The 72,089-nt window shown below is 35.7% G+C and overlaps 5 protein-coding genes across 6 annotated transcripts; 1 reads left to right on the forward strand and 4 right to left on the reverse strand.

Moving 5' to 3' along the window:
- Window positions 1-3,503: 3,503 nt before the first annotated feature.
- LOC129245457 (uncharacterized) lies at window positions 3,504-4,913 on the forward strand. The gene is made up of 3 exons (XM_054883635.1): window positions 3,504-3,648; window positions 3,905-4,240; window positions 4,379-4,913. Exons 1-3 carry the CDS (start codon window positions 3,601-3,603, stop codon window positions 4,781-4,783), a joined length of 789 nt encoding a protein of 262 aa, XP_054739610.1. The 5' UTR covers window positions 3,504-3,600; the 3' UTR covers window positions 4,784-4,913.
- Window positions 4,914-9,277: 4,364 nt separating this feature from the next.
- On the reverse strand, window positions 9,278-13,475 carry LOC129246180 (uncharacterized). 2 transcript variants are annotated; one of them, XM_054884764.1, is made up of 2 exons: window positions 12,756-13,475; window positions 9,278-9,463 (listed from the first exon to the last, which is right to left on the reverse strand). In XM_054884764.1, the coding sequence occupies exons 1-2, from the start codon at window positions 13,203-13,205 to the stop codon at window positions 9,278-9,280; spliced, it is 636 nt and encodes a 211-aa protein (XP_054740739.1). In that variant the 5' UTR covers window positions 13,206-13,475. The 2 variants fall into 2 exon arrangements, with proteins under 2 accessions (XP_054740739.1, XP_054740740.1); XM_054884765.1 differs by having other exon boundaries at window positions 9,349-9,414.
- A 13,900-nt stretch (window positions 13,476-27,375) lies between these two features.
- LOC129244132 (uncharacterized) lies at window positions 27,376-29,945 on the reverse strand. The gene is made up of 2 exons (XM_054881748.1): window positions 29,541-29,945; window positions 27,376-27,708 (listed from the first exon to the last, which is right to left on the reverse strand). Exons 1-2 carry the CDS (start codon window positions 29,943-29,945, stop codon window positions 27,376-27,378), a joined length of 738 nt encoding a protein of 245 aa, XP_054737723.1.
- A 24,073-nt stretch (window positions 29,946-54,018) lies between these two features.
- On the reverse strand, window positions 54,019-55,273 carry LOC129245437 (uncharacterized). Its single transcript, XM_054883599.1, has 2 exons — window positions 54,752-55,273; window positions 54,019-54,638 (listed from the first exon to the last, which is right to left on the reverse strand). Exons 1-2 carry the CDS (start codon window positions 55,130-55,132, stop codon window positions 54,099-54,101), a joined length of 921 nt encoding a protein of 306 aa, XP_054739574.1. The 5' UTR covers window positions 55,133-55,273; the 3' UTR covers window positions 54,019-54,098.
- A 3,994-nt stretch (window positions 55,274-59,267) lies between these two features.
- Window positions 59,268-70,269, reverse strand: LOC129244133 (serine-rich adhesin for platelets-like). Its single transcript, XM_054881749.1, has one exon. The coding sequence runs from the start codon at window positions 70,206-70,208 to the stop codon at window positions 59,268-59,270; it is 10,941 nt and encodes a 3,646-aa protein (XP_054737724.1). The 5' UTR covers window positions 70,209-70,269.
- Between the last annotated feature and the right edge of the window lie 1,820 nt (window positions 70,270-72,089).

Raw genomic sequence — 72,089 nt, forward strand, 5'->3', positions numbered from 1 at the left:
AAACACCGCTGGCGTGTATGTGTACACGAAGGGTGTGTTTTGAAATTTTAATATAGGCTACTTTCAATAGAAGAGAAGGAATACTAATTGATGTGGGGTTTATAAAAGTGTATACAGGGTGCGAACGGTATTTGAGCACAACTTGAGAGTAAAACTAATCAGCTCTTTCATATAAAAAATGTAATGGAATTTCACGATATTTTACGCAGCATTTTATTATATAATATATCAATGCCAACTTATTACATATCTATAGGTTTGGTTTGGGATAAATCCCGAATTAAATGCTTCTCATTCATATCGACCACAAAGGCATTAATTGTAGCCTTCAGAGAAGAAATGGGGTTATGAGGATGTTTATGGGCCTGACGCTCAATTATGCTCCATACGTAGTAATTTAGGGGATTAAGGCTTGGAAAGTTAGGAGGCCATTAGTTCGGTCACTCTTGCTTTGTGTGAAGAAGTAGAGTTTTGTTCAAAAAGGTATGGGCTGTCAGCTCACGCACTATTAATCTAGAGCTTGACTTCTATCTGTACTTATTGAACTTTGATATTAAACACCCTTGCAACAGAATTCACTCGAAATCCTTCAGTAAAGAAGTGTGGTGACATGGCATGTCCTTTGTTGCTCAAAACAGCTAAAAAAATAGCCTCGTGCGCATGGCAATAGGAACCTGTCATTTCTGTGGTTAGTAATTTGGTGGTGATCAAAAGTTATTACGTGAGGACGTTTAATATTGTTTCGAAGGTATTTTGATCAGATAACTAACTCATCTCGTGTTTGCTCTGACATAAACTGTTTTCTGTGCTTCAAGTGAATCTGTACATTTCATCTCCACCATCGTGATATCGACGTCCTCCTCCGAGATCTCTCCAACAACAATGTCAGCGAGGAGATCCTTTTCGTTGAAAAGCGTTCCAACACCGGTCAGCCTCTTTGAGTCGGCTTGACTGCTGGCCAACCTTTCTTCAGTATCGCTGCGCAAGCCGGCTTTGTCACTCTCCTCACCTGAGTCCAAAGCTGGCTCGGCGCTGCGATAGATTCGAATGGTTGCGTCAACAAACCCGAATCTCACCACGTTGTTTTTCTGCGCCACTGGGGCGAGCGATTCAACATTGAGAATGAGCATCAGCTGGCTTCTACCTTCTACTGGCTCTTCTATTCTTCCTACCTTCAAGTTATGGGTTGGCAGGTCTCTATTGCAGGATTTGAAAATCTCCTCAATTTTATTCGACTCTACCGACTTAGCCGGAATCCAAACTCGAGCTCGAAGTCTGTGCGAAATTTCATCCTTACTGATCGCTTTGAGTTTGGCTCCCGCTCAAACCTCTCCTACCTTACTTGGGCCAACCTGTAGAGCGTGGCTGACCTAGTGTCTTCGCAGGCAATGAGTTTAGATCTACCCTGTTACCAGCCTGCGACATGACAAAGGGGAGGAGGTCCGGGGTGTTTCTCTAAAACCTGGAAGTACACTTCGCTAATAGCCTTCTCAGTCCACCTTCAATTTTCCTTAGGAATGGCTCCTTCTCTGCTCCCTTATCAATGATGGCCAGTATCTTACTGCCGCCCTTTACAACCTCCCTAAAGGTTGAATGTTTATGGCCACCTACTTTTTGTTTTTTGGCGACCTCTTCTATTGCTTGTTTTGCAGACCGTTATCTTTTAGGGGTAGCACGCGCCGGTTTTCCCAAGTCGGATATTACTCCCTTTGCCCATTCTAGCGATTTAGCCTAGTCTTCGGTTGGCTGGCCCCTTCCAGTCTAAATAAGACCCTATTGGCCGCCGTTTTCTCCTAGTAATTTTGCTTGGCGGGACGGACATGTTTAGTTGGTCCCCTCTGTCCTACGCTTGTAATCTGCCTAGAGGTACTGGGCTCTTCCATGGCAGCTTACCGGTTATACCTAGAAGAAAGTGCCGACCCCCAGCCCCTAAATGAGGTTGAGGAGAGATGGGTATTGCCCTAAGCAGAGTTGACCGATGGGAAGCCGGTTTACGCAAGCCTCCTCGTCCCCCGTTCTGGGAGCATTTTCTCATTTCTCGTTATTTTTTTAGTAATCGGTTTTTCAGTTACGACCACATTTTTATTGTTCTTCCTTCACATTAGAAGTATACGAAAAACATCGAAAAGAGAGGATGATAGAAAATCAAGAGAAAGTTATATTAAGCATTACAGATGAAATGTGTTCGTGCAGAGTTCAACTTACATTTATGTTACCTAAGAATTGATATTACTGTATTGTTAATAATAATTTTTTTATACTTTCTTATTTTTCTTCAAATGTGAGACATGGAAATTAGGTCTCTTAAAAGCAGACAACATTACCAAAAAAATGGTAGAAAGTGCAGAAAATTGGCAACTTATGGACAGACATGCTTAATCGACGTGTTTACCTTGACCTACCTATCTAATTAGAAGATGAGCTGATAGCATGATGCTGGCACGAAAACTGGCGACCCTGAATGCAAGGAGAGTGGAAGAAGTAGTCTTTATCAGAACGCCTGCTTGGATCTTCTCTGTCCTCGATGAAATGCTACCGCAATTCCGGGGCAGAGAAAACATCCAGGAGAGAACGAGAACGGATTTTTTTTTTTTTTCTTTTTTGAGTAACAGTTCAATTTTTAAGCTGATAATCTCATTTGTTTTTACATAATAAATATACAGTAAGGCAAAATGATTTTTTTTTTCTGTTTTTATAAAATGAAACGATTGCCCTGAAGGCGACTTTCGAGTTTAGTCTCTACTCAACTCTATCAGCTTTATTAGAAGCTCTCGCGACTACTGATGAATTACTTGTGGATAAAATAACCTATTCACATGAAAGTAATCACTAAACTCAGAAAAGTTAAGAACACTCCAGACTAATTTCAACAGACACCATTAAATAGCCTATGATCTAAAAAGCACAAATTGCTTATATCTCAAAGCGAAAGAAAACGTGATTATTATGATGCAAAATGCACAAAACTTGGCATAACTGAGTACCAGTTTATTTTTCCACAGGGTTTATACGCTCATGTATTTTTAAATTAATATGAAATTGCTTTGCTCATATGTTGCAAAAATTTCTCCTCTATTTATATTAGAGAGTCGTATTAGATAAAACTTCTCACTGAAGCACCTGTTTTTTTGTTTAAATCACTGCAGAAGGTGGTAAACGTGAATATGTGCATACGTATTCCATGTGTGTTTGTATGTATATATTTTTCTCTGGCTCTGGTTATTATCGTAATCGCAATTTTTTACAGTTACAGGTATCATTGCGATAATAGAGAACATAGATTGATGATTTTGGCTACTCGAAATACGCAATTCAAATAAAGAAACACTCATAAATGCGAACATCTAAAATGCAAATGGATGTATGTGTGAATATCAAACGACCCAGCTCTCGATTTGATGATAAGAAACTCTTAAGAGACGACATAAGCACTGCCGGCAAATAATATAAAATCGTTGCGACTCTTTGTAAAATCAGTTAAACGCACATCAGCAGACGATATAGCGAGAAACCTACTAAACGGTAACTGCAGAATTTGAAGGATAAAATAGCGAAGGTCTTTAATTGCTATCTAAATATTAAAATATAAAGTAAAGGAATATGTTCAAACTTTTGGTCTGTATTCTAAGCGCAATCCTGGCTGCAGCGGTAAGTAGACTGGATTTAAAAAACGTTTTTTTTTTGCTTGAGACATTTTTCAAAAAAAAATTTTTTTATTTTTATGTGTATATATACTTATGTATATCCTTTTTATCTAAGTTAAAAAAAAAATTTTTTTTTTGACATTCTATTTTTTTTCTTTTTTTTTTCATATACATATTTTTACTGTTTTTTTATTATTTTTTTCTCTCAACTCTCAAAACCATCACAATTCACCCTTCTCATATATTTATAAATATTCTAGCACGCTGGTCGCCTGCCGTCTAGCAATCTCATTGAAAGTCGCGCTGATCGCTCTTTGGCAAACTTTTTACTCACACGACAGCCACGCGCCGTAACGCAAACATCCCTGACATGTTTCCCCATTTACTTGCCAGTACTAGATGAAATAGCAAATCAGTGGTCCAGGGAATACGAAAGTTGTTTGACGACCGCTGAAAGTAATCGTACTGATATTCTAGAGAAAGCAAGTGCCCAACAGAAGGATATCTCAACCTCGGCAGCAGGCGTTTGTAATCATGTGCAAATCTGTGATTCAGTCAACGACACACTGGGCGGTCTCGACTGTTTCGGCTACTTGGTGAGAAGCAAAACATGCGCGAATAGTTTGAAAACACCGATGAATTTAATTTGAATTTGAATGAATTTAAAATAATAGGAAATTTCCTATAAAAAGTTATTCTCATATTTATCCGCTTTACTTTATGCTCACTTTCAGTCCACCAACACATTATCCACCATTTATACTGTATCCAACAATGCATCAGAAACTGCAGCTATCGTACGTGAGCAAATCAATATTATCGATATAAATTCAGAGAGATGCTGCAATGCCAGCGATCGTAATTATGTCGAAAGTTCGGCAGAAGTTTACGACGCACTCGAATTTTGCTTGAAATATGGACCACCAGAAGTAGTCGTCCCACCTAGCAGCACTGCCAGTCCACAAGCACTAAATGAATCCAGGAATGTTCAACTTATTGCTGCACCACGACGAACACCTACTTCGAGCGTATTGACTAAAGAGTCACAGGGAGACGGCTCAAATCCTGCTCCAAGAAGCCGTTTTGCATCGTTAGTCAACAATTGGTTACATCAAAGTGAAGATCAGGCTAATGTGTGAAAAGATAAATGAAATAAATTAAGTGCACTATACTTTGGAGTGAACAAAGCGCACAAGCAAAAAAAAAAGAAACTTGTAAATAATTCAATAAGTATACATATCTATAATATATTATATAAATACACGCAAAGACATATTGTTTTTATTGTAGTTGTAAAAATCCGCATTCCTTTTGTTTTCATTGAAATCTCATAAGCAGTAATAACAACTAAATGAAGAGATTTGTGGTCAAGCGACTTGCTGTAATGTATTCATTGTACCTCGGCAAAGTGCCTCCCTTTCTGCTGGCAAGTAAGCTATATATACATATATGGTATAATTGGCGCTTTTTTGGGTGTTTGGCCGAGCTCCTCTTTTTATTTGTGGTGTGCGTCTTGACGTTGTTCCACAAATGCAGGAACCTACAGTTTTAAGCCGACTCCGAACAACAGATATATTTTATGAGGATCTTCTTCATGGCAGAAATTCACTCGGAGGTTTGCCATTGCCTACCGAGGGGCGACCGCTATTAGAAAATTCTTTTTTTTTCATTTTGGTGTTTCACTAACCCATTAGGGTACGGTGGCCGCCGTATTATTATTAATTCTATTAATAATATTATTATAATCAATTTCTCTAAGTTACCAGAACATCCAAAGCTCAGTCGAACAGAGTGTCGTTTTGGTAAGGCGAATAAGGTCCCACGATTTAATTCCCACGAGATCGGTATCCATGAGAGTCGCAAATGCACCTTATTCGTCTGAAGAATAGATATACTCGTACATATTGGGGATTCCAGTTACCAGTTTCAGTCCAAGGAATAGTCTTGTAGTGATCAGTCCATTCTAAATATAAAAAATAACCCAAAAGTAATTAATAACAAAAATAAAGAATAACTTTTTCATTAACAAAAAAAAAAATGATGTCGGGCGATGGAAATCTTTATTTTAATTTTTACGCGCTCCATTGCTTGTCTATTTTTAATCTGCTATCCAATTTAAAAGATTTTTACGCTTTAAATCCAAGCACAGCGCTCCGTTTGGGTATAAAATAATATTCATATACATAAATATTATCGTATATTTGCTTTGAAACAAAATTGTACTCTGTTCACGATGTGAAAAAGCTCGCAACATTTGGGCAACATGAAGCTAGCAACATTTTTGTACAGCTGCTGGATATGCGTTTTGTATCCCAAATCGCATAGAAATCAACAGGTACATGGCTTCTTCTAAATAGATATGCACTACAAGTTTTTGCAAACAAATTTTCACATTGACGTTCTGCTGCCTGAGAAAGTAGCATAGTTTAATATATTTCATTCATACACCTGCTAGCCTTGTTTCTATGCTAATTCTAGTATTGAATTGATCGAAATTTGCAATGGAAATCAAAATCAGAGCTCATAATTCCACCATGGCGCGTCTGACATCGTCAATAAGAAGAGAACTGAAAAATGTTGTGATTTTTTCAATGATCTTTGAATTTAAATAAATTAAATGTAAATTTTTTTGAATACTAAATACAATTAATAAAAAAAAAATTAAATATTAAAAACGAAATTGTTACAATAAATAATTAAAAAAAAGAGAATTAGGAAAAGAAAGTAGTTTCGTTAATATTTGGAATTTTATTTTTACAGAAAACTCACAAGTTTTGGCAACATTTTTTTTTTCTAAAAAATTTATTTATTTTTTGTTGGTTTTGGAAAACAACCCCTCAGTTTTTTTTGTTTTTTTTTTTATTATTGTTTTTTTCATAATTCTTGCAAGTTTCACAATCGGATTCCCACATTCTTTTTTAAGTTATGTTCAAATATTTTTGTATATAAAAACAAAATATTTTATAAAATATAATTTTTTTTAATTTGTTTTATTTTAAACAATTCAAATAAAGAAATTAACAAAATGTAAAAATGAACCGAAAATATTTGACTTTAAAAAATTTCATACCAAAATTGTCCGCAATGTACAAGTCACAATATTATATTTTTAAAATTGTTTACATATTATCATATAATATATCTATATATATGTTACAAAAAAATTAACAATTTTTCCGTTGTTTTCTAAAAATTTAAACAAATCATATAAAATTAAAAATAAATTTAAATTATTAAAAATAACTTATTTCACTTTAAAGAACTCTACAGGATTTGAAGTTAATCACATTTGAAGTAATTTCAGTGCGAGAAATAAAAAAATTCAAAATATGTATTCGATGAAATAAATGTGGAACTCTAAGCATAATAAGGAAATTATTCAATATTTTTTTAGTTTTCCGAAGGTGCTAATAAATAAATTTCGACAACTAGTCACAGAACGCGGATGGAACGCTAGAATATTTGATAGTAATTAATAAAGTTTGTCAACAGGTTTAGAAGTGAATGCGAAAGGGTTGGTTTTTTTATATACAGGGTGGGCCATAAAGCGTTTGCTTTTTGAACCACCTATTTTTTAACAACACACAAATGACATGTCAAATGTGTTCATAATTTACTTAAAGGTTTGACATTTACGAAATGGGATGCTATACGCTTGAAAAAAATTGGGAAATATTGAAAACCTATTTCCAAAGTGGTGAGTCTTCTTCTTCTTTTCTGATTTTCACATCGGTGGCTACGTCAATAAGCAAAATTCTCAGATTTGGGGCTCAGAAAATCCAAACGTTACTATAGCGAAGCAAATGCATCCACAACGAGTCACTGTTTGGTGCGGTTTTCGGTCTGGCGGCATCATCGAGCTATTTTTTTTTTCGAAAATGAGCGAGGAGCCGCGGTTATAGTAAATGGCGAGCGTTACCGTGACTTGCTCAACGAGTTGTTTCCAAAAATTGAAGACTTATCACACTGCCAAAGTTACACTCGAACTTTTGCCTACCGTTTTTGAAAACCGAATAATCAGCCGAAATTCCGATATCTATTGGCCGCCTCGGAGCTGTGATTTAAGCCCGTTGGACTATTTTTTGTGGGGAGTCGTTAAGGACAAATGCTATGCGAACCATCAAGAGACGATTGATGCTTTAAAACACAAAACACAAAATCGAAGTTGGCATTTATGAAATTGGAGCCCAAACAATCGAAAATGTGCTTAAACATTTGGTTGGTCGAATGGCCTCCTGTAAAGCCAGTCGTGGCAGTCATTTGAACAATATTATTTTTTATTCATAAATGATAATGTTCAGTCTTCGAAATAAAAGAAAAATTTTGAAAATATATTGATCACTTTTTTTCTATAGCCGATTCAAAAAGCAAATTTTACATGGCCTCCCCTATATTATATATTATGCGTTACTTTGTTTCGCAACTGATTCGGTTCTAGCCGGGCTTTCTTTGAAAGCCGACTCAGTTGTATCAAATCGGCCGACATGATCTATCAAACAGAGTAACCAGATCTTTACTTGCTACACTATGTCTAGGTGACCGTAAAGCTCATACAGCTCATTATTCCATCGTCTGCGATACTCGCCGTTACTACTGCAAGGGACGCCTCAACGAATATTGTAATCATCGAGGCTTCTATGCCATACAAAAGGACGGGCATGATGAAAGACTTATAAAGTGTTAGATTTGTTCCTCGAAAGAAGACTCAATTGCTCACTTAGTCCAAAGTAGCACTTGTTAGCAGGCGAAATTCTACGTTGAATTTCAAGGCTGGCATTGTTATCGCCAGACATTATTAATGCTGATTCCTAAATACCCCATGGGTACCCATATGCGAATGCGCCAACTGTTTGATGACAGGTAGTATTTAAATTTTTCCTGATCACTAATTGCTTTGGATAATTAATCTTAAGGCACTAATACTTTTGAAAAGAAATGTTCTGTTACCAATACAAGAAATATTTCTATTATTAGAGAGGAACACAAAATTAAAATATTATGCTTTCTACACCTCGTTTGAGGCATACAATAACAACAATACATTAACAACAATCTAACTTCAATCACTGATATCTCAAAAGCATCTGCATGGCCTCTGAAAGATGTAGTAGCCATATTAAGGATTAGATTAGGATCGCAAGGTATACTAATTATGTAACAAAACTGCATACTAGATACTGCAACATTGTAACTATCGTATAAGTAAGGCCGATTACAACATCTGATGCACTTTTTTTTACTTTATATAATAATATAATTAATGAGTTAATAACAGTAGAGATTACTCGATTCAAGGCTTTCAAATACATTAGCATTACAGTTTTTATACGAGTAAATATTGTATAGGTTTTTTTTTAATTTATAAGTAATTTATAGAATTTGCTTTACTTATATATATAAAACATAAATAAATATTTTATATTGCTAAAAGTAATTATAAAAGGCTCGGATAACGGTCACTCATAATTGTTAATAAGAAGAAACTAATAGTCAGCATCAAGTCAATAGTAAGGCACTAGTGACAGTTGGCTGAATATCGCATTTTAAACATTAAATTAGTTATATGAAAACTACATTAAACTTAACTCCAAAAGTAGCTTTGGAAAATGTCATAATTTTGAAAATTAGATCCTTCATGCTCTCAAACATTGCAAAAGCTGCAGATACGCATTGGTAGTTGATGTTAAGTATTGCTCCTCAGCGGCGATGATGCACAGCATTACTTCTTTATCAGCTTCATGGTACTTCTCCTCCAATTCCACAATGGCGGCTGATGAATTGGAATATACAAAAATTAGCGTGTTCACGTTTTTGTAGGACTATTGAGGAAATTGTGGAAAATTGTAAATTGGTTAGAAACGCTTAGAAAAAATTATTATCATTTGTTGTATGTAAATAAAAACAAAAATATTATTTGATGTATGGCTTCCACCTTGCATAGAAAGAAACCCTTTCGTCATGGAAAAAATTAATACAATTTTTTGTTTTGTTTTAATTTGACAACAAAAACATATACATACAGTTGCTGGCACGCAATTAGCAATGCGACATTTTGACCAGTTTTTATTATTTTCCGTTTTGTTTTCAATTTTTTTCTTGTTTTTTTCATCAATTTTCATCATCATGCAGCATGATGATGGCTTAGTATTTTAGCTCAGTGTGAGCCCTAGCTTACTTCACAATTTTTCTCCATGCATCTCGGTACATAGCCATACTATGGTATTTGGTCGCTTCTATGCTCGTCCTCAACATTGTCTAACCATCTTTTCTGTGGTTGTTGTTGTACCAGCATAATATACAGGGAATGCGTGGTCGCCTTCTTCGTTTTTCACCATGCATGCGTGCATTCAAAACTTTGTTAAGTATTATTTCATCTAGCTTTATAAAGGGTTTTCGAATAAGAGGTGATATTCAAAGAAAAATGCAGCTTTTTAATTTAAATGATCGGATGTTTATTTCATTATAAAGAGGAAGGTATGCCGTTAATAGTAGAAAATACAGGTCAATATCATTTTCATGAAATTTTCCATAACCGAATTGCAAAGTGGCTGCCCTATGTCCTCGATAGCCTCACGAATTCCATCTTTGAGGTCTTGAATTGACCCTGGGCTGTTGGCGTAGACCTTCTCTTTCACGTGGCCCCAAAGAAAAAAGCCACAAGGTGTTAAATCATAAGATCTCGTTGGCCCATTATGATCACCTCTTCGAGAGATAACACGGTCCGGAAACTTTTCCCGTAAAAGATCAATGGTTTCGTTGCTTGTGTGGCACGTAGCGCCGTCTTGTTGAAAATAAACGTTGTCCAGATCAATACCATCCAATTACGGCCTAAAAAAATCGTTAATCATCTCTCGATAGCGCAATCCAATCACCTGTAACACCTCTTATTGGAAACTTCTTTACATACGTGTCTTAGTCATCGCAAGCGCTGCGATACAGACCTTTTTCTTTCTGTACTGGACCCAAAATTCTTCTCAGTATTCTTATTCCGAATATGCTCAATTGTATAATTTTATATGCTTTCAGTGTCCACGTTTTAATCTTCGTTCTTCTACTCAAGAACTTGCTTTTGAACAGTTTAACGCGGGTAAAATATGCTCCGTTTGCAGTCCGCACGCGGTCTTGGATAGCAATCTTTGTATTATCCGTTCAACTGAGACGCAGTCCTAGATATTTAATTTGGTCAACGGTTTGAGATTTGTGATCACCAGTTGCAAGGTCTGGCGCTTTTCTCAACGTATTAAGCCCTCCGAGGTATTTCGTTTTGCTTTCGTTGATCCAAAGAATTTGCTTTTATTTGAAGTGCTTGGAGTACTTCTTTTAGAGCATTCATATTTCTAGCGAAAATGACCGGGCATCAGTTTGGAAGTTTTGGTGAATAAAATGTGCAACGTCGTCAAGGAAAAAATTATCAAAATTCGAAGAGCGTTTTGAAATACTTCAAATTAGCACTTTGTTATATTAAAATTTAATGGGATATATAAAATTTTTTCAGTTTTTTTTTTAATAAAGTTTTTTTTTTATTAAAAAATTTTAAATTTTGATTATTTTGATGGCATTTTTTTAGTTTTTATATATTTTGTACAAAGTTCAAAACTTTATTTTACATGAAATTTGTGGTGAAATGTTCTATATTTTTATAAAGAATAATATCTATTAAAAAGCAAAGGAACAGTAGTGGAAACCAGTCAAAATATTGCATTGATTATTAGGCGTATGCACCAGTATATAACTACTTGTATATGTAGTTTATAGCAAAATGAAACAACAAACACTTTTCTGAAAAATTTTCATTGATTTGCTTGTAAACTAAAACTAGGCAACAAATCATGATTTTAAATAACCACTGCAAGCAGATGTACGTAACCGGATAGCTAGCTATATGAACGAGTACATGCGAGAAGAAAATTTCGTGTAGAGGTCTTGCCTTACAGATTTATACTTATTACTGAGCACATTTTGCTGTGTTTGACCACTTACTTAAAGACTACAGCCACGGTGGAATTCTGACTGGCATTTCGGAGCTTCCCGGACTGGTGGACTATGCATTCCCACCTACACTTGGCATTAGAACGGTCACGACACTGTGGGAACGTGACGCTGTAAGGCAGGGCGAGTCCATACATGTATACCCAGATGGCTCAAAGCTCGAAGGCAGGGTGGGTGGAGGTGTATATTCCGAACATATGGGAATCTCCTTCAGGCTAAACTGATGGCAATAGTGAAAGCCGTGACACTGATACAGTGTAATGAGGTACCTGGAGAGAATATCTACATTTTCCCTCCCGATAAAATTCCTCACAAAGCAGTCGCCAACCTCCACTTTTGGTAAGCAGAACTGGCGCTGTGGGATGAGCCAAACATAATGTTAAAGTGCCTAAATTAACCGAGATGAGGAAGAGGAAGAGACGATCTCGCAACTTCTGTCCTTCTCTATCCTTTTGAGTGAATTCGAAGATCTCAGTTCTGCGGATATCAGAGATTTTCAAAATTTTTAAAAAGTACACACTGGTTTTAGGAGACACAAGTTACTCACGTGACATGGCAATGGCTATGGGCCTGAGTGTGTCTCACCGGCTAACCTCTTCCATCTAACCTAACTTAACATTTTGCAGTGTCTTTTCTTCGGTTTTTCGATTTTTGCAAATCCTATATTGATGCTACCGATGCCTAGTGTTTAAAATTTTTATAGTAAAATATAGCCCATAACATACGCCTGAAACTGTTTCGCTTGTGAGTAAAGTATTGTCAAAAACAGTTCAGCCGTTTTGGAGATAAAACAAAGATTCCAATTTTCAATTTAAAACGCTTTTTATACTAATATATTGGTTGCATGCGAATAACAATATGAGCTTAAAAAATGCTTTACTTCACGATCACGGGCAGACACTTTTATTTTGTTCACTTTTTTTGTTATTTTAATTGAATTATATATATGTTTGAATTACCGAATTTTTCATATTTAATTAATTGAATTTATTGTAAGTTCACTATTCTACTTCTTTCACATATTTCTAAATGAAAAAGTTATCAAATTCGTTCAGTTAATGTTCGCCTACTTAAAAAGGGTTGGTTAACTTTTGCCCACTTCTGTATACATAAATCACTTACATTCTTTTTATTGCATTGGAAGAATGCCAAATCACTTTCAGATTGCGAACATTCGTGAAACTCCTTACACATCTGTGCCATTTCCGCAGTCATGACTTCACGCTGCGATTGTTGCTGCACTGTAAATTGCGTCCGCCATTCCTTGCCTAAATTGAGACATTCTCTATATGCCGACGCATAGGTGTTGCTGGCGTTGCGACTACCCTGCAAAAATATCTCAAAACAATCATTTACAACAGCTCTTATGCCAGCAACATCACCGCCATTATCGCCACCAACAACATAACCATTATTTTCAATGCCACCGCCGCCACCCATTTTCGCGTATATTTCAACCAACGCGGCTCCCTCCAATGCCACAGCCTGTGACTCAGTGTAGCAACATGCTGCAAACCACAATGATAGCGGCAGTAATTGTAACAGCCTTAGCGGCGACAGTTGTTGAGCCATTGTTGATTGGTAAGGCCATGTACCCACTGACGCATACAGGACACGGCAAGAGCACGCGCACAACAAGTAAACGGCTAAACCAATATGTAATTGACGGCAAATTGCTTGTGTCGCTGTTCAAATGCACACCGTACTGACGAGTAACTGTTTGTCAGTTATGTAGTCACATTGGTGTGTTTCGCACTAAAACAATAGCAAAACAGGTGGACGACCAATTCGTTGACAAACTTAGAAATTCATATGCAGACTAAACGCTAGGTAACCGGGCGAAAATTCTGATCTACGTTACAAGTCTCCCTAAGAAGCGTAAGTGTGACACTTAACCAATAATAGTAAATTATTTTTGTCTCGCACACAAGTGGCAAAAACCTTAGTCTTATCGTGAATTGAGGAGAAATGCACGTGTGTTCATATGTTTGTGTGCAATGAGGAAATAATATATCAAAAATATCAATTATCAGAAAGGAAAAGAGGCTCAAATTTATTTCGTAATTGGTGTGATAACCGTGGGTGCTTTATGGCTTCTTTTCGAATTTATGTGAAAGTTTTGTAAAAAACAAATCGATTTCGAATTTACGTTTACTTCGAATTTTGATTTCGAATTTTAATTTTGCATTTCGAATTTCGATTTCGCATTTCGATTTCGAATTTCGATTTCGCGTTTCGATTCCGAATTTGAACTTCGAAATTTTTATTGTTATGCTGATATAAATGTCCCCAACATATAATTAGGTACTTAATCATATTATATATTTAGCAATTTGCGTTGTTATTGGCAGGTATCAAGGTTAAAAGAAATTCGATATGCTTACAATTATGGTAGATGACATGCCCATAGAAATAACCAGAACAGCTATGACCGAAAAAAGCACGCCAAGTTCGGTAATAAGTCACCCTTCGGTTATTACTCACTCCTTAATTCTAGTGACGTGGTGAGTCGGGAATTCTTGGCAAAACTATGTATGTTAAATGGGGAAGTTATTTGCTTAAAGGGTCCGGGTTTTTTGTTTTGTTTTTTTGTTTTTGTTTTTTTTTTTTTTAATAAACAAATGCAGGGAATTCCTTCATTGCTGATAATTCCACCAAAATTAAACTTAAAAAAGCATATATGGAAAAAACATTGGCGAGTACTTAATATAAAATATTATATTAAGGCTTAATAAAATAAAAACAATATACTATATGTATTCATATTCTAATACATATTAGACAGTATACATAATTTAATTATTTCATAAGTCGCCTTTGACTGCTATTGCATTAGGCGGTCACCCTGACTAAATACACTGTATTCCATCTAACCTAAGGAACTTTATCAAATTCGTCAACAATGTGGATCGGTTAAAACCCTTAGCTGTCCTGAAGATGTTACATACATAAAATCATCACAAGATATCAGTGAGCACAAAAGCCCATGAAATGCTTTTGATACTAAAATATCATAAAACATTTTGACTTTATTGAGGTATTCTCAAGCTGTGCCTTTCAGTTTAGCAATTTTTAATGAAATAAAATAAAATAATTTTATTTTTTCTTATCTCCGGATATTTCATAGACTCAAACGCATAGAAAATTAATTAAGAAATAAAATGCTGTTTATTTTTCTCGTAAAAAATTTACTTATTCAACGATATCTATTTTAACAGTCCTTTTTCAAATTATCGCGGCATTTTTGGTACATGCTTTTTGATGTCATCCAACGCGGCAATCCTCACCCTCTCAATCGAGATAAGTCTTCATTCATTCACCGCTTTTTCTCTTTTGGAAACAAGAAATCGAGGTTAGGACCGAGGTGTTTCCTTTTTTGTGTTTTTAACTACTTTCCTTTGTTTTTATTTTATTTTGTTGCTATAAAAAAAATAATATGTATACGATTGTCCCTTACAGCTTTTATTTCGTGTTTGGCCGAGCTCCTCTCTTTCTATTTTTGGTGTGAGTCTTGATGTTTTTCCACAAATGGAAGGACCTACAGTTTTACGCCGCCTCCGAATGGCAGATGGTTTTTTTTTATTTGAGCTTTTTTCATGGTAGAAATGCACTAGGAGGTGCGCGTTTGTGCGACAGCTATTAGAAAAAACTTTATTCGTAATTTAGTGTCCCATGCATGGAGATTCGAGCCTGTGTACTTCCGAAGAGTATCACGCATCAATCGATTCGGTTACGGCGGTTTTTTCAATAATCATCATTAATTTATAAAAATACGGTTCATTTTAGAGCAAAACCATCTACATACATAAATCAAAGTTTCAAACTGTTTACAAAATTTATAAAAATTCGATAAATTATCATCAAAATTAATGAAAAAATGTGCACCGTCAGACAAAAAAATTATGAAAAATCAATGAAAATTATGGGCCACTTCAAACTTGCAATTTGTTGTCCTCAAGTAAATAGACTATAAAACTGCACACTCGAGAGTTTCCTAAAAATTCTGAGTAAATAGAATTTCGGTGAACGTTTGTTGAATTTGTATAATATTGGTTTAAAGTTTGAAATTTTGATTTATGTCGCTTTGTTAGACAATGAACTATACTTTTATAAAAAAAAATCATAAGCATTCAACTCCATGTCTTCAGTTGGTTAATAAAACAACCAACGTTTAACATATGGTTTTGTTGTAAAATACACTACGAATACTCAATTCTTAATCACTTCCTTTTGCTTATCACCTAAGCTGCCAACAACTACCTACATACACTTAAATGTATAAGTTCCTAGAAAACCACCAACACTTAACATAAAATTCTTTCTTTTCTTTTAGGCACTAACAAAAATTTTTATCTTCAAGTGCCTCGACAATTCTATTTGCGATTATTTTATTGGCACTAATGTTGAAAAAAGAGTGATAATAATTTATTTCTAACTATTAAATAAAGTGCCATCAATGAAGCCCATAAGTCCATTGCAATTACTAGACCGACAATATTAACAACTGGAGTAGATAAATATTTTGGTGTAATTTATGGCTTATTTATTTATTGTATATATGTTTATTTTTGCAAAGTGCAAGTAGTTAAAAAATAACAGGTTGACGCTAAAATATTGTGACAATACGACAGCACAGCCGCGGTTCCAACGCTGCCAATCTGGTGGCACAATCACCGAAACAGTTGATAAAATAATTGAAACAGACGTTTTGGATCTGCGTAGTCCCGAAATTGAAAATTTGTCAGAGAACTGTTGTGGACCATTTGTATGCGGCTAATTATGAAAATGTCATTTAATTATGGAAATATATCGAAATAAATTTGTGAGCTGACGGATTATTTCTCAATGTTACATTTAATAGTTGTTTTTCAATTTCAATTTTCGCTCAACATTTTTTTTTTTTTTTTGTGTTTGTTTTTTGAACGCTCAATTTGAACAAAAAATTCTGTACAGTGTGTCAAATAACTTTTGCATCGAGAATTATTGACAAACTATACAAAAGCTATAATAAACTATGTCAATACAAAAATTAATAACAATTCAAGTCTCAAATTTGTACAAATTAAAAAAAATTCAACAAATTTTCATCAAAATTTCTAGTTTTTAATAAAATTTTTTTTAGGAAAACTTCGAGTATGCAGGAAAAATTCGTTTTAAAACCCATATCGGGTGTTGTTTAGCTACATTGGAACTATCGATATCGATAACTATAACTTGACAGCTGCAAATGGCAAACTGTGTTGACATTTCTGTTTAGTAAGGATTGCACAGACATTATGAAACGTTTAATGCGTGAACAACACTTCCAAACTGTGGAACTTTACTTTGACAAAAATAAATCTGCTCTCGAAGTTCATAGATCACTGGTGGCATCTTCGGTCCTTATGTCTTTCCAAATGAGGAAGGAGTTGGTGTTACGGTGAATGGCGAGCGCTCTCGAGCCATGCTGACTGAGTTTTTGTTTCCAAACATTAATCAGCTAAACGTAAATGTCGACGAAATTTGGTTCCAACAAGGTGGCGTAATTTATCATACAGCGCGCCTAGCAATCCATTTGGTGCAATATTCAAGCCACCATTGTCGTTATAAAGCCTGATTTATTGAAAAAAGTTGTCAAAAATTAAATTTGTGGAATGGACCATGCAACTCGCAGTTGCGGCAGACATATGACGGATACAAGATAATAATAAAAAAAATTCATTCCAACAATATTTATGTTTTACATTATCATTTTAGTTCTGAAGCGCTTAAAAAAATACCCGATATAACAACAAACAACTGGTCACTTTGGCTGCTATTGAAAAATGTAATTTCACTTTTACTTTTGCAAAAATCCTTTGACCGAATACCATAATGTATTGGATTTTAATTAGTTTTGAAAACCAACAAAGGCTAAAGGCTATTATATATTTTTTCTTTTCCAAACGTTACACTATATCCCACCTCTCGGCCATAGTAGCTATTCACATCCACCCTTTTGAAACTGTTGATTTTTAATACTTCAAAATGAGTATCTTTTTTGTTTAATTGGTGCTTTAAACTTTATCCAATTTTTTTTTTACTGCTATTACTTTCGTATACTCTTACGACACTTCATTTAAAATTTCAGAAAAATCGGTTGGAATGGAGACGACCAAACGTAAAATAATTAATGCAATATCAGTAAAAGTTCCGCCAGCGACGCAGCAGGAAATTTGTTACTCAATACTTTACGGCTTTCGACGTCAACTCGAACTTATGGAAATTTCAATGAGTTGAAAACTGCATATAAAACGGACACACCATTTCTTAAGACTATTTGTAAATGTTATCAAAGATTCCTCACTGGATATTTTTCTGTGGAGTACGAGTCTCGAGAAGGACGGCCAAAATCTTCGACCAACGAGATAAGTTTAGCCAAGGTGAAGCGAAAAATTGGAAGATGTCCACGAATGACACTGGAAATGATATGTACTAAATTGCGCTGTAATGCTATGACAATACCGCGAATATTGCGTATCGACTTGTAATACACAAAGAAATCGGCTCGACGGGAATACTGAGCAATATGAAGCCCGAAAGAAATAAATCCACCTGTGAAAGCCATGGAGCAACAATCGGTTTACTTCACTGTTTGCTTTTATTCCATTAGATACTTCTACGACAGTAACTGCCAAATAGTATACTGAAAGTTGGTTACCAAAAGTGTTCAGAAATTTACTTGAAAATGGGAAGAGCCAGGAACTGCTCGGCTACTTGTTACACCTCGATAACGCGCCAACTCACACTGGTGAAATGATAAGTAGCTTCATTCCGCTTTCTGGCATTAAAGAAATTCATCCATATTTTACGGAACTGGCGCCATGTTATTTCGAAAATTTTTGTAAATATTTGAACGCGAATTTTTCACTGTTTTTAATAGTGGATTTACAAATTAAAAAAAGTATTGAAATTAATCGTAATTCGTTATAAAAATAACGCAGATTAAAAGTAAAGATAAAAAATGTGTTCTTTTTTTAATTCAATTTACAGAACTTATCATAGTCCCCTCGTATTATAACCATTTGCAAATAGAACGAAGCATCGCAATGAATGCACAATTTTTTATTGGTTTGCTATTTGCGTACATATTTGAATTTAACTTGAAAACTCATTAGAATCTCATAATGAAACTTGCAGGGACTACTACGCGTAGTCTAAATCAGATATTAATATACCAAATAATCAAAAAATTTTGAGAGCCGTGTTTTTCAAAAGAGGAAACAAAATTTTTTTTTTAATTTGAATTTGAATTTGGAAATTGTTTCCACAAAAATTTTTAATTAAAAAAATTAGAACTTAAAAAAAGATTAATAAATTTTCTCCAAAAATATTTCAAAAATGTTAAAAAGAAACTAAGGTACTTCACTTTAAAAAACTGCATACGCAAAATTTAAGCATTGAATAAATTATAACATTACAATTTTTTTTTTTTAATTTTCTGTTTACTTCTTGCCTGCAAATAAACGAATTTAAAGAAGACTTGACTTCAAAATACTAGGATCCCTTGACATGAAACCGCTTATATCCATCATGTACTAATGTAAAGGGTGGTTCAGTTTTAGGAGCGGTGTTGATTTTGAATAAAATACAATTTTTTTAAGAAATTATTGTCATTTCTCTTTATTATGATAATACTGATATAGCTCAATTACGTATTGAGCAAAGTATTGGTCAAATGGCCGCCGCGGCCTCTACGGCGCACCTCTGAGGGCACGCTGAGGCATAATTGAGGTTCAATGCTGTTAATGTGCCGAATCATCTCTTCTTTTAGCTCTTGAATTGTTGCTGGTTTATCGACGTACACCTTTTCTTTCAAATAACCCCAAAGAAAGAAGACCAACGGTGTCAAATCACATGATCTTGACGGCCAAATTTTTCGCGCAAAAGAGCCATTGTTTCGTTAGCTGTGTGACAAGTGGCACCATTCTGTTGAAACCACATATCGTCCACATCCATATCTTCCAATTCGGGCCATAAAACATTAGCTATCATCTCACGATAGCGTACACTATTCACAGTAACTGCCTGACCGGCCTCATTTTGGAAAAAATACGGCCCAATGATGCCGCCGGCCCATAAACCGCACCAAACAGTCACTCTTTGTGGGTGCATTGGTTTTTCGGCATTCACTCTTGGATTATCATTCGCCCAAATGCGGCAATTCTGCTTATTGACGAGCCCACTGAGCCTCGTCACTGAAGATGATTTTCTTCGAAAATTGGTGAAACATTTTTCCATTTCCTGCCACCATTCTGACCATTGACGACGCTTGAAATGGTCAAGAGGCTTTAGTTCTTAAGACAATTGCAGCTTGGAAGCGTGTAAATGCAAGTCTTTATGCATAATGTTCATCAACGACGAGCGTGAGAGGTGCAATTGTTGGGTACGACGACGAGTTGAGGTGGACGGATCTTCAACTACACTATCGCCAACAGCAGCAATATTTTCTGCACTGCGAGCTGTACGAGCATGCTTTGGTGTTTTCACATCTCCTACAGACCCGGTTTGCTCAAACTTTTGCACAATTTTTCCGATTGTACGCACATTTGAACGATTAAATTGACCAAAAAATTACGAAGTGCGCGATATGCATTTTGATTTGAACGCCCGTGTTCATAATAAGCCTGGTTCAAATTGAATTAGTCTGGCATTGAAAACTGTTAAATAAAATGTAGAAAACAACTTGGCGTTTAGGTATGGTTCTCATTCAGCATCGGCCCTTGAAATTCAACCACCCTTTAAATACTTATATATATACATATATATATGTATGCATATGCATATATATATATAATTGGCGCGTACACCCTTTTTGGGTGTTCGGCCGAGCTCCTCCTCCTATTTGTGGTGTGCGTGTTGATGTTGTTCCACAAATGGATATATCCATATATGTAAATAACAGCGCCTCTTTCGTTGAGATAGGTTCGTTATAGTATTTTTTCTTATCAATTTCATATGTGTTATTTCTATTCTTTCTTACAAAAAACAAAAAAAAAATACAGTAAACGAAAAGTATTTTATTTCAGTTTTCTTAATATTGATTTACTATTTATTGCCTTCGCTTATTAACTGTTACGTTTATGACAAATTACCCAGGCAGGTGTTGGGGCGATATGACAGCAAATATTGAAAATGCTCACAAGATAGTATTTTCCTTAAGATAGTAGATATGTAAGTACGAGGGTGGGTCAACAAGCGCCTGAAAATTAGAGCAGCTTATGACGTCACCTCAAATCCGACATTTCGTCCATTTTCTGCAACAGTAAATGTAAAAGAGTACTCCGAAAAAAGCAATATTTTTATAAAACTGTACAGAAATTAGCGCAAGCTCTTATTTTATGCTTGGCGATATCAATGGATAGTATCATATTTTATTAGACTAAAATATATATTTACTTTAACTTAGGAAGACAGAGAAAACAAAAACGATTTTAAGCCGTTTTTCGCGACATTTTAAGAATTTGGATTATGATATTGTTGCAGCAAATGAGCGATATTATTTTTCAAGAACCGTCTTTACAAAACAAATAACTTCATTACTAATTCAGTTTTGAATTAATACACACAAACAAAAACTGAATGAGTATTTTTGTATATATGAAAAAAGGAAATTTTGTAGCCTAATAAATGATATTATTGGCCCGAAATAAACATTTGGGACACCAAATAAAAGCTTGAAAGATGTGCTAGGGAACCTTCATCATCGATGGAAACTCTTCATTATACTTTAGATGTACTAAGGTCATGCTGGTACACCTGAAGTGAGAGAGGAAATGCGCGGCAGAAAATTGAAATAGAGGCGAGTGAAGCTTTACGAATTTAATTTGCGGATCAGTTGTTTATAAATATTTGGATATGAGAAGCTATCCGCGTTGAGAAGCTACGTTGAGAAGCTGCGTTGCGTTTAGCTGTGTAAAGTAGCATAGACCTGTAACAGCTGTTAATCACAATACACCAGAGATCAGGCAACAGAATTTATTGTGTCGAATCGAGTTCGAAGAAGGTTTCTGACTACCTTGAGAAATTTGTTTAAGTATACAAAAATTACCGCAAAATTGGAGAAACACCATGAGATATAGCATAACTGTTTTGAACAAACAAACGTTAATTTTTCTTTTCTTTTTGTGCCTAGTAGTTTGTTCCTTATTTCATTTCACAGGTTCTTACGGACCCACCCTCATTCAGTATATCTGCTTAGAATACAGTTCATGCAATTTTTTTTATAAATATGTTTTTGCGAATATTCACTGTCAATGGTCGTGTTGGTGTGTATATACTAGATACGTATAGTGGCAGATACGAGCAAATATTTATTTTTTGTGACTTTACAGCGCCGATAAGAAAGCTTACTTATGAAGCTCACATGTATGTATGTATATATCTTTGCCAGTTAATTCATATTCTCTTACACCTGCTTCCAAACATAAATAGTTAACCACCAAGCATCGAGTTGCTGATAAGAGTCAGTGGAAAGTAAAATACTCAATGCTATGAGTATTTTGAGTGAAACCAATATCTACCGAGTGTTTTTTAATTTCTTTGAAGCTGAATACATTTTAATAGTTCTAGCGACATCTATCATTTTTTTATGATTTTTAAATGTTATGGTTTCTCACTTTGCTAAAAATTACTTTGTTAAAAGGTGACGTAATGGTTTTATTAATTTGCATAAAATGAATTTAGAATGCTGCCACACATTTAGGCAGATATCCTCGAAATTTGGCGAAAATTAAAAGCAGAAATATCAACTTCTTTGTTTATATTACTTAATTTTTCACACTATATTTAAATACCAGCAAAGGTAATATTTGACAGTACATAAATGCCCTCAAATTCAAATCGTTAATACAGTAAGGTGTAAATATTTTACTTGCGATTTTAGAGTAGTGTAGTCATGAAGCATCCATAGCTAAAAAATACAAAAGAAAAAATTTAAATTAGCTCGAAACTATATTTTCTACGGTATGCAACTATGTTTAATTTTTTTTTTTCGCTTTAGGTGCACTAACAAATTTCCACAAAAATAAACTACTTGTAATGAAATAATCGTTTTATTTTAATTAATGTCCGTTGTTAGCCATTACTTTTTTCATCTTTCTGCTAACATGCGATTATCATGTCGGAGAATCATTCATTTCTCGAAGCAATCCTAGAATCAAACAAATTTTTGATATCTTCACATGATGCGATGGGCCGCTGTGACAAGTACTGCAGCACCGCTGTTTGGTGAATTTGGTGGGTGCGATAGGACATTCCGATTATATCCGGTCAGTCCATAAGTTCATGCGTTTTTTAAAAGTGGTTTTAAAATTAATAAAAAAGATGTTTAAAGTATTTATTAATCAATAATATATTTTCTTCATTATTTACAATGTCTTCACAACGTTTAGGCAAATTTTTAATTCCCTGCTCAAAAAATTTTTTGTCCTTGGAGCCAAAATACGCTTCGATATCTCTTTTTAAAGCTTGCTTTGAGGAGTAGTTCTTGTTACTCATATGGAATTGAAATCCACGGAAAATGTGATAATCACAAGGTGCAATATCCGGAGAGTATAGTGGATGCGGCATTAGCTCCGAGCTCGTTCAGCTTGCCTAATGTTTGCCTTGCGGTATGGAGTCTTGCGTTGTCGTGATGAAACAAAACTTTGCGTCTATTCACTAATTACGCTCGATTTTTTTAAGTACCTCATTCAGGTTTGATAGCTGATGGGAATAGTAATCAGCAGTTATCGTCTAGTTTGGTTCCAGAAGTTCATAATAAACAATACCGGTCATATCCCACCAAATAGACAGGAGAATCTTCTTGGGGTGAAGGCCATCTCTAGAGGTCGGCTCTGGTATTTCATCTTTATCTAAATATTAGCGTTTGCGAATAGGATTATTATAAAGGACCCATTTTTCATTACTAGTAATAATATGGTTCAAAAAACACTTCATTTCCAAGCCGTTGCAGCAGCTGAGAACACACATTCACTATTCACCCTCTGCTGACGGTTGGCGACGGAAAGTCTATGTGAAACCCATTTTCCCAGTTTTGAAACCTTTCCCAACTGAACCAGGTGCCTGTGAACTATTCCATGCGATGAATTTAACCTCTGAGCTATCATATCGACTGTCAAATTTGGCTCAGCTTCAGGACTTCAGGACGACTAGCGCGCGGGGATCCTTCACGTCGCAGTTACCATTTCGGAATTTTTAAAACTACTTTTGCGCAGTCCTTACACTCACGGTATCCTCTCCGTAAACAGTGTTTATTTCTGCAACTGCAATGTTTTTTTACCACTTTTATAAAAAAATACTAAATATGCCTCTTATACGAGTTCGAAGATTCCATTTTATTTTTTAACAACACGCGCTTCTATCCGCAATCAACATCACTTGTTGAATGCACAATGTATCAAAGAAAATATAAATAGTTCCGTTATATTCCCCGAATAATTTTTGTATGCAAAAATCGTACAAAAGTGAAATTATGGGTAAAATACGCCCGAACTCATGGACTGACCTGATACATTATCCTTATGTTAATGGAATCTTATGTATTTGTTGTTGTCGAGAGATATCGTCATCACGTAAATCTTCTGCGGCAACTTTAAAAATGAAATTTATGTTAAAACAAAAACATTACAATTTTTTTGTATTAATTCATTATATGAGATTTTCGGTTCTATTGGTTTTCGCAGTAAAGAAAATTCTGTAAATTCTGAAAGACGGGTCAGTTTTTCAAGGACTTCTTGACAACTGTCATTTTAATTTTTTAACGTAAAAAATATAGTTTTTGTACCGATTCCAGCATATGGTATAACGTTGAATTTAATACCACCAGTGCATATTTAAAATTGTATTGGATTAGTGAAGCAAACTGAAAACTTTTGAATCACTATGACAATATTATAAATTTTAACTTAAGAGCCGTTTCGCTTCCATTTAAATTTGAATCCTTGAAAATTATGCTGAATGAGGTGCATACATTTCCACCTAGAAAGCGATTTCATACAAGATAAGTATCGGTTAATTCGTGTTCTCTTACACCTCCTTTCAAATACACATAGTTAACCAACCAACATCGAGTGGCCGATAAGAGTTATTGGACATTCCTTTAAAAATTCGTGTGCTGTAAGCTTCCAGGATGGAATCGGGAGTCAAAGCAGAGGTTTTCTCTAAATCAGCCAATTTATCTATCTCCTTTAAACTGCCGAACACTACTAGTGTTTTTCAAACAAAAGGCTTTGCGATCTTGGAGGCATGCATCATGCTTAAGGAACGCGGGAGCGAGGGAGATATTAACATTTTCTCCGATAGCCAAGCAGCGATTAAGGCTCTGACTACGCTATGGTGAAGAACGAAATTATTAAACTCCTGTAAAGAAGAGATCAAATCTCTTGGGTGTGCAGGTAACATTTCTCTGATCTGGGTTCTAGGACAAAGGAACATGAAGGGAAATGAAATTGCTGATGAGCTTGCCAGGAAGGGGACTGAATTGGCCTCAATGACCTCCTACCCGGTCATCGGCATCCCCTTGACAGTTGTTAAGGGGAACTGCACAAATTATTTCTCAGGAAAGCGCAGAAAAGGTGGAGCTCCATTTCGAAAACCCTTTGGCCCCAATACGATATACGAAGGACTCAGAAAGTTCTTTGGACTCCTCGCAATTCAATTTCCAAACTCGTAGCTGTGTTAACCGGTCACTGGATAATCGGCACACACGCGGAAAAGCTAGGGTTACCATTTAAACCCCATTGCAGAAGCTGTGGGGACCTTTCAGAGAAGGAGACGGTAGAGCATTTCCTCTGTAAATGTCCCAGTTTGGCAGCTAGAAGACAAAGGTCACTAGGAGCTCCTTTCTTGGACAGCCTGTGGCAATGCGCCAACCTAAATCCAATCAAACTTCCCCATTATATCAACAACTCTGGTTGGCTGTAGATATCTGCCTGTTGGAGGTCTCATAATGGTATCAAAACGGCGCTTTAGTACTACTTGAGGAGTGCCAGATGCACTTCAACCATTTCACCTACCTAGGCTTGAGTATGTATAAGAAGAAGGAAACTCAAAAAATTAAAAAAAAATTTAATAAATTTGAGATTTATTCAAGGTAGAAAATTTAGCTACAGTTTTTTTTAGGTGAGCTATATTCGTTTCTTTTCAACATTACTAAATTTTTTTAACTTTCAAAGACAAAATATTGTTTAAAAAATACAGGTTTTTTAAGAAAATTTTTCAGGACAAAAACTTTTTCTGTAATTTTTTCCAAAAAAAAAAACTCTACACAAAAATTGTCCAAATTAAAAATATTCAAAAACTATAAAATATTTTTTCAATTTTTTCAGTTTACCGACGAAACAAGAGATAAATCAAAGCTTTTTGAAAAATACAATAACAAAAACAAAAAAATCACCAAAATTAACAAAAAATGTTTAAACTCTATTTTATACGGAAACCAAAAAATAAAATTTAATTCTTAAAATGTTAAAAACAACCGAATATATTTCCCTTGAAAATATTCTAGAAAAAATTTCAGCGTCGATTGTATTTCACTTCAAAAAACTCCATTTTTTCCAATTCAAAAATCTTCGAATTTTTTCAACATCTCTCCAGTTTAGTGACAAAAATAAGTGAAAAATCAGAGGAAGGTGTTTTTTCGAAAAAATAACAAAAAAAAAAATATTCCAAATTTTTTTTTTTAGAAAAGAACAATTTTTTGAAGTACATTGTATACGAAAAACTAAAAAATTATATTCATTGTTAAAATGTTAAAAAGCATCGATGATATTTCATTACACAAAACTCTATAAAAGTTTTCCATATTGAACAAATCAGAAATCATTAAATTTTTGCCAAATTGTTTCAGTTTATCGACAAAAATAAGAGAAATATCGGAGGAAAGTGTTTTTCAAAAAATAACAAACAAAAAATATTCCCATGAAAATAACACAAAAAAAATATTTCTAAAATTTTTAGAAAAAAAAATGTTTACTTTAATTTTTAAACAAATTTAAAAAACAATTATTTCAATTTTTAAGCAAAGTATAGAAGTATATTTTATAGGAAAAATTTAAAAAAAAAACCGAAGATATTTCACCTCAAAATACCCTAAAAATGTTTTCCAAATTGAACAAGTTCAAAAATTATTACCTGTTTTTCAAAATATTTTCAGTTTACTGGGAAAAATAACAGATTGAATAAATTCTAAAATTCTAAATTTTCCTCACAATTCTTTCCGTTTACTTCTTATTAATGGAGTCTACAAATAAACCAATTTTTAGAGGAATTAAAGGCAATGTTTAAAATGCTTGAATCACTTGGAATCACTCGTAAATATGGTAAAGTGTATTACATAAAATGTATAACAATAACCGAAATAATATAAAACAAGCTGTGTTCGATGTATTAAAAAAAATTTGAAAGATAGATCGGAAATCTTGCTACTAAATTATCGCATCTTAACTTAGGTTAGGATAAATGGCTGCCCAAAGGAGGGCCCACTTGGGCGAAGAATCAAATTCGTCCATTTAGTTACCATTCAGAGGCAAAACACCTTTTATTCAAAATTTGTATTTCTATTTCTTCACTGATTACTTTATTTTGAATAAATTATTATAAATTCGTTTAGCTACTATATTTAATTTGAATATTCCTGTATTATATGTAAATTATAAATTCTTTGTTATCACTCCAGTCCAGCTTCACTTTGCATTCGTCTTTGCTTTCCGAGCTTTCCTACCTATTGACGTCCCATAATATTACGTTTACGGCGATAAACATCCTCTTCTGGAAAATTCTCAGTTACTGGATTAACAGTTGTTTCTGCAGCTTCGGTTGTCGTAGTTGATGGCGCCCCTGTTGATGACTCTTCAGTTGTTGGCACCCAGTTGCCTTGCAAACATTTTTCTAGATTATTTGAGCTGGCAGATAAGTTGGAGATGTAAGCAACTCGGGCAACAGCAGTGCAATTAGTTAAATCATTTTCTACACGTTGATATTCAATATTCAAAACACGTAGAACCGCCTCCGAATCGGCAGAAATTTCAAACAGTTCTTGAGTGTTATTGCTGGACTATATGCACGTGAAAAGGAAGAGAGAAAGTAAAAGATAAATAAATATTAATGAAGGAAAATAGTGGATAAAAGTTTGAGTTTCAAGTAGTTTCTTCTAAAATCTAGTTGCCACTTGTGCGGCAATATTTGGCTGCAACCCTCAAATTAGATGCATTTTTGACTATTTTTCAAAAAATATATTGGCTTCTTGGAAATTGCCGTCAATTTTCTCCTCGAGATTCCCCAGCGTTCTATGTCGTACCGTACTTGGGCACTCACACAGATAGGGAAAAACTGTTTCTCTAGATTCTTCTTGATTGCAGCTTTTACATTTATTGTAATGGGGGTAAGGTTGCAATAAAAACTTTTTAAAAGCGATTTCATGAAGAAATAATTTAAATTTTTACAAAAAAAGTGGTTTGTTGAACTTTTCTCGTATTCAAGCGAAATTCGTTTCGCGAAATATCAGGATCACAATAAAAATATCCCGAAATTATCGACAATTTTCGGTAATGATTGCTTCCCCATACCGAAAGCTCTGCAATCTCTGCAATTTGGAGTTTAGGTAGGTAGGTTAGATGGCAAGAGTACCATGTGTACTAGGGCGGGTCGATTTAAAAATCGCTCATTGCTCTGTGAAAATCGTATTTTAGGGATCAAAATAAGAAACTTTGCCGAAGGAACCATACCTCTAAAACGAATTCTGATGTCCCCCAATTTGAGTCAAACTTTTAGTGTCTTTTGTGGGGAGGCAAAAAAATCGCCCATTGCTCTGTGAAAATTTGTTTGCCTCCCCACAAATCGACCCGGCCTAATGTGTACACTTCAAGTAGGACAACAGTGTCTTTGTGATACCATAAAGTAGACCTCTACCTGCGCAAAATTTCACAACTTAAAGGAAAAAAAACTATCCACCCATTCAGTGCTGTTGACGTAGTGGTGGAGGGAAAAAGGATCTAGCTTGGAAAACTGATTCAGGCTATCCCTGAAAGGCACACTAAGGAACCTCAAGCGCCTAACAACCAGACCCGGACATTTGCAAAAAAGTCTTCAACAGCCTCTTTCTCTATCGGATTCCCACAGCTTCTGCAATGGGGGTTTTATGAAAGTCCAAGCTTCTCCGCATGAGTTCCGACCACCCAGTGACTGGTGACCCCCGAGGAGGCCAAAATAATTTTAAGATTGCACACGATAAGCTAGAACTCCATCTTCCTTGTGCTTTTTCAAGAAAGATATTGTGCAGTTTCCCTTTAACAAGACCTCTACTTGAAAAATAGAACTACTTTTTGGCAGTTTAAAGGAGACTGAAATACTGGCTGATCTAGAAAAATCCCGCTCTATCTCCAAATTTCGTCTTCAACTCGTCGGTGAAAACAGAGGCACCTATGTCCGTGCAGACTCTGCCCTCCTTTTGGAGTTTAAAAGAAAGAATTTTGTTGAATACACACAAACATTCATGTACTTATACATTCTTCCTCCCTTAGTATTTTTTTTTTTTTGTTTTAGACCGTCGTTTACTGCGTCGTGTGGTGTGGCCACTAAAACGATCCCCCCTCTCCTTCTGGGGAGACATTTTTGAATGCTTAAGGTGACTTTTTTTACTAGCCAATCAAATAGTAGTACCAGGCTCTGTAAACTAAAAGTTTACAACGTTTCATGGAACGACAATAAGGACTTTTGCAATGACAGCTCGTACAAGATTTAGAAACTGGAATATTCAAACGCTTTTCGCATAATAAGTATATAGTTTCCTCAAATATTTAACTTATTTCATTTTCATTCTTTCCCACCAAATAGCAATTTATCCTTCACTCTCAACTTACATATTTCTCCTTACCACGCAGCACTTACCGCATTATTGTAGCAAGAGTAGAATTTCAAGCCATCGTCAATCTGCTCACAAGCGCTAAGCGTGTCACACATGCTTTGACCACGATTCACAAGATCATCGCGCTCTTTGGCGTTTTGCTCCGACAACGTTTGCTTCGATTTAGTGGCCTCATATTCGCAGTTGTCGTATTCCACGTTGTAGGTTTTAAAGATATTAGACTGGTCGCTGCCATACCAATTGAAGCAGAGAGTGTAATTCACGGAGATTGACCTTGCGCTGCGCGTCTCACTCATTGAGTTCACCATATGGCGCATAACCAACTGTTGTTGAGCCAAAAAGGACTGCCAATCCGGTGGACTACTTGCAAGAGAACCGGTGGTGCAGGATGCTACCACCAAAACAGGAAGTACAAATTTTGCAAACATTTTGTATTGGTTTATTCGGAAAATTTTTTTAATGCTTAAAATCTTGGATAATTTTTTTGAACTCTTCACTTGATATGCTGCGCCCGTTCACTTTAAGACTGTTCCTTTGGAGTATTGAGGCCCTGCATTTATATAGATATCTCCACTTTTTGATAAACTCATTCGCATTGATTATATATTAAGAAAATATTTTTTTATCGACTTCTTCATTGCTGACAAAATTTTTGCAAATTGTCAATTGAACCCTTAATCAGCCATGATCGACATTTTGATATGGTTTGGACATACACTCATCAATTTTATGACTAAAAAATGCCGCAAAAACGTGAATATTTAAAAATTCGTAATTGTTGAACAAGTTAATAGACTTTCATTGTGAAATATTGCCTTACATCAATGTTTAGTACCTTACGTTTAATTGTTGAGTAGCACACAGTTCACTCATTTATTGTCAGAGTGACCTTGTCTGTGGGGAAGTTCGATTTCAAAGCGCTTAACGTTCAAACAAAAATACCCACTTCTTTTGTGGTGATATATTCTAGCACTTTCAGCACAGAATTTTCGTAATTACATTTTATTTTATTGAAAACCTCGAAATATTTACTTTTCAGGAAACATTGAGCAAAGAAAAAAACATTGCTAAAAGCATTACTAAAGGACTTAATCTATTATTTTAACTTAAGGATGAACCACTCATTTTTTTTTATTTAACAAAAAATGATAAAAAAATTCTCGAAAATTAAAAACAAAAATATTTTATGCTAAGAAATTAAAAACAAAATATAAAACCGCAGATATTTCACTTCAGATACTTGTAAATCTTAAATTCATTAGCTCATAAATATACCATTTTCAGAAAAATTTACGACATTACCCAAAATACACACATGACCTTGGCCAATTGGACAATTGAACGATTCTAATCGCGTGAGAAATGTTTAAATACAAATAGATGAGCCTGTGCATGTACTGTCCTACCATAAAAAGGCCCCTCATACCATTCAGAATGATAATTCCTTTTGACAGCTAAATCTATGCTGAGCTATTGCAGGAGGGTACGTCGATTGTTAATTTTTCCTGCAAATATTTAAATGACAAAAGATATCAAAGCATCAACATTCATAACTCCTACAGTGGCAGACACACTGCTGGAGTCCTTCTTTTTTTTTGTCGGGAAAACTAGCAGATGCAGCACTCAGACATTAATTAGGTCCATTGTACTACACATTGATTCTCTTTTAGTTTTCTTTAAATCTACTCGATCTCCGAAGAAATCTGAGTAGATCTTGTGGTGCCTATGAGCCAAGGTGGTCGCTTCTTAACACATCAGTGCCAAAGACCTCAAACCTGATTCGAGCGAAGGCGGGGCAGACACACAGGCAGTGGTCCGCCGTCTCATCCTCCTCTTCACAAGCTGGGCAGAGTACACTGTCTGAGATGTCCAACTTTTCCATGTGCTTCGCCCACAGAAAGTGGCCCGTCATCAGTCCAACCAGCCGTCTTCACTCCCCTCTGCTTAATGACAGAAGGGTTTGCGACAGTCGATCAGATATGGCAGTTAGCATAAGTTTAGTCCATCTGCAGCCTCTCCCGGCCTGCCAAGCTTGCTTGTGGGTTGTAGTAACCCATTTCCTAACGGTGGCTTTGATGGCCGTAGAAGGGAGTGGCAAAACGGGCTCTGGGCCAAAGAAGTTGGCCTCAGAGCGCATCTTAGCTAAGGAGTCTGAGGTGTCATTTCCTACGATAAATAAGGCCATGAGCAGCTTGGCTGTCGCTGCAGACACATATAGATCTGCCTCTCCATCGGTTTTCCACAACAAAGTTCATCGCTTCTTGAACCGCATACACTTCCGCTTGAAACACAGATGCATGCACTCCAAGAGCAAAGTGCAGTTCTGTCCTGCTGGATTCCACGTAGACCCCAAAGCCAGAGCCGTGCTCGGTCCTGGAGCTATCTATGAAAATGCGAAAACAGTGTTTGCCGGGATCATTTTCTGAGTTTGACCACAACTGAGTCTGTGGCAGCACTACACTGTATCTCTTTTCAAGTACGACCCTTGATGGCATGGAGTCAAGGGGCATGGAGAGAATCGTTGGATCGAAGTCCACTCAGTCGTTTTTATTTTTTGCAGTCAGATGTTCAAGTATCTGACTCATTAATCTTTTCTTCTAATTTGTTGCTCTTGGGCTCTGATTGGGTTGGTGATTTAAGTGATCCCAGTGATGTAGATCTCGAAAATTTAGGGTATTTTCAGGAGCTTTTTTAATAATAAAAAAAATACCAGTCTAACGGTTAGACGCGATAGAAGTGAAACCTTCCGTAAAACAAACTGAGAGAGAATGAGACGAAAACAGCATTAGGGGCGGGATAATTATAGGTTCATTATAATATTGATATAAAGTTCATATTTTATTTTCTTCATTTTATTATTATTCATCCTCAATGTTTTCAATTTCAACAAATGATACGAGTGGCTTATGATAGCTAAAATATGATACAAATGCTTTGGTTTCGATGTTGTCAACATATCTTTGAAATACCGCGTCAATTGTTGTTTTTGATCGTGTTGTCGATTCAGTGCGATTGTTACACATTTTTAAATTGAATGTTGTATTGAGAAAGTCAATTGAAGGAACCGCTGTGTCCAATGCAAAATTTACGTTGAAATCACCTCTTAAAATCATTGGAACTTTATCGTATCCGCGATACTTCTGGTGTATACTTTATTAAATTTTCGTGAATGAATTCCATGATGCTATTTATTGATTTTGGTTCTCCGTCACCTTTGGAAAATGTGTAAACAGTAAGCAAACTTTATTCAAATATTTTCCCTCATTTTTGCATCAGTAAAATTAAACAAACGCCGTAGCCGAATGGGTTGGTGCGTGACTACTATTCAGAATTCACAGAGAGAACGTCAGTTCGAATCTCGGTGAAAACACCAAAATTAAGAAAAACATTTTTCTAATAGCGCTCACCCCTCAGCAGGCAATGGCAAAACACCGAGTGTATTTCTGCCATGAAAAAAAGCTCCTCATAAACATATCATAAAAAAAAAAAATAACTGTATAAAAAAATTTTTTTTCTTGTGATCCGAACCAAGGATTTTGGATCGGAAGCTCACATTGCTAGTCGCTCGGCTACCGCGCCATGCTGTCGGCGCTGGCCTAAAAGTTATTTAGTTCGTCGCTACGTTTATATCAACATATAATATAACGCTTCGTAGCCAAGAGGGTCGCTATTTCCGTTTCACTTTTTCTCAAATCACTCCCAACGATTCTAAAGAAGTTTTCACTTCAAAAATGAAAAGTGATATTTCAATCTTTTAGGCTTTTTATTTTTTTAATTCATATTTTAGGCTTTTAATAATGTTAAAAATAACGCTCAAGTTGACCCTCCCGAAAAATTGGACCTGGGTGGTGTTGTCCAATTGGCTCTTCTGTTTATGTGAAACACAAAAACCAAAAAAATTATTAATCAGTATGACTGTAACTATGTCCCGTAGTAGAATAAAGAAATTTTACAAAATGGCGCCGTTTTCAATTTGGCACTCTAAAGTCGGGTATTTTTCAGTTTTTTAATCAAAAAAATATAAAATATTTGATATAATAATATGATTCTAGTACAGGCAATAGCCACTCATATTGTAAGCGTCATTTTAAAATTTCAGGCGATTCGGTTGAATAGTTTTTTGTTTTTTTTTGGACAACACCAGGCCGGAAAAAGTCGTTTTGAGATAATTGAGTTTAGAGTTAGGTACTGGAGCGCGCGGGCCACTCTCTACCTAGTTAATGGGCTTTAGAAGCTATAATATTGGAATTTCCGCATAAAAATTTCGCAGTATATTCTTAAGATACTATTCTTTCGAAATATCGAAAAAACAAAAAATCGATTTTTTGAAATTTCTAATACCAAAATATGCAATTGTTTGTCTCATCAACGCTCGTCTCATTTCAGTAGCTGTTTCTATGTTGTTTCATCGTGCTTATCTTCATCAAATTCTTTTCTTTTTTTATATGTTCTGTTTAACAATCTGTTAAGTTCCTAATTAGTAGCACTCACATGTTCACTATCGTGGCAGAAAGCGTGAACATTAAAATAATTGCCAAAAAACAGTTCGCATGTTTGCATCAATTGCATGTATTCTCAGTCCTCGATCATTTGTTGGTAGCGAGTTCTTTAATTCAACATAAAATCTGCCGCCTTTATATTTTTGCTTTCTGTTAAATAAAGTGATAAAATTATACAAAATAAACTAAAAGTTTCATTATTTATTCTTAAAAGAAATCCACTAAACAATTCAAAAAATGGGTCAAGGCACATCAAATATACTCGCCTGAAAACCTTGTCGCTTCGAATTTGATGAAATTTGACGAAGCTGCTCTACTAAACTGTAGCAGCACCGCACGGTGCATGCATGCAATTGACCAATGTATTTAGAGTTGCTACAAAAAATAAATAAATTTAAAACACATCTTGTTTTTTTCTAGCAACAACACATTGATGAGTTACCACGCGAGCCGTGGCGTTAAAGCTAAAAATTCAATGATGACATTGAAAATACTCGTATTAGGTATCAGATATCAATGGTTTTCGAGAAAAGCGACACAACTCAAAATTAACTCAAATTCGGAATTTTGCCGTTAAAAACAAAAATCAACTACAGAGTTTATATATTTTTATCTGGAAAAGCGTCATAAGCGAATCTTGAAGCAATTCTGAGAGATGGCATAAGTGTCGTTTTGTCAGGTGATCGAATTGGCGCGTCAATTATCTAGAAAACTGACCCACCTCAGTATTTTGTATTTTTGAATTATGTCACTTTTCTCGAAAACCATCGATATATGGAAAACTCCAAGCTTTCATTTGAAAACAAACTTACAAAAAAATTCATATATTAAAATTAAAAACAAAAAACCTAAAAAATTTATTTGAATAATAACAAAAAAATAGTATATATTAATATATAATATTCAAAAAATAAAAAAATAAAAAACAAATTATAAAATAGGTACAAAACAATTTAAGAAATTAAAAAAAATATTAAAATAAAAACTGAAAAAAAAATTTACATAATTACAAAGAAAAAATTAATATCTTTAAGATAAGAAAAAAATTTATGATTTGTATTAAAACCAATTAAAGAAATAGTATGTTAAAATTTTTTTAGCTAAATTTTAAAATAATTTTATGTATATAATTGGCGCTTACACTCTTAAGGAGCGCAGCTCCTCCAGCACTTTCAAATTTTCATTTTTTTGTTAGCTTAAAAAATTCACCTACAACTTAAAGAATATCTTTTCAATGTTTTACGATTAATAGAAAGTCTAAAAAGCCCTTATAAAGTCAGTGAAGAAATGAGCGTCGAACAATGGATCAATAAGATCGAAAATTTTAATCGTATCTTTCCTAAAATACGGTTTTATTCGCGCTGTCGAATATACAACAACTCAAAAAGTAATCAAGATATCAACTTAAAATTTTACGGGGATATTCTTTAACATACTGACCTTACCATATACCTTAAGTTTTTCATTAATTATCACTAAAAACACTGTTTTGTTCAATTTGTTCATAAATAAGTGTAATTTTTTCCTTTTTCAATTCAAATTAAAAATTTCTTTTTCGTTAAAAATAGTAATTGCAAAGCGGAACAACTTATTTTAATGAAAAAATGTTATCTGGTCTAATTTTTATCTAGTTGTCGACTCAAAGGAGCCATGTTTGAGCAGCTGTAGCTCCGCCATTTTATTTTTTCTTATTTCAAAAAATTGTTTGTATATCCTTTTATGCATGAATATTAATATAATTTTTTTACATAAAAAAATTCTTGAAATATTCAGCACAAAATACGTTAAAAGTTTTACAGAACGCATTTATTTTGTTTGCTTTCAGCTCGACAATTACTTAATTTAGAATTCAAAGAAAAACAACTTGAACAAAAAAAACTTAAATTTTGTACCCCTATATCTCAACAATCAATCATTATTTTTCCTCTCCCTTTTTTCACAAGTTATGCCACTGTATAAGTGTAGTTGAGCATCCACGAAGCTCAAATCCAAGCGAACAAGTTTTTAGATATGCACACTTGATGAGTTTTGCCCCATAAGCGAGCATATAGGTATAGTACTTCACCATTAAACGTTTAAATCTTTCTTTCGTACATTTTACAGACAGTATGTGCATAGTAAGTATGGCGCAGAAGCTTGGACGATGACAACATCCGATGAAGCGACGCTTGGAGTGTTTGAGAGAAAGATTCTGCGTAAGATTTTTGGACCTTTGCACGTTGACAACGGCGAATGTCGCAGGCAATGGAAAGATGAGCTGTATGCGCTTTACAACGGCATAGAAATAGCGCAGCGAATAAAGATCCAGCGGCTACGTTGGCTGGGTCATGTCGTCCGAATGGATACAAACGCTCCGGCTCTGAAAGTATTCGATGCGGTAGCAGCTGGTGGTAGCAGAGGAAGAGGAAGGCCTCCTTTGCGTAGGAAAGATCAGGTGGAGAAGGACTTGGCATCACTTGGAGTGTCCAACTGGCGCACTTTGTTAAACTCGGCTAAAATTGCGTAAGCGGTTATCGCGCCAATTAAGAAGAAGAAGAGTTGTTCATAGTAAGAAATTTATGGAATCTCTCATGGCAGTATGGTATTTTGGATAACTCCTCATTGTATATGAAAACAGATGTCCCAATGAAATTCCGAATTTCAGCTAATTTTTGAAAAATTCTAAAATTATTTTTTACAAATAATCGTAGTAAGGTGCAGCGGACCTTTATACAACTCAGATATTACTTAGAAAATAAAGGAATGAGAAGGTGTGCAGTAATTTTTTTCTTTTAATATATGTTCAGTACATTGCCACTTACTTCGCACGAAATAGGAGCAAAAGTCCAAAAAATATTCCCACAGACCTTATCATTAATTTTAGGACCAGTAGAAATGAGAAAAGTTTAGGAAATTCAAAACAATTTAGGAAACTATCAACCAAATCCAACTTCTATACATTATTTACAAAGGAAAGTGTTAAGGCAGCTTGATTGCTTATGAAAAATGGTTGTGTCGCATCAGTTGACGCTCGTGCCTTATCTCTTGTTATACATGTAAAATATACAGTGTCTTCAAAACAAAACTACACTGCAAACAGAAAGTAATTTGCAATTTTTCACAAAAAAAGTCCATTCACTTGTGCATATAGTTGTAGATAATATTTCATAAGAATTGCAGAACAAAAATCACAATACTTCTACGAAAAGACAAAACATTGCAATGAATGTTTTTCAGAATGTGATAACGACGATTTATTGAGTTCAAAATTAATCGACAAACTCATTTTTAATGGCACCGTCGTTTTTGGAGTACAAAAAAGGCTGGGTATTTTGACAGGGAATAAATTTTGGTGGAATTTATTTTACTGATCAGTAATTCATAAGCAATTAAAATGGGCTTATAATCAAGTTTAGCTGATCTCACCACAACCAGGGGATTAAGGGGAATATTTATTAACAAACGACTGGCATATGTGTGGTGAAGACTAGACAACTTTATTCAAACGTGCATTAATTGCATCAAAACTATTGACAACGAGAAAACTCCAGCACAAAAAAACACATTATTTTTTTTCTAGATCCAAAATGGCACTACATCTTCAAAGGTATACCCAGTAACTACCTTCAGCTATACTTTTCTATAACCAGAAATAAAAAAATATAAAGGGTTTTTCAATTGCCGCGGGTCGATTTTGGCGCCCTGTGGCAGCCATTTTGTTTGGTGACATCTGTCAAATCTTTTGTTTATTATTCAGTTGTTTATGCCAAATCATCATGGAAAGTTACACGATTGAACAGCACGTTCAAATGATAAAACTTTATTATCAAAATGAGTGTTCATTAACGCAAGCGTTGCGCGCATTGCGCCCATTTTTCGGTAGACGTGGTGGCCCTTCCAAATTTTTATGGCCCATATTGAACCATATGGACCTAGACGACATGTGGTTCCAGCAGGACGGCGCTACGTGCCACACAGCAAACGCCATTTTATTCCATTTCAACATCTGCCCGCGCTTATTGAAAACCCCTTTATACATAAAAAACTTGTAGGGTCGTTTTAGTATTATTTCAAAGTTACCCCCCTTCCCAAATAAAGGGTGATTTTTTAGCTATTATCTCTTTAAACAGCTGGTATAAAAAGCTGACGCACGTTTCGTGTTTTGTTTCACTGTCAGACATCTTCCGTTTGGTCTATAATTTAACCATGAATCGTCTTACAAACGAACAACGCTTGCAAATCATTGAATCTTATTATAAAAATGCGTATTCTGTTAAGAAAGTTTAAGATCCACTTTTTTATCGAAAAATTGTGTTCAGCGACGAAGCTCATTTTTGGATCAATGGGTACGTAAATAAGCAAAATTGTCGATTTTGGAGTGAAGATCAGCCAGAAGAATTGCAAGAGCTACCAATGTATCCAGAAAAGGTCACAATTTAGTGCGGTTTATGGGCTGAAGGTATCATTGGACCGTAACTTCTTCAAAGATCGAATCGTAACGTAACTGTGAATGGTGAGCGCTACCGTGAAATGATATCCAACTTTTTTTTTGTCCAAAATGCAAGAGCTTGACTTGCATGACATGTGGTTTCAGCAAGACGGTGCCACATGCCACACAGCACGCGTAACAATGGACTTGTTGAGAGGCGAGTTCGGTGAACATTTTATTTCACGTTCGGAACCTGTCAATTGGACACCCAGACCGAGCAATATAACGCCCTTAGATTATTTTTTGTGGGGCTATGTTAAAGCTCATGTCTATTCAGACAAGTCTGTTTCAATTAACGCATTGGAAGGCAACATTAAAGCGTTTATATGTGAGATACCGGCCGAAACATTGGAACGAGTAGGTATGCCAAAATTAGACAAAGCGGATGGACCTTTTGAAGCGCAGTCGCGGTCAACATTTGCATGACATAATCTTCGAACATTAAACTATATGGACTGTACTATCGATTTAAATAAAAATTTCATGCATTTTTCAGAATTTTTCGTGTGTTTTTTTGAAACACATTCCTATAGCTCTTAAAAAATCACCTTTTATAAATATAATATGTATACATAATTGGTGCTTACTCCCTTCATTGGATACTTGGCATTCATTAGACCATCACAGCAGACAATAAGCCAGGAGTTTGAGATCCATTTTATCCTTTTTCCCGAAACGCGATATTTTAAAACAACTGATTTCTTAAGCTCTTTTTCGCTTTTTATAAGAAAATATTTGCAAAAAACAAGAAAAATCATAGCACAGTTTTCAAAATCATAACTAAAACTTTATTTTCAATATATTTAAAAAGAATATAGTTTCAAACAACATGAAAATCCATAGCAAAAATTTTAACAATATACAGCTATTTCATCCAAAATTCAAATTAATCCAAATATTTTGGGCACTTAAATTTTTCCAAAAATTTTTTTAAACATTTTTTTTATTTTTGTGTAATAAAAAAAATAAAAAAATAAATGGTTTTTGAAAAAAATTGTACATTCTTCTTAAGCAATTGTTTATTTTTTTTTGTTGTGTAATTTCAAGATCTTTTAGTTTAAAAATCATTTTGCCAAAATTTCAACATTGAATGAATAAACTGAATAAATTTCACAATTATTAAGTTTTTCTCAAACGTTTTTCAGCTTACTTCTTATTATACTCAAGCACACAGATAAACTAGTTTACGACTATGTCTAATATATAGTACTTGGATCACTTGGCAGGAATCGCTCTATACCAAAAATCCAATTTTCAATATTTTTAATAAAAATGTTTGCACAAAACATGAAAATTAGTGTTAAAAATTTCAACTACATACTAAAATTAAATGTTTACTCTCTTTGAATAAATCTAGTTCTTTTGCCTTGCGTGTAATACTTCACTGATCCAAAATTACTTTCGATTTCAAGTGATTTGAACTCTTGTGTTCGCGGAAGTGGGTTGGATCGATTGATTCTTTATAATAATTTTTTTTATATTCTTTATTTTTTTGTGCTGCGTCAACAGATGAAAATATGTTGTAAAAAGTTCAGAATTATAGACACTTTTAGGTTAGGTTAGCTTAGCCTGGTTGGCAATAAGCCACGCATAGACCTTTTGGTCCCTAGTGATACCAGATGGAGACCGACCACTATGAATACCGAAAGTAGACATCATGTAGCATGTCCGCGCTTTTGGCAAATCTAAGCAGAGCTGGGAGATCCGCTTTTGAGACGTCCTTCAGACCCTCAAACAATGGGGCTCCCAGACATTTTAAACGCGTTTTTAACAATGCCGGACAGACACACATAAGGTGTTCTAAAGTTTCCTCAACATCCTCTCTGCATTTCCTGCATTTGTCCGTGTTAGCAATCCCTAACTTGTACGCATATGCATCCTATAAATTATGAACTGTTAGCATATTTATGACAGTTCTCTGCGTACGAGCGTAGTACGAATTGAGTCAGTTTTTTGTCGTTAGTTCTACACATAACTTTTGCTATTTTGCTGTTTTGCATGTGGTTAGACACCTTTAATTTCTGAGAAAAATATCGCTTATACGAAATGCAAATCGTACACACAATCCCTAAATTGGGTTAAATAATATAATTGAATTTTTCAGCAAGTAAATATGTATCTGCAAACACTATTTTAAAAACTTATTTACGTAAAAACTTAAAGCCAAAAAAAACTTCTCCAATGTTTGTTGGCTTTTTACCAAAATTTGATGAGTAAAAATAATACAAACGAGATTTCATAACAAGAGTGAAGTATTTTATCAGTTAACGACCACTTTAAAAATTTTGTATTTTTTTTTATGATTGCAAACCACATCAAACTAGTTTCAATTAAATACAGGTTCATGCCCTTAATTATCTTCACAGGCAGCACAAATTTCAAAACCAGGCCAAGCACCTTTTGGATGGAAAGATAACGATTGAGCACTTGAATTGTATTGCGGCCAAAAATAACCCATAATTGTTTAAGGGGATACTACTGGATATTCATATGTACGTATGTATACGGCTGGATATTCATATGTATGTATGTATACCTTATATTTTGTATACTCGTATAATACGCGAATGTGCAATAAAGTGTATTGACCAAACAAAAAATAATAATTAAAAATAAGCGATACTTCTCTCCCCACTTGGATCACAGAGAATTTGGCGTATTTTAAAACTTGCACAAAAATATTTTATCTGGCAATTTAATAAACAGACTAATATATGTATGTATGAATACCTGCTGATATGGCGGCACATGCATCTAATTGCTCGTTTGCATGTTCATTGGCGCAATGTGCAATCCCGCAGCCTTTTGTTAAGAAAATGTATTTTTCTATTAAATTTCATAAATGAAATAATTTTCGAAATGAAATGGAGTCACCTCAAAAAATAAAATTTTAAACTGAAAAATTTCGCAATTTTGTAAACATTTCAAATCTCGCCACCAATTGAGAGTATGAACCTAAATACTGTTAGAAAATCAGTGCGGCTTAAACAAAGCTGACCCTTTCAATAACACCAATATCTGCATATTAAGAGAAATACAAGGTGGCGTAAATATATAATTTTTTCCAGTAGTGTCGTATGTCAATTATATTTAAATCTTCTGAACTAACAGCTGCAATATAGGTACAAACACATAAGCAATGAAGCGTATAAAGGTAAAAATATAGATTTCCATCATTCAAAATCAATAAGAAAGTTATTCAAAAACAAAATTAGATGATTAATTTTGCGCCGCCTTGAAAACATTACTCACCGTTTGCTTTTTTTTTTTTTGTTTGCTATTTTTCGAATAGCTTCAGACAAAAGCATATTTCTATGAGAAGCGAAGATATTTCGCTTTAAAAAATTACATACCAAAAAAGTGTTCAACCTGGAGTACATCTCAAAATTATTAAGTTTTTTTTTCAAACATTTACTTCTTATTAATGAAGCCTATAAAAGGAGCCAACTGTGACAAAAATCGACGACAATGACCGTAATAATTGGATCACTTGACATGGATTCACTCCTCTGTTAAATGTAGCCAGACTGATCCAAAATACTCTTTTTTCTTTCCTGTCCACTAAAAAATATATTCCCGTCCAGAGTCTCTTTGACAGCTTCTTCGACTAATACTTTCGACTTCGACCTGATATCCGGGATCATTAGAAGCCTCTGAGCCAGCTTTGCCAGTAGCACTTATTAAACTTCTTTTTTCTTCGTACGACACATAAGTATTATGTTTTCCAGCCTAAAATAAAAAATAAAGCCAAAATAATAAAAGTACAACAAAAAAGAGTTTTTACAAATTTTTAATATGGAGCGTAAGCTGGGTATGACTCACCCGGTGCTTACTTTGATTTTCACTTGCCGGTTAGTGGACAAGCGACGTTACACAACGTATTTAAAGGGGGCAACTTCTCCAGACAACGAGTTTTTCAATTATTTTTTGCGAAAAACTGAAAGTATTTATTATCTTGAAATAAATTACATAATAATGCTTAAATGAATAAACAACAATTTTTTTGAACTAAGAAAAAACAAAATCGCGGAGTAACTGCTGCTCAAACTTGGCGTCTTATCCACTTCAAGACAAAAATTAGTCCAGACAAAATTGTTTCATTAAATTAAGTTATTCCGCTTTGCACTTACTATTTTTGACGAAGAACAAATTTTTAATTTGAAGTGAAAAAGAAAAAAGTTACACTTTTTTTAAAAACAAATTGAGCAAAACATATTGTAGTTTTTAGAGATATTTAATATAAAATTTAAGGTACATGCTAAGGTCCATAGGTTAAAGAATATCCCTGTAAAATTTTAAGTTGATATCTTGATGACTTTTTGAGTTGTTGTATATTCGACAGCGCGAATAAAACCGTATTTTGAGAAAGATACGATTAAAATGTTCGTTCTTATTTATTTTTCGTTAGACGCACATCACTTCACTGACTTTATAAGGACTTTTTAGACTTTCTATTAATCTTAAAACATTGAGAGGATATTCTTTAGATTGCAAATGAATTTTTAAAGCAAAAAAAGAAACCCAAATGGAAAATTTGAAAGTGCAGAAGGAGCCTAATAAAATTATATTTAAAAGCCTAAAATAATATCGAGTTTATTAAAAATCCCTACCATGTAAACATTGCATTTTGTCAAGTCCTTGAGGAATTTAAAAAATGAGGTATTCAAACCGGAGCATCACTGGCTCTTTCTAAATGTAAATTGCTTCATATTTGTGAAAAGAAATTGGGTTTTTATCCACTATTAATTTTTGATAATAATGCTATATATTGTGTTGATACACTAAAAATCTTTGGTATATATTTTGATAAAAAATTCAATTTTCGGTGCCAATATTTGACTCTTAAAAAATCCTGTTACAAATATTAAACATAAATAAGTAAACGATAAGCTAGACGATCTTTTGTTCATACCAATAGTCAAATTAATGTAACAAGAGCTTCAATCCTCTTTTTATGGTGTGCTCGCATTAATATCAATCAACTTGAATCTCCTTGTTATTCGATGAAGCATAAACGCTTTTGCTGAGAAAATGCATTCTTGCGGAGAGTTGTTTTCCATCTAATGTCTCAAGAAAAGAGTGTTTAAATTGATTATGCAGCTTATCCCAAAATTATTTAATTCGTCTAATGGAGATATTCATAAACCCTTGGTTATGGCCTCGCGACATAAAAGTAAATTTAAAATTAACACTAAGCCGCGATGTTTTATTACTTATACAGAACAGCTTTATATAAATCTACCTAAAAAGCGTCCAAAAGCAAACGACCAATCCGTATGGCTGCTAAATAAAACCTCCATCGATACATTCTTATATATATATATTTATATATATTATACATAGTTATAATTACAATTTTCCCGAGCTCGTCCTCCTATTTGTGGTGTGAGTTTAGATGTTGTTCCACACATAAAGAAAAAGTTTTTTCTAATAGCGGTCGCCCCTATGCAGGGAATGGCAAACCTCCGCGCATAGTTCTGCCATAAAAAAGCTTCATCGATACATCCTTGCATACTTAAAAAAAATCTATTACCAGCAACAATCATACCCTAAAATGTTTTTGGAAGTAATAAATAAATATAAATCTCTAAGTTGGATGCCTAATACAGTTTTTGCCGTTGCAACTCAAAACAAAAAAAAAATCTATTGCTAGAGGAATTCTACCATAATACTCTACCGCTTTTAATGCTGAAAGTTCTTGAATATGCTACACAAAGAAGAGGAAAATTTGACATATATAATTAATATAATAGCACTTCTACCACAGTTTCCAAAATTCGTGTCCTGTGTATTAAATATAGTAATAAAATTGCCTTGCTCTGGGTGTCTTGTAATGCTGGGTTAAGTGGTAATGAATATTCTGGCAGCACTGCCCGATTTTTTGAAGCTGGATCAGAGAGATCTGAGTAAGTACATTCATTCATAACACATTATTGCATGTAAAGCATCAAATTGACTATATTTTAAGCATAAATACACAAAAATAAACCATACCCCGGAAAAAGCATATACCCTAGCAGTACTACACGACTTCAAACAACAATTTTTATTGCCAGACTCGCATCAGTAGCACATCTCATTAACGAATGTTAATTTTTAGAGAGATCAAGAAAAAATCACTTTGGCTCTATAAATCCTTACACTTTATCAAAATTTGTATCCTCTGCTAATGTAATAAAACTTTTAATTTCATTGTGGAATGTAACTTACATGAGTTTGCTCACGCTAAAAAAAAAAGAACAGTTAGAAATCAGATTTAGAAATATGTACTGGCTTATGGGCAACCAATCAGTCTTATCCCTATATAAGCAAGTTCTTAAACCAATTTGGACCTATGGGATCCCCCTATGGGGCTGCTAAAGCTCAACCAATATAAAATCTATACAAAGATTCCAAAATAAGGTACTACGATGCGCTGTTAATGCACCTTGGTACGTCCGCAACACCGATATCGAACACGCCCTTGGCATCGAATCAGTTGCCACTTCGATCAACATAAACACTAAGTCTCATATGTAAAGACTACGCCACCATGTAAATTGCGAAGCCTCAGCCCTAATTGATCCCGGTTAATGGAAAGAAAGGCTGAAACGAAAAAAACCGCACCAACTCACGCAGTAGCCCACTTCTCTGCAAGCCTTGGGCAGAGCATTATTAAATTTAGTTGTATTGCACAAAATTGAACCCATATTTTTATAATTTATTAACTAGTTATTTTAAGGGCTTTTTTTCTCATAAATAAAATTTTTCATATTTAGAATAAGTACCCTCTTTATATTACAATAAGTTCTATATAACATATGAAACTCCTTGCCACCACGACGCCACAAGGCAGACGATGACTTGGCAATTCTGCTAGACATTGAGCACGAGAACTGCTCATGTCAGCGTGTTCCCATATAAATGCAAGCTTGCAAATACTAGGCAAATGCTAGAATAACAACGTCAGCGTGAACTGCATCAGCAAAAATAACACTGTAACCGAAATTATAGCAAGCTTTGGGACTAGTGGACAGGTGAAAATATTTATAGTCAGGTGTAATTAACTCTTTAAATAAAACAGCAATGCATAGCGCTTGACCAAAAAACCTTTTTCAATGAGCACTAAGTGCTTAATACTAATACTATTTATATTCTACAATACTTAATAAAAAACAGTAATAATATCGTGGGTATTTCACCCAATCTAACGCCCGCTTGGTTGAGATATCAATATTCAATAGATGTGTACCAGCGAAACAAAAATTCACGTATAGATGGCGCTATCTACAATTGAATAAATTAGATTTTGTATCTGCTGGCTTTATAGTTTAAAATAAACTTTTGAATTTTTCAATTTAATCAGTGTGCGATAGCAATAGCAGTCGTCCGATTTTATCTCTCTATAATAGCCTTTGGTATTTCTCGCTCTCACATTGTTGCCACTATCAACATTGTTGCCTACTTATCTGAACAGTGCAATTCGTTTATTTAAAGCCAGCATAAAAAACCCAACATTTTTTGCTGCAATTGGCATTAAGGCAACTGCACATATTTTTTATTTACTGGTAAGGTTTTTTAGGCTATGCTTCCTTGTTGTTTTTTTGGCTAATTTTGTTTTTGTTTCTTTTGCTCCTACTGGGCGATATGTCACATTTACATGCGCATCGATCGACAGGTTGAATATTGTGAAGTAGTTTTCAAATTTATATGGCTAGTTATATTGGATTTACGGTTAAAAGTCTGCTTTGGGAATTTTTTGTGTTTCATGGTAGCTCTCTGTTAACGTTTCAGAGTATTAAAAATACCCCCTCCTTTTTTTTCTCAATTTTTTCAACAATAGCTAGTTTTGCACAATTTCCGCTTAATTGGTTATCCTTCTGTGTAAATATTCTTTACCACTTTTTAGTGGCTAACAACATGAAGAGGTTTACTAGCATAGCTATGGGATTTTTCATTAAAAACGCTCTAGCTATGATGCTATATAAAACGAACAGCGTAAGTAATGTTGGTATTTTATTGTTTTTCAGATCCATTTCATGGCGTTAAAGGTGCAATGTACAAGTATATACTTTCGGTCAAGAGGCTACCATGGCTCGAAGTATTGACTTTTTTGGAGTGAAGAGGGACCTGATGAAACTCCCCTAAAATTTTTTTGGCGATTTTCATCACTCCAAACCGGGCAATTTGGTTTTTTTTTATAGAGCCACGTTACCAGGAATGAGCCGTATTACGGAAAATGCTTTTCCTTGTGAACTTTTGATGAACAGAGCACTGCTTTTTATGATATATTTGGTCAATATCAGCAAATTGGGAAATCATTTAGCGGAATACATATATTGTGGACCAACGAAAGTAAAAAATGTTATAGGAACTGGATGAAGAAAATATGTTCAGCGTCCAAGTAATGGTATGGTGGGGCAGCCTTTTATATAATTTATATAGTATATATATTTTTATAATAGCCAATCCACCAAATTTAAGGATTTATACGCTATGTATACATAGAGGTAGATTGTTTTGTTAGGTTACTAAAGTTATAATTATGAAGTATTTATTTATCATCAAAATATTTCCATTAAGGGCTATTATCCATGGGAGCAACAAATTTTTTAATTTACTTTGCAAAACATGACATTTTCGTTTTTTATATTTAGTGCATAGACTGTAAAAGTTAGATATAATGACTGAATCTTCTTTTATGAAAAAATGTCAAAATAAAAAAATCTTTCTTTTTGGAATGAAAAAAATTTGAAATTTTTATTATTTTGTTTAAAGATGTGCATATGTATAGTATATACGTGCCTACATATTCTTCAGCATCAATCCTCGGCACCAATTTAGATTCCGCATTACACATTTGGCTATTGATCAAATCCGTAAGATTTTTCCAATAATTATATTAAGAATGCATTTATTCCTTGAGTGTCAAAATGGTTCACTTAATATGCCATGCTGGGCTAATAAACAAAATAAATGCACTATTACCTCATAGTACGTCATATATATTATACAAGAAGATGTCTATTCATGCATAAAAGAAATAAAGGCAGGAGTTCCTCATCGAAGTGTGTTTAGCCCCCTCCTGTATTTACTACTTATATCTGACCTGCCTGCCTGCGTATTAGGAACATTCCCTGATAAAACTGCAAAAAAATCGACCTCGCAATTGCAAATCGCCATAAAGAACATTTACCACTGATACATTACAACAAATACAAATCCTTCCTGAGTTTTTGATTTGAATATACAATTATAATTTAAATATCACTACTATTTACCCGAAACAAGATAATTTTTCAAAAACAAATATTAAAACTTGTGTTGACTTACAGCGCTTAGATGTGGGGTTGTTCCAACACAAGCAATATTCAACTTATTCAAAAGTTTCAGAATAAAGTGCTAAAATGTGCCGTTGATGCTTCTTGGCATATCCGTCGCTCTGCTCTCGAACGTAACCTCGCTCTTGATTCAGTTCCAGACACAATGAAAAAGATAGTCAATTCGCATAAAGAGAGACTGAATAAACACAAAAACACAGTGACCACCTCCTTGCTGACCCAAATAAATGGAGAAGAAGGCTTAAACACAAAAGCCACAAGACCTGGTCAAAAAAAAAAAAAACATTCGTATATTTATTTCTATAACATTTGAGTAAAGTATCCCAATATTAATATGTTTTATACAAACTCACTACAATTTGCTCGTTAGTTTGAAATATTTTGTAACTAGGCGCAATGAAAACTTAGTAAAACACTTATGAATAACTATACTTTGAAATTATTATTTTTTAATGTTATATAACTCAAAACTGTTAGATACATTCGTCATCGCCGATGCAAAACCAATAGATATAGGCATCTTTATTAGCTGTCTGCCTGACCTTCTCCTTAAATTTATGATGTACTACCTGATGTTGTCGCACAAATGGAGCGACTTATAGAGCGATTCAATCAGCGATTGAATTTTTCAGAAAATTGGTTTATTTGTAAATTTGAGTATAATAAAAACTAAGCTGACAAAATTTGTATAAACATTTATTGTAATAATGTAGAGATTTATTCAATGATAAAAACATCTAACATTCTAACTACCATATTTCTTTAGGATAAAAAATATGTGCTATTCTGTGCAAAATGTTTGAAATTTTTTTTTGTTTTTATTTATTCTTTGTAAAAATTACCTTTTGTTTTCAATAAAAATTGAAACTGTGTCCAGGAATCTCTAAAAATTTCCTAGTGAGATTATATTAACTCTTCGAGGTTTATTCAAATGGAGCGTGCAAGTGTCTTTCAAAAGTGACGCTTAGGTGTCAGTAGTGAATAATTCATATGAGGTACCTTTTTTATATCACCTTCGACATTTGTCATTTTAACTAAGGATACTTACAACAACGCGTTAAAATTATTGTAGCTCATTTAAAAATGGTCGATCTTTAAGAAGAACACATTACAGAATTCCTCATATTTTTGGTAGAAATAATCGCCCGAATGTAAGGTTGGTGAAAGAAATTGAAGACACTGGTTCTGTCGGATATAGAAAAGGGACTGGCAAACCTAAAACTGGACGTTCTGTCAACAATCTTGCTTGCTCTTAAGACAATTGAAGTGAATAGATGCTGATGTAGCTCATTTCACAATGCATAGATTTATCAACGAACAAAATTGCCGGATCTGAAGAAGAAAACCTTCGAGTCATTTTAGTAAAATCATTACATCCATTAAAATGTACTGTTTGCTATTTGCGGTTTTTGGGCTAGTGAAATAGTTGTCCCGTTTTTCTTTACTACTTTCTATTACTTTCAATGGACATCGCTGTAGGCAACCCATTGAAGATGTTTTGTGGCCTAAGTTTAAAGGAATAGACATAATTAATTTTCTACAGGAAGGAGCCGCAAGTCATAGAACACAGGAAAACATCGGATTATTGCGATCTAAGTTTCCGGGTTGATTAATTTCACGTATTGGTGGCACAAGCTCGTCACCTGTATCATGCAATTTAACTGCACAAGCCACCTTTTTTGGGTTTTTTTGACAAGTAAAGTCTATGTGAGTAAGCCGAATTAGATTTCAAAGCTGAAATATAGCATTCGGATCGAAGTTTCTAATGACGCCTGGTGGGCATTTAAATGTTTCCATTTTTCACATATAATTGTTAATTTACGCGCTTCTTTGGAAATACCCTGTACTATCGAAATCAAAATAACAATTTTCGGTAAATTTATATTTCGTGTTCACAGTGGAACTTGAACCTCCTCCATCTGAATGATAATGACACATTCAGTCCGCTGCACCAGCGAATTAGTGTCCACCAAAAACATATTTTTCAGATTATATCGCGAGAAGAGCCTATTTGATAGTTTTCAACATATTTGGTCGTTGATTTATCAAACATTGTTAGGTTTGTTTGTTTTATAACGATATTATCTTAAAATTATCATAACAAACATTTCTTTCGTATGAATGATAGCTGACCATGCTTATGTATGTCGTGTGTAATGTAAGCTGCTGATAATAAACTGATATCTCTAACATAATAAAGTTGTTGCACTATCATTCCAGCACATTTAAAATACTATCAAAAGAACAATTGCTTGTTGCATAAAAATATGAATAAGACCATTTTTTAAAATATTACCTCTCTTTAATCAAATTTAATGGAATTTTTATTGATAGATAAAGCAACTTTCTGAACAGGTTATAAGCTAAATATTACTTTTTAAATATTACTTCCGGGTTATGGTCCAGTTTGGTTTATATTCAAAATCAATCAATTGCCAATCTTTGCTGCCGCTCAATCACCATCAGGGGTCGTTGCAGCTCGGAGTGAGCTTTAGCTTCATCAACTAGCCTTCGCCAGTTGCACGATTCAAGGCATCAAAAGCAATTTATAGTTACCCAAGCTCTCGTTTTCGAAAAAATCATTAATAATATCAGTATTCTTATTATTATGTATGTCCAAAAAAGATTGGCGAAAAAAAACTGAAAATGTACACAAATGTAGATATTAGTAGATATTAGTAGTTAAGCTGAAAAAAGTCCATATACAATAAATATATTTTTAATATCGTATAATTTAAGCGCAAAAAGTGGAAAATAAGTAAAAGCTAATTTTAACAAAACAAAAAAGTTTCAAATATAACAATCAAACATATTTGCTAAAAAGTTAAAGTTAATATCGCTGTTATTGGCATTAAAAAAATGCTTCTGCCTCCATTTCGAATGCTTCGTTCGAAATTGTAAATGCCAAAAATTCCATGATCGCAGGCAAGTAATACCGAATCCTTTAGATCTCGGCATATTATCATGGGGTTAAACTTATATTTAGCGAAATTTTTTTATATTTTCTATTTGTATTCTATACCACACGAAAAAATTATAAGGCCAACTAAGTCCCTTATATTTTTATTATCAGTTTAGCGCTGATAATTTATGTTTGTAATATTTAAACTTTTTAATAGTTTAATTTAAAAAATAATTCATAACTTTGGCTAAGAAATGACGGAAACTTATTAATGGGAATAAAAAAATAATAATATAATTCTTTACTAAGTTTTTTATAATATTTTGATTAAGTTTTGACCATCCAATATTGATCGCACTTCTAATGGCTTTAACGCTATCAAACTGTATTCTATTTTTGAAAACTGATTAAGAAAGTACTCTATTGCTCATACATTTACATTAAGGTAGACCATTCTATAATTGGTATTTGTTTCGCTGCCACAGACTCTTTTGTTGCTTTCGAAGCATGAATGGCTGCGTTATGCTGGAAAATCCACTCTTCATCGAAATAATCATGCATAAAAAGTAAGAAGTGCTTCGTTTAGAAGTTTTATATACTAGGCATTGTTAATTTTTGTAGATATGAAACTTAACCATGACAGAAACCTCTCCGAAATTTCGAGCCATTTTATTTCTTGTATCATTCCAATACCTTTTGGAACCATCGGGTTTCTCTAGATCAATTTTTTTTTTGTATCGTAAAAAAGTACTCTTCCCCATTTAACTTCACAAAATTGGTACTTTTCTACAAATGTTAATAGGGCCTGTCGGTGTCATGTGGTTAACTTTGGTTTAGATACTCGTTTTACATATTCTAGACTCGAATGTGCTTCCAAAATTTGTTGCACACGACGGATAGTAACATCTAAATTAAGGGTGTATTTAATTTCAGCAGGGCTATTTGATTTATTTATAGCTAAACGTTTGATTCCCGCACACCTCTAGCGGTAAATTTTGATTTTCTACCACTCCTCTTGGTACATCTGTACTTTTTTTCAATTGGAAGTAATGCAAAACCACAGTTTTGCTTCTTTTTACTTTTGAAGTAATCTCTCACATTGTAGGGCTATCCCTCTCCATGCTAAAATTGTTCCCAGCTCAAATTCAAACAAAGCTTCCCCACGCGGCATATTTTCTGTTTCTAAAGTAATCCAACTACATAAATATGAGATGGAATAAAGCGATCAAAAAGCACTCATAGTATAATAATTTTAACATAATAACTTATATTGTACACCTTTAAATTAAAATCAAACGTTTTTGGTCTTGCAAGTATAATTATTTCGTCTTGCATAGAACAAAAATTCTCGCATTACTTAAATACCAGCAATAAATGCGAAATAATTTTCGTAATTAAATGCCATTTTAAACATGCAGTCAACGAAATGGTATTGTGACATTTTTCTATTATTATTTTAGTTGATATCATCATAGTCATTTTGATCTTACAATTTTTTCGTGCGGTGTATTCTAAACCAGAGAGGCGACAGAAGCGCGCTAATGTTTGTTTAGGAAGTATAAGAATTTACCGCTGCGTCAGAAGTTGTTTAATGCCATTATTTATCACTTGTGTCCAAGTATAACCAATTCACATGTTTCGCATACTATGATTTGTAAGAAAACAAATTATTAATTAACAAAAACTAAAATCAATAAACCTCAACCTACAAAAAAAAATGAATTATGTATAGATATATATATAGTAATTGACGGGTACACCCTTTTTGGATGTTAGATCAAGCTTCTCCTCTTATTTGTGACGTGCATCTTGATGTTATTCCACCAATTGAGAGACCTACAGTTTCATATTTCTATGAGGAGCTTTTAGAGCTAGAGAAATACACTCGCAGGCTTGCCATTGCCTGCCGAGGGGCGGCCGGTATTAGAAAAAACTTTTTCTTAATTTTGGTTCTTCGCTGAGATTCGAAGCTACGTTCTCTCTGTGAATTCCGAATGGTAGTCATGCACCAACCCATTCGGCTACGGCGCACACTGGGGATTTTGCGGAAAAAAGTCAAATTTGCAACATACCACCTACGCAATGTTTAATGGTATTTCTAAATTCCAGAATAGAACCAACAATAAAATCAAAAAGAATTACTAAACTCCGACTTACAGTTTTTTTTTTTATAGATATGTCAAAAGTATAATTTTTTTATAGTATTGAACTGACTAAGAAAAAACTTCAAAGCCCAAGGTGGTTTTTTTTTTCTTTTTGCTTGAGCCGACTTCCAATTTTTTATTTTTCATTTAGGGTACGATATTTTTATATATTTTAGCCGGAAGAACAAAGGATGTAAAGCATTTGATTATCTATTTATAATTAATTTTACGAAAAAAAAAAAAATCATATTCCTTCATATTCTTGGATCTGCAAGTTAAGCTACATTTACCTACGGTCAGAAACTAGTATCAACGTGTTGCTTAATAACGTCTCTTTCAGTTTTAATCAATTGCAGGTGCCACCAGGCGCCACTGATTATGTTTTGGCAATGATAATAACTAAATAACTAAACACTTTTAATTTTGTTTTGACATTTTGAGGGTAATTCAGAATTATGAACTTACATATATCCTGTGCGTAAATATTTGCTGGCTTATATTAATAAAAAAAAAAAAAAAAATTATGAAATTTTTTTTTTAAATTTTTTTAAGAAATAGTTTTTAGACATGTTCTTTTCATACACAAATATATACAACTTCGTTAGTATTAAAAATGTAAATATTTTTTGGGATGTATACTTTTTTCCGCATCTCTGTACAAAAATCCCCAGTGTGCGGCGTCCGCCGTAATATATATAAAAAAACATATATACAAACAATTATAATAAAAATAACTTAAAAATAAAATAAAAATAAATAAAAAATCACACGTTCGTTATTTATATGGTGGAAGGCATAGCGATGGCGCGGCTACTTTTCGAAAGTTGAAAAATAAGAAGCACTGCAACAGATATTCAATTTTACACTAATTATTCCGAGCGTCAGTGTTCTGTAACACCTTAAATCTTATCTCTATTACATTTATCTTTTTTCTTTTTCAAATAATTATTTTCATTTTCCTGCTATTGTGTTTGTAAAGAATAACACAGCACTAATAACTATAACTAAAAATTATATTATCTACCGTACGCGGCCGTTTTCACTAATCAATTGCCAGATTATTGTATTAAGCAGGCAGGCCATAAATATTAGTAATATCAACTTTATCTTTCACGTTCTACTTACACATGCAACTACATATTCACTTAAACACATTTGGTCATATTGACAATTATAAAACTTTTAATACTATTTAATTATTGTGTCATACATTAAAGTCCATCATAAATATTTATGTGCTTCCACTTTTCAATGCTTGCGTACTGAAGATCTCATTTTAACAAAAGTTTTTCTGGCGATTGCAAACAAATCTTCTTCAGGCAATAAATTATGTTCTGATGAATCTGTATCCGAGGAGGCAGCTGTTGTAGTAGTTGGATCATCGGTGGTCGATTCCACGGAGGAGCTTTTTGTAAGTGGCTCCTCAGTGGAGGTTGGCGTGGAGGCAACTGTTGTAGTAGTTGGATCAGCGGTGGTCGGTTCCACAGAGGAGCTTTTTGTAAGTGGCTCATCAGTGGAGGTAACCGTAGAGGCAGTTGTTGTATTTGGGTCATCAGTAGGACTTGGTGTTGGTGTTGTTGTCGTTGTTGTTGGCACCGGTGTATCGCCCGTTAAACAACTTTGTAAATCCAAATTAGCTTGATAGATCTCTTCGACGTAAGCACGTTCCGACGTATTTGTGCAACGATTCTCTTCAGTCTCAATTAAGCGATAGCTTTCGCGTACTTCTGCTAATGTTGCCGACGCATTTGCTGAAATTTCATACATATTTTCGGTATTTTCCTTGCCCTAGAGTACATAGCCAAAATAGGAAATTAAAAATAAAAAAAGTGCATTTGAAACCAGTACCTTAAACAATTTGTTAAAATTTGACTTCATTTCATTTCAAATTCTCTACTCACAGTACTCGCAAAACAACTGAAGTAATCGACAGATCCATTGTGCAGGGTACACTCTTGTAGAGCTAGACATGAGGATCTTGCCACATTTTCAATTAAATCTCTTTTAGGCTGAGTAGCAGCATCGATCGCCTCCCTATCCGCATTCCCTTTATCTACGCATGCAGCATAAGCCTCCTTGTACTTCTCGCTTATACTATCAAACAGCGGTAGATAGTAATCAAAGCAACCCATGCTGCGTGTTGGATTTGAGCGTTGAAGTTGTCGCGTGTCCATCATCACTTGCAATAAATTCATTTCGGTTTTGCTCAGTAAACTGTAAGGTGACTTCGCCCAGGATGTGGCCACTCCAAGGCAGAGTAAAAATAAGGTTAATTTTTGCATTTTATGCACCAATTATATTTATTTGCAAAAAAAAACACTTTTCGAATATTAGCACAGTAATAATAGATTTCCTTTTTCAAAATAGAACTTGGGCGCTCACATGCATTGTTGATACGAAACTATTGCCGTTGCAAGAACTTGGCATACTTTTTATAGGTAATGCCGTATTTACAAATTTACACGAAAGAGTGACATTTACAACACTTATAAAATTGACCAATCACTGTTTTCTTTTCTGTGTTGTTTGTTTCTTTTTTGCTAGTTCGGTGTTATATTTATTATACTAAGCATACTTGCATATACAGCCGTTGGAAAATACTTAAGAACGATGCGTTAGAATCGCAATGTGCGTTAATCAATATCTTTGGAAAAAATTCTGGTATTACAGGTATTTGCTGTAATAAAGTGCAAGTTTGAAGTGCTTCAAAAATTTATTTGTGTCATTAATAGTTTGTGATTGCTTTTCGTCGAATGGTTGAGAATATTAGAGGTAATATGGATGCGCTCAAGTGTGTTGTGAGATACTGCAAAACGTAAAGCGTACAAAAAGAATACATAGCTAATATAAAAATTGCATACATCCCGAATTATAGACAAGTTTTTTTAATCGCCACTCGATCACGATACCTAATTGGCCGTCATCAAGTGCTGATCTCAATCCTCAAACTCAACTGTAGAGATACACAAAAAATACGCTTAGTATACAGTACAATATAACTTTGGATCATGCCCAGAAGGCGTGTGAGTCAATTCCCTTTTAAAGTTGTAAGAGTTTAGTAATGTAGAGTAGAGCATCATTGAACAGCTGCGATAAAACAACAAATGGATTTTTGGCCTCTAACTTAGAAAGATTAGGAGAGCGAAAGTGTCACTTGAGTTACGAACTGAATTTATTTACGGTTCTATTTATTTGAGCTGCATAGCGCACACCAGTGTGAAGTGGCTGGCTAACTTTTATTAGCTACTTATAAGATTCACTCAAAACGATTTTCATTTGCTGTAAAAATTATCGTAAGTTTCTTATGTTTCGTATATTAGAAGGAAGACTGTTGAATAGCATATAAGATGCAAAAGTGTAAAACTTACTACAATGTATTTTCTTAATAGCTTGAACAGAAGCCAAAATGTGTAGTTAGCTTCTCAAGAGTACTTAATGGACCAATAGGTTTGTATATAAGCGAATTTTATGTAAAACCCTGCAAAAATAAAAATGTATTAAAGTAAAAATTTTAAGAGTAATAAAAAACTCAATAAATTGCTCGAGAGTATTTGAGAGTAAGAGGATTGCAAAAGTGATGAACAGGAAAATTTGGCTATCGTTCTTAAGAATTTTTCAATGGCTGTACATATATGCAGACACACAGGGTTGTCCATTTTAAGTAAGAGCATTTGTTTCTGTAAAAAAAAAAATATGCAATAAAACCCATACATTTTCTCGTTGTTCATTATTTTAGTTCATAGTCATTTCTGCAAACTACTTTTTGTAGAAAATAATGCACAAAAGGCCAGCTTTTGCCTTTATGGCCAAATATTCTATTTTTTATGGCATTTTCCATCACGTTGGTCAATGTTTCGCCCGAGGCTTCTAACAAGGCGGCGATTTCATATCGTGTATTGGCTAAAGCTCTATGTTGAATAATCTCAGCACAAAAAGTCTGCGTAAAATTTAAGTCGCCTTTTTCGATACCAGTCGCCTTGATTATTGATTAATCTTCGAGCTGTGTGACATGTTATACTGGTTCGATAACGCTAACTTTTGACGTTTGAAGTAGCTCCATCATTGTTTTAAAAACAACAATATATAACAAATTATATAATTTTTTTTAAATATATATTCTTTCTCAAATATATTTTTTAGAGTATATATAATCTTTGAAAACACAAACTGTATAAAATTGTTAACAAAACACAAAAAACAAGATATTTCACTTCAAAAAACTCTAAAGTTTTCTATACGAAATTTGTTAAAATTATAAAATTTTTTCAAAATTTTTTGTTTACTTCTTTTTATACTCAAGCCAACAAATAAACAAAATATAGAAGAATTAAAGACAATGCCCAAAATACTCGGAGATCACTCAACGTGGAATCACTTATAAGAATTTTTTGCCAACACCGAAGTTATTTTGAATGTATAGATTGGGAATTTTAACTGGTTCACGCAGAGCAAGGCTGGCAGGGCTATCAAAAGTTATAGCGTTCCATATTGATTTCCATTTCAATGGCCTACCCTATACTTGCAAGCACTCCTCCATTGAAGATTTACAATCTTTACATTGAGTTTATCGATTAGTTGATATTAAAGGGGAATGAGGAAATGACATTTTGAATTTCATAAGACTTAAACGAATTTAATTGATAGCCATAACAATTGTTTATTGCCCTTGATTTCGATGGTCGTATGAACAGATAGTACAATAAAAACAAAAAAATTGTATAAATAAATTATTTTTACTTATTCATATTTTTGTTTATAATCTTTTTAAAAACAAAAGCGAATGCTAATCAGGAAAACTTTGTCAAGGTCTATTGCATTACCCAATTACTTTTGTGTTCAGATCTTAGCAGATATTAGAAACAATTTTTTAACTAACCTTGGGTGATGTTATTTTTAAACTTGACACAATAAAATATGCATTAACCCTGTCGCAACTCCACAATCTGTTCAAGTGAGGTTACGATTACGAAGTAAAATCGGATTTTAAAAATCCAAAATGGGGGGAAAAAGTCAGAACTATTCCTTTCTACTGGCCAAAGCCGGCCTTTCCTTTTAGATGTAGCAATTATTGTACTATACAGGTCGGTATTAAGAAATTTGAGTGACCAATTTTTCATCACCAGCCAACATCTGCCTCTATTTTTGTATCTTTATGGTATATACTTTCTTTGAGCAATGCTGAAATCCTGAACAATCGAAATCCCAGACATAAAGCTATCTCAAATACACCCAACTTGATTGGCAAACAGAATGCATGTAACACTGCTGCTCGGCCTGCCGCAACTATTCAATGGCGCGATTAAGATGTTGCACACTCGGCCATAACACTCGCTCGGGGTTCAACTAATTCTGTTGACTAATGCTTGGATGAACTACATTTTATTTAGTACTAGTATTCTACCTAAACGTGAGTGGATTGACAACATACCTGATCGGAAAAACTGCTTAGGGTTTTTTACTGATGGCCCGAAGCACGACGATAAAGTTGACTTTGGCGGCCACTGTAAGAAGTCTAAAGTAAGCGTTTCATCTCGTCTTCCTAATAACTGTAGCTGAAGCTTCAGACTGAAATTCTAACCACTAATGAGATAGCTATCTGGTTAAGTAAAAATGTGACTGCCTTTAGCGAAATCTATAGCTAAGCGACGATTAAATCTGTTAATGAAGCTGACACCAGTTGAGCTGACCAAATTAATGCAATGGAATAAAAAACACAACCATCGTTGAATTTCCGAAATAACGATGCGCATATAAGACTCATTTTCGGTCGAGCTTAGACCCTATCTTGTGCAATAAATGCTCTAAATAAACCACTCCATGCCTACATTTATAAAAAAGGAAAAATTATTATTAACTACCGATTATAACTACCGGTTACCAATTAAATCCAAAAACGTACCAAAATCACATTTAATATTAAATTATATTTAAAACATTCTTCAAGTTCTTCTTTAGATAATTTATATAAAAATACACTTATATATTACATAAAACCTTAAATTACACAAATAGCGAGTGATGAAAATTGCTCAAAGCAAGTTGTGGTCGAAGTATTCGTGTTTCACGTCAAGTGGATTTTGCCGCGGTTGATGGAACTGGTGTTGCTTCAGATTATTTAGAGGTTTCGAACATCTTAACTGATAAATTTGATGTTTCTGCATTTTCATCAATTGACAACACAGATAAAGAATCTGCTGCCGGAGCGGTTTCCCTTCTTGTTCCGCTAAAAGCATCTGTTATTACTCCAGATAACTGGAAGGTCAAAAGTGCAGTAAATGTTGCAGAGGCTGATGCAATTGCTGTTTCAGAAGAAGAGCCAGTTGCTGCTTCAGATAATAGGGAGGTCTCAGATGTGGATGCTGATGCACTTGATAGAATTGCGGTTTCGGAAGGAAAGTCAATTGTTGCGTCAGATCATTACGAGGTTTCAGATAAAGTGGTTGCCTCGAAGATCGTAGATAATGAGTTTGTTGTTTCTGCATTTCCGATTGAAGACGACGGTGATTCAGAATCTGTAGCTGTAGGCGTGGTTGGCAGAATTGTTGTTCCGGAAGAAGAGCCAATTGTTGCTTCAGATGACTTCGAGGTTTCAGATAAAGTGGTTGCTTCGGAGATCGTAGATGATGAGGTTATTGTTTCTGCATTTGCGATCGAAGACGACGGAGATTCAGAATCTGTAGGCGTGGTTGGCAGAATTGTAGTTTCGGAAGAAGACCCAATTGTTGCTTCAGACGATTTCGAGGTTTCCGACAAAGTGGTTGCTTCGGAGATCGTAGATGATGAGGTTATTGTTTCTGCATTTGCGATCGAAAACGACGGAGATTCAGAATCTGTAGGCGTGGTTGGCAGGATTGTCGTTTCGGAAAAAGTGCCAAATGTTGCTTCAGATGACTTCGAGGTTTCAGATAAACTGGTTGCTTCGGAGATCGTAGATAATGAGTTTGTTGTTTCTGCATTTCCAATTGAAGACGACGGTGATTCAGAATCTGTAGGCGTGGTTGGCAGAATTGTTGTTTCGGAAAAAGTGCCAATTGTTGCTTCAGATGATTTCGAGGTTTCAGATAAAGTTGTTTCTGCATATGCGATTGAAGACGACGGAGACTCAGATTCTGTAGCCGTGGTTGGCAGAATTGTTGTTTCGGAAGAAGAGCCAGTTGCTCCTTCAGATGATTTCGAGGTTTCCGACAAAGTGGTTGCTTCGGAGATCGTAGATGATGAGGTTATTGTTTCTGCATTTGCGATCGAAGACGACGGAGATTCAGAATCTGTAGCTGTAGCCGTGGTTGGCAGAATTGTTGTTTCGGAAGAAGAGCCAATTGTTGCTTCAGATGATTTCGAGGTTTCAGATAAAGCTGTTTCTGCATTTGCGATTGAAGACGACGGAGATTCAGAATCTGTAGCTGTAGCCGTGGTTGGCAGAATTGTTGTTTCGGAAGAAGAGCCAGTTGTTGCTTCAGAAGATTTCGAGGTTTCAGAGAAAGTGGTTGCTTCGGAGATCGTAGATGATGAGGTTATTGTTTCTGCATTTGCGATCGAAGACGACGGAGATTCAGAATCTGTAGGCGTGGTTGGCAGGATTGTTGTTTCGGAAGAAGACCCAATTGTTGCTCCAGACGATTTCGAGGTTTCCGACAAAGTGGTTGCTTCGGAGATCGTCGATAATGTGTTTGCTGTTTCTGCATTTTCGATTGAAGACGACGGAGATTCAGAATCTGTAGGCGTGGTTGGCAGAATTGTAGTTTCGGAAGAAGACCCAATTGTTGCTCCAGACGATTTCGAGGTTTCCGGCAAAGTGGTTGCTTCGGAGATCGTCGATAATGTGTTTGTTGTTTCTGCATTTCCAATTGAAGACGACGGTGATTCAGAATCTGTAGGCGTGGTTGGCAGAATTGTTGTTTCGGAAGAAGAGCCAGTTGCTGCTTCAGATGATTTCGAGGTTTCAGGTAAAGTGGTTTCTTCGGAGATCGTAGATGATGAGGTTATTGTTTCTGCATTTGTGATATAAGACGACGGAGATTCAGAATCTGTAGGCGTGGTTGGCAGGATTGTTGTTTCGGAAGAAGACCCAATTGTTGCTCCAGACGATTTCGAGGTTTCCGACAAAGTGGTTGCTTCGGAGATCATCGATAATGTGTTTGCTGTTTCTGCATTTTCGATTGAAGACGACGGAGATTCAGAATCTGTAGGCGTGGTTGGCAGAATTGTAGTTTCGGAAGAAGACCCAATTGTTGCTCCAGACGATTTCGAGGTTTCCGGCAAAGTGGTTGCTTCGGAGATCGTCGATAATGTGTTTGTTGTTTCTGCATTTCCAATTGAAGACGACGGTGATTCAGAATCTGTAGGCGTGGTTGGCAGAATTGTTGTTTCGGAAGAAGAGCCAGTTGCTGCTTCAGATGATTTCGAGGTTTCCGACAAAGTGGTTGCTTCGGAGATGGTAGATGATGAGGTTATTGTTTCTGCATTTGCGATCGAAGACGACGGAGATTCAGAATCTGTAGGCGTGGTTGGCAGGATTGTTGTTTCGGAAGAAGACCCAATTGTTGCTCCAGACGATTTCGAGGTTTTAGATAAACTGGTTGCTTCGGAGATCGTAGATAATGAGTTTGTGGTTTCTGCATTTCCAATTGAAGACGACGATGATTCAGAATCTGTAGTCGTGGTTGGCAGAATTGTTGTTTCGGAAGAAGAGCCAGTTGCTGCTTCAGATGATTTCGAGGTTTCCGACAAAGTGGTTGCTTCGGAGATCGTAGATGATGAGGTTATTGTTTCTGCATTTGCGATCGAAGACGACGGAGATTCAGAATCTGTAGCCGTGGTTGGCAGAATTGTCGTTTCGGAAGAAGACCCAATTGTTGCTCCAGACGATTTCGAGGTTTCCGACAAAGTGGTTGCTTCGGAGATCGTCGATAATGTGTTTGCTGTTTCTGCATTTTCGATTGAAGACGACGGAGATTCAGAATCTGTAGGCGTGGTTGGCAGGATTGTTGTTTCGGAAGAAGAGCCAATTGTTGCTTCAGATGATTTCGAGGTTTCCGACAAAGTGGTTTCTTCGGAGATCGTCGATAATGTGTTTGCTGTTTCTGTATTTCCAATTGAAGACGACGGAGATTCAGAATCTGTAGGCGTGGTTGGCAGGATTGTTGTTTCGGAAAAAGTGCCAAATGTTGCTTCAGATGACTTCGAGGTTTCAGATAAACTGGTTGCTTCGGAGATCGTAGATAATGAGTTTGTTGTTTCTGCATTTCCAATTGAAGACGACGGTGATTCAGAATCTGTAGGCGTGGTTGGCAGAATTGTTGTTTCGGAAGAAGATCCAATTTTTGCTTCAGATGATTTCGAGGTTTCAGATAAAGTTGTTTCTGCATATGCGATTGAAGACGACGGAGACTCAGATTCTGTAGCCGTGGTTGGCAGAATTGTTGTTTCGGAAGAAGAGCCAGTTGCTCCTTCAGATGATTTCGAGGTTTCCGACAAAGTGGTTGCTTCGGAGATCGTAGATGATGAGGTTATTGTTTCTGCATTTGCGATCGAAGACGACGGAGATTCAGAATCTGTAGGCGTGGTTGGCAGGATTGTTGTTTCGGAAGAAGACCCAATTGTTGCTCCAGACGATTTCGAGGTTTCCGACAAAGTGGTTGCTTCGGAGATCGTCGATAATGTGTTTGTTGTTTCTGCATTTCCAATTGAAGACGACGGTGATTCAGAATCTGTAGGCGTGGTTGGCAGGATTGTTGTTTCGGAAAAAGTGCCAATTGTTGCTTCAGATGACTTCGAGGTTTCAGATAAACTGGTTGCTTCGGAGATCGTAGATAATGAGTTTGTTGTTTCTGCATTTCCAATTGAAGACGACGGTGATTCAGAAACTGCAGCTGTAGGCGTGGTTGGCAGAATTGTTGTTTCGGAAAAAGTGCCAATTGTTGCTTCAGATGATTTCGAGGTTTCAGATAAAGTGGTTTCTTCGGAGATCGTAGATGATGAGGTTATTGTTTCTGCATTTGCGCTCGAAGACGACGGAGATTCAGAATCTGTAGCCGTGGTTGGCAGAATTGTCGTTTCGGAAGAAGACCCAATTGTTGCTTCAGATGATTTCGAGGTTTCAGATAAAGTGGTTGCTTCGGAGATCGTAGATGATGAGATTATTATTTCTGCATTTGCGATTGAAGACGACGGAGATTCAAAATCTGTATCCGTGGTTGGCAGGATTGTTATTTCGAAAAAAGAGCCAATTGTTGCTTCAGATGATTTCGAGGTTTCGGGTAAAGTGATTGCCTCGGAGATCGTAGATAATGAGTTTGTTGTTTCTGCATTTTCGATTGAAGACGACGGAGATTCATAATCTGTAGCCGTGGTTAGCGGAATTGTTGTTTCGGAAGAAGAGCCAATTGTTGCCTCAGATGACTTCGAGATTTCAGATAAAGTGGTTGCTTCGGAGATCGTAGATAATGAGTTTGTGGTTTCTGTATTTGCGATTGAAGACGACGGAGATTCAGAATCTGTAGCTGTAGCCGTTTTTGGCAGAATTGTCGTTTCGGAAGAAGAGCCAATTGTTGCTTCAGAAGACTTCGAGGTTTCAGATAAACTGGTTGCTTCGGAGATCGTAGATGATGAGGTTGTTGTTTCTGCATTTCCAATTGAAGACGACGGAGATTCAGCATCTGTAGCTGTAGCCGTGGTTGGCAGAATTGTTGTTTCGGAAGAAGACCCAATTTTTGCTTCAGATGATTTCGAGGTTTCAGATAAAGTGGTTGCTTCGGAGATCGTAGATAATGAGTTTGTTGTTTCTGTATTTCCAATTGAAGACTTCGGAGATTCAGATTCTGTAGCTGTAGCCGTGGTTGGCAGAATTGTCGTTTCGGAAGAAGAGCCAATTGTTGCTTCAGAAGACTTCGAGGTTTCAGATAAAGTGGTTGCTTCGGAGATCGTAGATAATGTGTTTGTTGTTTCTTCATTTTCGATTGAAGACGACGGAGATTCAGAATCTGTAGGCGTGGTTGGCAGGATTGTTGTTTCGGAAAAAGTGCCAATTGTTGCTTCAGACGACTTCGAGGTTTCAGATAAACTGGTTGCTTCGGAGATCGTAGATAATGAGTTTGTTGTTTCTGTATTTCCAATTGAAGACGACGGAGATTCAGAATCTGTAGCTGTAGCCGTGGTTGGCAGAATTGTTGTTTCGGAAGAAGAGCCAGTTGTTGCTTCAGATAAATGGGAGGTCTCAGTTGAAGTGGATGTTGCTGCAGTTGATAGAATTGTTGTTTCGGAAGAAGAGCCAATTGTTGCTTCAGATGATTTCGAGGTTTCAGATAAACTGGTTGCTTCGGAGATCGTAGATAATGTGTTTGTTGTTTCTTCATTTTCGATTGAAGACGACGAAGATTCAGAATCTGTAGGCGTGGTTGGCAGGATTGTTGTTTCGGAAGAAGAGCCAATTGTTGCTTCCGATGATTTCGAGGTTTCAGATAAACTGGTTGCTTCGGAGATCGTGGATAATAAGTTTGTTGTTTCTGCATTTTCGATTGAAGACGACGAAGATTCAGAATCTGTAGCCGTGGTTGGCAGGATTGTTGTTTCGGAAGAAGAGCCAATTGTTGCTTCAGGCGATTTCGAGGTTTCAGATAAAGTGGTTTCTGCATGCCCAATTGAAGACGACGGAGACTCAGCCTCTGTGGCCGTGGTTGGCAGGATTGTTGTTTCGGAAGAAGAGCCAATTGTTGCTTCAGATGATTTCGAGGTTTCAGACAAAGTGGTTGCTTCGGAGATCGTAGATAATGTGTTTGTTGTTTCTGCATTTCCAATTGAAGACGACGGTGATTCAGAATCTGTAGCTGTAGCCGTGGTTGGCAGAATTGTTGTTTCGGAAGAAGACCCAATTTTTGCTTCAGATGATTTCGAGGTTTCAGATAAAGTGGTTGCTTCGGAGATCGTAGATAATGAGGTTGTTGTTTCTGCATTTCCAATTGAAGACGACGGTGATTCAGAATCTGTAGCTGTAGCCGTGGTTGGCAGAATTGTTGTTTCGGAAGAAGAGCCAATTGTTGCTTCAGATGATTTCGAGGTTTCAGATAAAGCTGTTTCTGCATTTGCGATTGAAGACGACGGAGATTCAGAATCTGTAGCTGTAGCCGTGGTTGGCAGAATTGTTGTTTCGGAAGAAGAGCCAGTTGTTGCTTCAGAAGATTTCGAGGTTTCAGACAAAGTGGTTGCTTCGGAGATCGTAGATAATGTGTTTGTTGTTTCTGCATTTCCGATTGAAGACGACGGAGATTCAGAATCTGTAGCTGTAGCCGTGGTTGGCAGGATTGTTGTTTTGGAAGTAGAGCCAATTGTTGCTTCAGATGACTTCGAGGTTTCAGATAAAGTTGTTTCTGCATTTGCGATTGAAGACGACGGAGACTGAGATTCTGTAGCCGTGGTTGGCAGAATTGTTGTTTCGGAAGAAGAGCCAGTTGTTGCTTCAGACGATTTCGAGGTTTCCGACAAAGTGGTTGCTTCGGAGATCGTCGATAATGTGTTTGTTGTTGCTGCATTTCCAATTGAAGACGACGGTGATTCAGAATCTGTAGGCGTGGTTGGCAGGATTGTTGTTTCGGAAAAAGTGCCAATTGTTGCTTGAGATGACTTCGAGGTTTCAGATAAACTGGTTGCTTCGGAGATCGTAGATAATATGTTTGTTGTTTCTGCATTTCCAATTGAAGACGACGGTGATTCAGAATCTGTAGGCGTGGTTGGCAGAATTGTTGTTTCGGAAGAAGATCCAATTTTTGCTTCAGATGATTTCGAGGTTTCAGATAAAGTTGTTTCTGCATATGCGATTGAAGACGACGGAGACTCAGATTCTGTAGCCGTGGTTGGCAGAATTGTTGTTTCGGAAGAAGAGCCAGTTGCTCCTTCAGATGATTTCGAGGTTTCCGACAAAGTGGTTGCTTCGGAGATCGTAGATGATGAGGTTATTGTTTCTGCATTTGCGATCGAAGACGACGGAGATTCAGAATCTGTAGGCGTGGTTGGCAGGATTGTTGTTTCGGAAGAAGACCCAATTGTTGCTCCAGACGATTTCGAGGTTTCCGACAAAGTGGTTGCTTCGGAGATCGTCGATAATGTGTTTGTTGTTTCTGCATTTCCAATTGAAGACGACGGTGATTCAGAATCTGTAGGCGTGGTTGGCAGGATTGTTGTTTCGGAAAAAGTGCCAATTGTTGCTTCAGATGACTTCGAGGTTTCAGATAAACTGGTTGCTTCGGAGATCGTAGATAATGAGTTTGTTGTTTCTGCATTTCCAATTGAAGACGACGGTGATTCAGAAACTGTAGCTGTAGGCGTGGTTGGCAGAATTGTTGTTTCGGAAAAAGTGCCAATTGTTGCTTCAGATGATTTCGAGGTTTCAGATAAAGTGGTTTCTTCGGAGATCGTAGATGATGAGGTTATTGTTTCTGCATTTGCGCTCGAAGACGACGGAGATTCAGAATCTGTAGCCGTGGTTGGCAGAATTGTTGTTTCGGAAGAAGACCCAATTTTTGCTTCAGATGATTTCGAGGTTTCAGATAAAGTGGTTGCTTCGGAGATCGTAGATAATGAGTTTGTTGTTTCTGTATTTCCAATTGAAGACTTCGGAGATTCAGATTCTGTAGCTGTAGCCGTGGTTGGCAGAATTGTCGTTTCGGAAGAAGAGCCAATTGTTGCTTCAGAAGACTTCGAGGTTTCAGATAAAGTGGTTGCTTCGGAGATCGTAGATAATGTGTTTGTTGTTTCTTCATTTTCGATTGAAGACGACGGAGATTCAGAATCTGTAGGTGTGGTCGGCAGGATTGTTGTTTCGGAAAAAGTGCCAATTGTTGCTTCAGATGACTTCGAGGTTTCAGATAAACTGGTTGCTTCGGAGATCGTAGATAATGAGTTTGTTGTTTCTGTATTTCCAATTGAAGACGACGGAGATTCAGAATCTGTAGCTGTAGCCGTGGTTGGCAGAATTGTTGTTTCGGAAGAAGAGCCAGTTGTTGCTTCAGATAAATGGGAGGTCTCAGTTGAAGTGGATGTTGCTGCAGTTGATAGAATTGTTGTTTCGGAAGAAGAGCCAATTGTTGCTTCAGATGATTTCGAGGTTTCAGATAAACTGGTTGCTTCGGAGATCGTAGATAATGTGTTTGTTGTTTCTTCATTTTCGATTGAAGACGACGAAGATTCAGAATCTGTCGGCGTCGTTGGCAGGATTGTTGTTTCGGAAGAAGAGCCAATTGTTGCTTCAGATGATTTCGAGGTTTCAGATAAACTGGTTGCTTCGGAGATCGTGGATAATAAGTTTGTTGTTTCTGCATTTTCGATTGAAGACGACGAAGATTCAGAATCTGTAGCCGTGGTTGGCAGGATTGTTGTTTCGGAAGAAGAGCCAATTGTTGCTTCAGGCGATTTCGAGGTTTCAGATAAAGTGGTTTCTGCATGCCCAATTGAAGACGACGGAGACTCAGCCTCTGTGGCCGTGGTTGGCAGGATTGTTGTTTCGGAAGAAGAGCCAATTGTTGCTTCAGATGATTTCGAGGTTTCAGACAAAGTGGTTGCTTCGGAGATCGTAGATAATGTGTTTGTTGTTTCTGCATTTCCAATTGAAGACGACGGTGATTCAGAATCTGTAGCTGTAGCCGTGGTTGGCAGAATTGTTGTTTCGGAAGAAGACCCAATTTTTGCTTCAGATGATTTCGAGGTTTCAGATAAAGTGGTTGCTTCGGAGATCGTAGATAATGAGGTTGTTGTTTCTGCATTTCCAATTGAAGACGACGGTGATTCAGAATCTGTAGCTGTAGCCGTGGTTGGCAGAATTGTTGTTTCGGAAGAAGAGCCAATTGTTGCTTCAGATGATTTCGAGGTTTCAGATAAAGCTGTTTCTGCATTTGCGATTGAAGACGACGGAGATTCAGAATCTGTAGCTGTAGCCGTGGTTGGCAGAATTGTTGTTTCGGAAGAAGAGCCAGTTGTTGCTTCAGAAGATTTCGAGGTTTCAGACAAAGTGGTTGCTTCGGAGATCGTAGATAATGTGTTTGTTGTTTCTGCATTTCCGATTGAAGACGACGGAGATTCAGAATCTGTAGCTGTAGCCGTGGTTGGCAGGATTGTTGTTTTGGAAGTAGAGCCAATTGTTGCTTCAGATGACTTCGAGGTTTCAGATAAAGTTGTTTCTGCATTTGCGATTGAAGACGACGGAGACTGAGATTCTGTAGCCGTGGTTGGCAGAATTGTTGTTTCGGAAGAAGAGCCAGTTGCTGCTTCAGATGACTTCGAGGTTTCAGATAAACTGGTTGCTTCGGAGATCGTAGATAATGAGTTTGTTGTTTCTGCATTTCCAATTGAAGACGACGGTGATTCAGAATCTGTAGGCGTGGTTGGCAGAATTGTTGTTTCGGAAGAAGAGCCAATTGTTGCTTCAGATGATTTCGAGGTTTCAGATAAAGTTGTTTCTGCATTTGCGATTGAAGACGACGGAGACTGAGATTCTGTAGCCGTGGTTGGCAGAATTGTTGTTGCGGAAGAAGAGCCAGTTGCTGCTTCAGATAATTGGGAGGTCTCAGTTAAAGTGGGTGTTGCTGCAGTTGATAGAATTGTTGTTTCGGAAGAAGAGCCAATTGTTGCTTCAGATGATTTCGAGGTTTCAGATAAAGCTGTTTCTGCATTTGCGATTGAAGACGACGGAGATTCAGAATCTGTAGCTGTAGCCGTGGTTGGCAGAATTGTTGTTTCGGAAGAAGAGCCAGTTGTTGCTTCAGAAGATTTCGAGGTTTCAGACAAAGTGGTTGCTTCGGAGATCGTAGATAATGTGTTTGTTGTTTCTGCATTTGCGATTGAAGACGACGGAGATTCAGAATCTGTAGCTGTAGCCGTGGTTGGCAGAATTGTTGTTTCGGAAGAAGATCCAATTTTTGTTTCAGATGATTTCGAGGTTTCAGATAAAGTGGTTGCTTCGGAGATCGTAGATAATGTGTTTGTTGTTTCTGCATTTCCGACTGAAGACGACGGAGATTCATAATCTGTAGCCACGGTTGATGCAATTGTTGTTTCGAAAGATGAGCCTAGTATTGTGCCAGATGATTGGGATTCGTAATATTCATTTTGATGTAAGGAATCGTCTTCTTTGCTTTCCAGTTCAGATGATTCGCTTGTGGAGATTGGCTCAGAATTTTCTTCAACCGTTTGTGCTGCCGAAGATTCTAAGTATTTTTCCTCGTAACTCCGTTCGTTAGTTTCGTTAGAAAATTCAGAGCTATTGCCCGCCAAAAACATAGATGAATCTTCTTTGGTGTAGTATTCTATTTCGCCATTATCAGAGGACTCAGACTCGTTTGAAAACGGATGCTCATCATCATCAATAAATCCTGATTTTGCGGTTTCCATACTCGAAGACTTATCGACATCTGTGTCTGCACTTGAAGATTTAAGTGATAATTCTTCCGAGCACGAATCCTCATCATCATCAATGGATTTATAGTCACTGATTTCCATACTCGAAGACCTATCGACATCTGATTCAGCACCTGAAGATTCAAGGGATAATTCTTCATTACTAAAGGAGCTGCTTTTATCTTCCCCCAGGGAGGACGAATCTTCATCATCATCAATAGATTTAGAGTCACTGATTTCCATACTCGAAGACTTATCGTCATCTGATTCTGCACCTGAGGATTCAAGGGATAATTCTTCATTACTAAAGGAGCTGCTTTTATCTTTCCCCGAGGACGAATCCTCATCATCATCAATAGATTTATAGTCACTGATTTCCATACTCGAAGACTTATCTAAATATGTCGCTGCTCCAGAAGAGTCAAAAGATGATTCTTCAATACTTAAGGAGCTGCTTTCATCTTCCCCCGAGGACGAGTCCTCATCATGATCAGAAGATTCAGAGTTGCTGGTTTCTATAACCGAAGAGTCATCTTCATCAGTTGCCGAAATTGATGAGTCATGGGAGAATTCTTCATACGTATCCGAAAAGGTATTTATATTCCCAAAGCATCGTTTACGACGATTTCCTGTTGTAAGGAATTGCTTACAATATTCTCGCTTTAATCGTGTATCCACTGTTTGCATATCGAACGTGCTTGTAACCTTGTCACATTCCGCTATTATACAATACTTATATTCTCTGTTAATTTCCAGCTTTGCTAATATATATTCGTTTTCTGCATTTTTTAGGCAATCTCTATCGTTTCCACCACATTTACTTATTTGAATTTCATTTCTAATTTGTGCAGATTCTAATTTTTGCTTAACGTGTGAAAAACAAATATTGTCTACCCATTTCGCAGAAAGATGCGTGGAATTGATTACAACAAGTGTTATCATACAAACGGAGAGGGCGAAAAATTTACATAATTCCATTTTCACTTTTGCACTTAGTTATTATTTAGTTATATGACTCGGAAATTGTTAGGCGACTAAAGAAAATCCGCGGAGACTGTACGTAAGGAGAAGTACTTTCTATTTATATACCCCTATTGGGCGCGCTCCTTCAGCTTTTACTCCAACTAGATTTTTGTAGCTAATTGTTTCAGTAAATTGGAAAGATACCGACAAGCAATATTTTACTTCAAAAGTAAATATTTTTACAAAAGCTGTAAAATGATTTATTTTAAATGGAAAAAATGAAAATTATGAACAATAAATAATGATATTTCATATTATATGGCCATAAACAGTAGGCCTCATCATTTACGTACTAAATTTTTTTAGGTATAAATTAATAAAAATACAAATATAAAAAAATTTTATAGTTCGAAAAACATTAATATTCGGTGGTTCACCTTTTAAGTTGATAACAGCAATCATCAAGCCACGGTGCTCGTTAGCCAAATCTTTATTAATTTACTTTTGCTTACATCTATTGCCTTAACTATGGCCTTGAGACGCTCCAGAAACGAATCTCAAGCTGCCCGAATGTGACTTGCAGCACATCGCCTACTCGCAGACAATGGCTTTTTCCAGCATCTCGAGACTAGTGAATCTTGTAGTTCGCACTTTGCTCTCCAAAATGGCCCAAAGAGATTAATCCATCGGATTCGCGTCTGGTCAATTTGAGAGCCATTGTGCAGACATTATGAAGTTGGGAACGTTGTTTTTTAGCCATTCTTGGTTCACCTGAGCTTCGTGAGACGGTGTCGAATCTTGTTGAAACATCCATGGTCTGCCACCGAAATGTTTGTCAGCGCACGGCTTCAAACCAACCTCCAAAATACTTTCCCATTTACCTTGATGCCAGGCTCGATAAAAACGATTGGAGAGCGCCCATCTGCGATTTCAGCTGCCCAAACTATTACATGTGGCGGGTGCTGCCTCCTGGTGTCCAACCGATAATTCAAATTCTCGTATGAACGGTCGGTCAAATACACCTTATTGTTTTGGGAGCTTACGAATTGCTCAACTTGAAAAGTTTTCTCGTCAGCAAACTCAATGTTTGCAAATTGACCGTTTTCGGCCAAGCGAAACAACTCCTTCGGTCTAGGCTCTCTAGGCCTCTAGTCTGACTTGTTGCTCCTTTGGTGTGCGATCATGCGCATTTTGGATCTTGTAAGGCTTGGCATTGAGATCATTTTTCAGTTCAGTTCTTCGCCATTAGATTGGCACTTCGTCGGGGATTTCGCTCATGTCGCTTCTTCACTTGTTGAACCATTTCACGTGACGTTGCAGTATTTTGATGACTACCTCCATGAAGTTTCGCGATGCTACCAGTATCACTGTAACGAGTAATGGTGCGACAAACAAAAACTTTGTTCGCTGGTTCTGATTTTCCAGCCAAATATCATGCAATCACACTATTACGGTTGAAATCCATTATTGATTTTCTTTTTCGCGTTTACTCTCGGCTAAATTCGTACGCGCGCTTGTAAATAATACTCTGGACTGTCATTTAGTCAACTAACAGACAGCTAATACCCGTGCATCAGCTAAGCGAGCGGTCTGAATTTGGTTACACTTTGAGTGCCGGACCCTGAATTTTCTTAACTTGAATGCTTTCGTCAATCAACGAGGCACAATCGGAACAAACCAAATCATCGACCGCAGCACGGATGACCTTAACTCTGAACTCTTACTACCCTCGTTTCCTTATATTTTCGGCATTGTAGGGTCCTCCAAGCTACCGCTTATATTCTTAGCAAGTGATGCTTCAAGTACTTTGGAGCAGAGGTTAGCTCAGAGCACCGAGTTACTGTGCAAAAAAAACATTTAATTTTATTTTTCAACCCAATGTTTCATGTGTCATCA

This window comes from Anastrepha obliqua, chromosome 4 (assembly GCF_027943255.1).
Source record: "Anastrepha obliqua isolate idAnaObli1 chromosome 4, idAnaObli1_1.0, whole genome shotgun sequence".
Lineage (NCBI taxonomy): Eukaryota > Metazoa > Arthropoda > Insecta > Diptera > Tephritidae > Anastrepha > Anastrepha obliqua.

Coding starts and splice junctions, on each gene's coding strand:
- LOC129245457 (XM_054883635.1), top strand. CDS start 3,601: ATGTTCAAACTTTTGGTCTGTATTCTAAGCGCAATCCTGGCTGCAGCG. Junction 3,649..3,904: donor GCGCAATCCTGGCTGCAGCG/GTAAGTAGACTG, acceptor TAAATATTCTAG/CACGCTGGTCGCCTGCCGTC. Junction 4,241..4,378: donor TCGACTGTTTCGGCTACTTG/GTGAGAAGCAAA, acceptor GCTCACTTTCAG/TCCACCAACACATTATCCAC.
- LOC129246180 (XM_054884764.1), bottom strand. CDS start 13,205: ATGGCTCAACAACTGTCGCCGCTAAGGCTGTTACAATTACTGCCGCTA. Junction 9,464..12,755: donor TCCAATGCAATAAAAAGAAT/GTAAGTGATTTA, acceptor TTTCCTCAATAG/TCCTACAAAAACGTGAACAC.
- LOC129244132 (XM_054881748.1), bottom strand. CDS start 29,945: ATGTTTGCAAAATTTGTACTTCCTGTTTTGGTGGTAGCATCCTGCACC. Junction 27,709..29,540: donor ACTCTTGCTACAATAATGCG/GTAAGTGCTGCG, acceptor ACGTGCATATAG/TCCAGCAATAACACTCAAGA.
- LOC129245437 (XM_054883599.1), bottom strand. CDS start 55,132: ATGCAAAAATTAACCTTATTTTTACTCTGCCTTGGAGTGGCCACATCC. Junction 54,639..54,751: donor TCAGTTGTTTTGCGAGTACT/GTGAGTAGAGAA, acceptor TATGTACTCTAG/GGCAAGGAAAATACCGAAAA.
- LOC129244133 (XM_054881749.1), bottom strand. CDS start 70,208: ATGGAATTATGTAAATTTTTCGCCCTCTCCGTTTGTATGATAACACTT.